A 72,089-nucleotide genomic window follows, 5' to 3' on the forward strand; every position below is an offset into this window, starting at 1 on the left:
CTGAATAATGTAATTCACTTGTAAACTTACAGGAAGGAAAACTTAGTTGAAAAATGTTGTCATTTGTGGTCCTCCTAATGATAGTACTTTTCTGGACTCCTATGGTAGTTAGATGATGCTGTAGTTGTTACTTCAGAAGTCGTTGTTCCAATTTGTTCTTTTGTCGTTGTTCTAGTGAGAAGATTATTCGTTGTTGTACTTGGTCGTACCGTAGTCGTTGTTTTGGTTTGTTTTGTAAAATTTGTGCCTTTGTTTCCTATTGTCGTTGTTCCAGTTACAGGTTTAGTCGTGGTCTCCGTTACCGCTGCGGATATTGCAGTCGTTTCTGGTGACGTCATCGTTACATTACTTCTGTCGTCTGCTGCTGCATCAGTTGAATTGTGAGCATACGACACATTTTCAGGTACGATTGTCGACATGACTTATCGTTCTTATTTTCTATTCTTTTTTTTTTTTTTTTTAGTTATATATTTATAAATTCCAGTTTTATTTCAAAGGTTATTTTCTAACCCCCACAATAACGCAGTCATTACTTTCCAACCGCTTTGATTTCAAGATCCGTCTAATTAATAACCACAGAAAAGGAATACGAAATTTACTCCAAAAAAGAAAAAAACTGTCGCTTTAATAATCAACCTCTCGAAAATTAAAAATAATAAATATTCAACACATGAATTGATACGCTATGTTTTATGATAAATACATGATTAAGAAGAAGAGAAAAAAAAACATTTTTATCCAACATTTGTAATTTTGCAACAAACAATGTACACATCCGTATTTTCAGGACAATGCGGAAGGATGTTGTGTTGACATATATACAATAGTTTCAAGTACCTACTTGAAACTGTAAAATAGTGATTGTGAGACAGTAGTTACTAAATGACCCGCGTCACGACAAAAGCAACATAGTGCGTTTGCGACCGGCATGGATCCAGACCAGCCTGCGCTACCGCGCAGTCTGATCAGGGTCCATGCTGTTCGCTATCAGTTTCTCTTCTTGTAATAGGGTTGGTTAGCGAACAGCATGGATCCTGATCAGACTGCGCGGATGCGCAGACTGGTCTGGATCCATGCTGGTCGGAAACCCATTATGTTGGTTTTGTCGTGACGCGGCTCATATATTGATAAACAACATAACTAATATAAAAGTACACAAAAAGAAGAAGAAAAAACGTGTTTCTTAAAGTCACACGCAGATCTATACAAATGTTTAATGCTCCCACAGTGTACTGTTTTGTCAGACTACAAGGATGGACGGACATGGTGACGGACCAGGTTTGTATATGTTTCATAATGATTTATTAATTAACTTTTCAATATTAGGTACGTTTTCACTTCATGTTAGGCTAATATGGAGTTCACCACGACATTATGAACATAAAACAAGGTCATTATGCATAATGTACGGTCTTTATGTTATGAGATTGGAGAATTCTCTCCAGCTCGGCCATTATGAATTTGCTTTTTTTTTTTTCATTGAAAAGTCGCCATTTTGAATTGCTGCAAGGTAGGTTTTTAAAACAAGAATCTCATTTGCAATACCTTCAGCCTTTGGCATCAGGCTAATATGACAGCCTTCAGCCCAATAACAATGTCATTATGAAAACGCTTAATTATAAACATTATATTAAAAAGTTGTTTTGCGTGTATATTATGGAATCCAGAATTAAGCCTAAAAATTGATGAAAAATGTCTGAAGATATGTAATAAAACACATATAAATATGATATTTTACTACATTGTTATAAACAAGAGCGATCAGTGATCACATCTGTCGTCTGAATGATAAGGCCACTTAATCATAGTAAATTGAAGGGTGAAATTGACCAGTCTTTGTTTTCCCAACAATGTCCCTTCAGTCACTTTGTAAAGCATGTTGTAAGGCCTACTGTGTTGCCCACAGGTAAACCAACAAAGCCATCAACAGGCTAAAACGGCTTTGGAAAAGTCACATTTTCATGCCGCTTATAAATTGCATTGCGAACGAAATGCTTCACAGCCACTACGATTGACTCACTGCTGTGGCACCAGTGATTACTGATAAAATTATTGCTCATGATTAGACTGGCTCACTGTCGCCTTGACCTTTGACACAACGACCTCGTAAATTCATATGAAATAGAAAGCATCTTCTAACATGGGTAATGTCACAACTAAGTTTCAAATATGGCATTATCCTTTTTAAAGTGACTGATAGGCAAAGGAGTTTACACATTATTCCTCTGTGACCTTGAATTTTGACCTAATGACCTTTAAATCAATAGGAGTAATCCACTAGTAATGACCAACCCCCGGTTGTAGGTCAAAGCATTCCCTAATTATTAATCAGACAAGATTCTTTTTAAAGTGCCATCTACCCTTCAACACCAAATGTTAAGACTATAGGCTTAAGCTTTCTATATGCCATGATGATCCTTTGACATCATAATTTAGATGATTTCAAAATCAAATAGCTTTAGACCAAAGTATTCTCTACTTGTTTTTGACAATATTTTAGTGGTCAAGTTATAAGTCAGACAAGGCCACAGTGACCTAGACCTATTGACCTTAAAAATGGGGTTATCCACTCGGCAAGTCCAACACCAAATCTTGGTACTGTAAACTAGTGTTCCCTAGTCACTGGTTAGAACAGCTTTTAATGTTCAGTGACGATGGCTGACCTACAAACACTAAAATTCAATAGGGGTCATCTACTAGTCATGATCAACACAAAATTTTAAAGCATTCTTTAGTTTTTAGCAGAACATGTAATTAGTGGTCAAGGTCATGGTGACAAGCCTTTGACTTTCTGACCTCAAAATCGAAAGGGTCATCTTCTAGTCATAACGAACCTCAAAACCAATTCTTGTAACTTGTTTGTTTTAGGTTTTACGTCACAACGACACAGTATAGGTCATATCGCGACTGGCGGAGGAAGACCTCAGGTGCCCTTCCGTGCATTATTTCAGGCACGAACGGGCACCTGAGTAGAAGCACTGACGTTCCGTAAGCTAGCTGGATAGCTTCCTCACATGAAAGAATCCAAAGTCCCTGTCGGGATGCGAACCCACAACGCTGAGGGTCAAGTGGTTTGAAGTCAACGACCTTAACCACTCGGCTACTGCAGGTGAAAGTGATCCCTACGTATTGGTTGTAGTCAGAGAATGCTTAATTCTTAGCACTTGACAAACTAAATATAAATTAACAAGAGGGCCCTGGATCGCTCACCTGAGAAATAGGACAAAAAGTTTTAGTGGAGCCCCTTTCGAGCCAAAATTAAAACATCATCGCGAAAAATACAGGATTTACAGTACATATAAGGAAAATCAATGACCCCTGGGGCTGGACAAATGTTGACCCCATGGCTTTCATTTGAACAAACTTGGAAGACATCCATTAGAAGATGTTCTATGCAAAATATCTAAGCTCTCGCTCTTTTGAATTTTCACAAAGAGCTTTAAGTTTTAACTATATACATGCAACAAGAAGCGCTGCAATGCTTTCAACGACCAAGTTTTGATGTGACAGCAATCAATAGGAAGTGCACTGAAGTTATTGAGTAGAAGCTGAAAATTCTATTGTAAGCAAATGACCTTGCTCCCAGATATCTAAGTGGCGATCCAAGGCTGTCACACAGCAGGTTTGGTGTCAAAAGGTCAAAGCAAACTCTAGTTATTTCGTGAAAACTGAATAAATTAACCTTGATCACAGATACCTGGGTAGCAATCCAAAGCTGCCTCTTGATATAACCTACCCATACACTAAGTTTGGTGTCAATAGCCCAAAGCAAACTCGAGTTATTGAGCTGAAACTGAATTTCTATTTTTAGTAACAGTGACCTTGAACTTGATCACAGACACCTGGGTAGCAACCCCACGCTGCCTCTTGATACACCAAGTTTGGATCAATAAGTCAAAGCAAACTTGAGTTATTGAGCTGAAACTGAATTTCTATTTTTAGTAACAGTGACCTTGATCACAGACACATGGGTAGCAATCCCAAGCTGCCTCCTGATATAAGCTATCCATACACCAAGTATGGTGTCAATAGGCCAAAGCAAACTAAGTTATTGAGCGGAAACTGGATTTCTATTTTTAGTAACAGTGACCTTGATCACAGACACCTGGGTAGCAATCCCAAGCTGCCTCTTGATATAAGCTACCTACACACCAAGTTTGGTGTCTATAGGCCAAAGCAAACTAAAGTTATTGAGCGGAACCAAAAGTTGACGCCCGCCCGCCGATTTTGGCATTACAATAACCCGGTTTTCGTTGAAAACCTGGTTAAATATAAGGAAAATAAATGTCCCCTGCGGCCAAGCTAATTTTGACCCAAGGACTTTTATTGGAACAAACTTTGTAGACATCAATTTGAATATGTTTCATGCTTAATATCTACGGCCTTGCTCTTTTGGGTTTTTTTAAAAAAGATTTTTTAAGTTTTTACTATAGACATGTAAGGAAAATCAAGACCCCCCGTCCAGAGCCAATTTAACCCTGGGGCCTTAATTTGTACGAACTTGGTAGACACTCACTAGATGTTTCATGCTTAATATCTAAACTCTAGCTCTATGGGTTATTGAAAAGAATTTTTTTAAAGTTTTTACTTTAGACATATAAGGAAAATCAGTACCCCCAGGGCGGGGCCAATTTTGATCCCAGGGCTTTTATTTGAACAAACTTTGTAGATACTCATCAGAAGATGTTTAATGCTTAATATCTAAGCTCTAGCTCTTGGGGTTTTCTACAATATTTTTAAGTTTTTACTATATACATGTAAGGAAACTCAATGACCCCCTCCCCCCGGGTTGGGACCAATTTTGATCCCAAAGATTTTATTTGATACACACGCACTTCCAAATATATAAGCTCTACCTTCTTGGATTTTCTTAAAGAAGATATTTTAAGTATTTTCTTTTGGTTGCCATGGCAGCCAGAGTTCTACATGGAATTAAATTCTTTGAACAAATGTTTAAGATGACCACCAAAGGAACATTCCTGTGAAGTTTGGAAAAAATTGGCTTAGTGGTTTATGAGGAGATGTCGTTAATAGTAAAAGTTTACCCGGACGAAAAAGCTCACCATGTCACTTTGTGACAGGTGAGCTAAAAGTAAAATTTAAACACAAAACTATGAGGTTACATTTATTAGATGTTTGTCCTTCAAAACATTAATATGACATTCAAAAAACCATACCTCATATAAATACGAGGCAAATGAATATCTAAAATTGTTATTGACAATGTTAAAAAAATTCAACTTAAGGATCATTCTTGTAACAGCTAAATATTTTGTTTGAAATATTTTATATAAATTAAACTTTACAACAAAGTACCAACAAACTTTTACTATTTAATTTCCTTTAAATCAAAATATATTTTTTTCTTTATTTCATCATACAATTATGATCAATAATGGATTTATTCATTCCACTGTTAGTGGGAACTAATTTCATGAACAAGTTTTACCATAATATAGTATTCTATCTGAAAACAAAAAAACATTTACAGCAAGATTTATACACCTAACAAGTAAATGATTGTATTTTCATTCTAGCCATGGCTAATAAACATCTATCAATTCAACAATGCAAAATACTACAAAAGACTTACATGTATTAAAAATAAGTGCACCAAAAACTTGTAACAATACAGAAATCTGTTTATAATACCTTTATAAATGGTAGAAAAAAAAGCTCAATACAAAAACAACATGTTATCGAAAAGCACTACAGCAAATATTAGCTATATACCAGATACAGTAAAATCAATAAGAGAAATTAACAAGAACGTGTTTGTTAAACACAAATGCCCCCGTCTCAGATTCTTGTCAGTAGCAATACTTCAAAAAATGTTTACCCATTCACTCACTTATGGACAGAAAAATCTCCAAAAAATTGTAAACACAAGTTTTATAGCTTGACAAAGTCATGGCATTTTGTAATTGTGAAAAATATAAGTTGCCAAGTCATTGCTCTGACTTGTGAAGATGAAAAATATTCAACTTCATGCAAGTTATCTTCCTACCAAATATGAAATACATCTGTCATTAAATAAAGACTGTATGGGCAAAAGTGTAAAAATCTATTTTTAGCACTGGTGACCTTAACCAAACTGACCCCTAACTCTATCCAAAAGAAGAATACCATGTAAGTTATCTTCCTACCAAATATGAAATACATCTGGCAATAAATAAAGGCTGTATAGGCAAAAGTGTAAAAATCTATTTTTAGCACTTGTGACCTTGACCCAACTGACCCCTTACTCCATCAAAGGAAGAATACCATGCAAGTTATCTTCCTACCAAATATGAAATACAACTGTCAATAAATAAAAGCTGTATGGGCAAAAGTGTAAAAATCTATTTTTAGCACAAGTGACCTTGACCCACTGATCCCAACCACAATCAAAAGGATGAATACCATGCAAGTTATCTTCCTACCAAATATAAAATATATCTGTCACTTAATAAAGGCTGTATGAGCAAATGTGTAAAAATCTATTTTTAGCACTGGTGACCTTGACCCAACTGACCACTAACTCCATCAAAGTTTATGTTTCTATCAATTATAAATAACATCTGTCTATAGAATAAGGTCAATACACCTGTAAAAATGTAAAAATCTATTTTTAACATTGGTGACCTTGACATTGGTAACATTGACCTTGACCCGAATGACCCAATACTACACCCAAAGAAGGAGGTGTTTGTATTAAACTAAGACATCATCTAAAAAATAAAAGCTGTATGAGCAAAAATGTTTATATTTATTTTTTAAACCAGTGACCTTGACATTGACCCTAGAGACCGCTTACTCCAAAAAAATTAGAGAACCATCAAAGGTATCCACCTACTAAATATGAAAGATATCAGTAAAGAAATTAAGCAATTAGGAGAAATTTAAGATAAATCCAACTTGCCGAAATAGGTTAACCAGACAAGGCCCTATTTTCAAAGTGAAAAAAGGGAAATAACTGGGAAATATGGATGACACAGTTATATAACTTGGCAATATCATGTGCTTTGTATTGATAAGTAAGTGTGCTAATTATAAAGCCATTAGTATAGATAGAACTTAAGATATTTCCAACTTGCCGTTTTAGGTTAACCATTATTCATTTTCTAAGAGCTGAAAAGGGCAATAACTTGGTAAATATGAAAGCCAGAGTTATGAAACTTGCCCAGATCACGAACTTTGTATTGATTAGTAAGTGTGTAAACTTAGAACCCATTGGTACAGGTAGAACTTAAGAAAAATCCAACTTGCCGTTCTAGGTTAACCTCGTACGGACAGACGGACGGTTCAATTACTATATGCCCGGGGGCATAAAAACAAGGAATTGTTGCTTTTATTGCTTATTAATTCACAACTATTTGGTTTAACCCAAAACAATTGGAAACAATTTTTGTCCAGGTTTCTTTAAAAACTATTACAATAACAAAAGAGCTGTTACAGCCTTGACATTCGATGCTAGAAATTCTAATAATAAACCTAAAGTTATGTCTAATTAATGCCTGAAATTTGGAACAATTATTGTATTTTTGTTATTTCCGCCACTATAGACTGGTTTAATGTTTTCAATCTATGATCATAGAGCCTGGTTCACAGCTTTAACAATACAGTTGGCACTGATTCCATATTTTTCCATCAGTTCTGCTGGTTTCCCGCTACGTGGTATTTCTGTCACGGCCAACTTCCTGATGGTTATATCTTCCTCTTCACAGAGGGCACCAGCCACTGTATCTCCAAGACCTCCTGAAATACAAAAAAATAAACTTTCACAATAAACAAGAGCGATCAGTAATCACATGTGTCGCCTCATGATGGCCAATTTCATGTTGGGACAAATTTTGTGACAGACGGACAGACAGACGGACAGTGCACAACTAGACTTGGTACTGATCATTCCTGTAAAGTTTGGATAAAATTGCACCAGTAGTTTATGAGGAGTAGTCCGGAAAAGCTTTTGTGTATCTGGCAACACACAGAAAAAAACACCTTTTTATCAAAGGGCCATAACTCGGCCAAAAATCATTCAACCGGAAAACCCGTGCAACATGCGCAAGGACTTGAGCTACAGATCAATCCTGTAAAGTTTCATTGAAATTGCATTAGTGGTATAAGAGAAGTAGTCCGGACAAACTTTAAAAATAAAAATTATTAAAGGGCCATAACTCAAACAAAAATCATTGAACCGGAAAATGCTGACAATATGCACAACTAGACTTGGTACTGATCATTCCTGTAAAGTTTGGATGAAATTGCACCAGTAGTTTATGAGGAGTAGTCCGGACAAGCTTTTGTGTATCTGGCAACACACAGAAAAAGAAACCTTTTTTAAATTTTATTAAAGGGCCATAACTCGGCCAAAAATCATTCAAGCGGAAAACCCGTGCAACATGCGCAAGGACTTGAGCTACAGATCAATCCTGTAAAGTTTCATTGACATTGCATTAGTGGTATAAGAGAAGTAGTCCGGACAAACTTTAAAATTAAAAATTATTAAAGGGCCATAACTTTGACAAAAATCATTGAACCGGAAAATGCTGACAATATGCACAACTAGACTTGGTACTGATCATTCCTGTAAAGTTTGGATGAAATCGCACCAGTAGTTCATGAGGAGTAGTCCGGACAAGTTTTGTGATGGACGGACGGACAGACAGACGGACGACGGTGAAGTGATCCCTATATGTCGCCACTACTCCGTAGAGGCGACACAAAAATGACAATTATTTCATTAATAGAATAAATTCTATGCTATTTACTTTATGCCAGTTATTTTATGCTATTAATTTACATTCATTGTGATAAACTACAGATATCACCTAAACAATGTTGAAATATCCATAGTCTGAACCCAATTTTTTTGTTGTTTTTTTTTTTTTTTTTCGAAGGGGGGGGGGGAGGAGGAGGATGGTGGGGGTGGGAATGGGGTTTTACATCACACCAACACAGTTTAGATTATATGGCGACATTCCAGCTATACTTGTGGAGGAAGACCTCAGTTGCCCCTCTGTACATTATTTCAGGCACAAACTGTGTGACATTTATCAGCTAGATGGATAGTTTTCCGACTTGTAAAATCCGATGACATTTGGGCAACTCAAACCTACAGTGGTGAGAGGGAAGTGGTCTGAAGTAAAGGGCCTTAACCACTTGGCAATAGACATCTCCTAAAAAGTCAAATTTGATCTGAACTAGTAATTTCAATTAAATAATCTCAGATCATTTTTTCAGAATATACATGTATATCAATATTTTAATTGTGCAAATTGTACAAGTGGACTTTATTTCTTCATTATCTTTTACATTTGATTTCAATTTAATTCCAAGTACAAATGTATATTTCTTCATTACCTTTTGCATTTTTCCCCAATTTCCAATCTTCCAGTGGATTTCAAAATTCATGTTTTTAGGCATTTGGACCTCAATAGAAATCCTTTCAGAATAAAGGGCTTTGATACTTGATATTCTTTTTTCTTTTAAGCAATACAGCAGGGCACTAGACAACTTTTGGGGACAGGTACCCATACCCTCAGGAAGGGGAATTTTGCGACATTTTAAGACAAAAAGGGGAATTTTAAGCCATATATGAGTTCTTTAAATTTAAGTTTTACACTAACTCTTGGCACTATTTCCTATATTTATTACTATAGACCTATCAAATAAAACATATAACATGAAGTTGTTCTTGATGTAGGCTATCTCACTGTAATCTTTATTGTTTTCTTATTGCATTTGACTGACTCAGACATCAATCAGAGCTTCAGATACATGTTTTTGGCCAATGGTTTTATACCCCTCGAATTCTAGAGTGAGGGGTAAAATGCAAATTCTGAAAAACATAAGGGGTAAATTAAAATCTATAACAAGCATATTGCATTTTTGTTTATGATAAAAAATTCAAACTGACAGTTGCTTTTGTTGTTGTTTTTTTAAAAAAAAACTTGTACAAAAAATATTGATTCAGTGCAACAAGCTCTGGAGAGGCAGACTTTCCTAGGCAAGGGTATGTTGAAAACACAGCAAAATTATTTCCTATTTTAGTCATAAATGTTTTCTTATTTTTAATGTTAAAAATGTATCACACTATTTTGCAATCTGCAGCACTGGTCAGTTCTTATCTATTTTCTACATATTTTAGCCTGTTTTTTAGAATGTAACAATTATTACAATGAGAACTGAAATAAGAATTAACTAAAAGTAAACAAGAAAGTTTTATGCCTTTTCTAAGAAAGGTATTGGTTTCAGAGGAAATTGTCTGTAACTGTAAAACTCAGGGTACGAAAATTTTGGTACGAAAATATTTGAGTACAAAACAGCAAATAGAAAGGGAGAAATAAGTTTTTTCCAACAACAACTGACAGATATTAAAATGGTTTTGTTTATTTTCTAGCAGAAGAATGACAATGTACGTCTTTTCTAAACAAATTGAATATAAGGAAAACTTCTACTATGATTATCTGCCACATTAATTTTACAAATAATTTTACGGGAGTTACCTCCCTTCTGTACATTTCTCACTTCCTGCTACTTTCAGTTTTAACATACAGCGTTGTTGACAATTGTATTTTAGTTTTCAATCCATTGAAAGTTAAACAGAAATATATTTTATTTTTTTGAAATCACAACATCACCTTTTTCTTTAATATCAAACATTAGGCCTAACACTAAAATTTTTTTCTTTTTTTTTTTTTTTGAGGGGAATTTTTTACTGAAATAGGGGAAAAAAACATATGATTTTGAAAGCGGAATGGGGCCGATATTCGGCCCCAAAAATGGCCAATCGAGTGCCCTGTACAGTAAATGCACTTACCCTCTGAATAATGGTCCTCCACAGTAATTATTTTACCTCCAGTTTCACGTGCATTAGCTAGTACAGTATCTTTATCAAATGGTTTCAATGTAAATGGATCGATGATTCTGATGTTGACACCATCTATAGCTAGTTTATCTGCAGCTAGCATGGCCTCTTTTAGAGTCACACAGCAACCAATAACTGTAACCTGATCTTTGTCACTTTTTCTTACCACCTATAAATGAATAACATTACAAATTTATATATAAAAATAAAACTGAAATTAACACGATGATTTTCAAGAACATGTATGTAAAAATTTCTATAAAGTAACTACTCAAGAGAAGTTTGCAATAATGTTCATAGTACTGACACTAAATCATGTCTTTTACAATTATGATATATAAAAACATATTTTCTGTGACTGTGCAATATAAATCTACTTAATAAAAGTCTGTTAGGCCCCAGAAAGCTTTTTCTTTTCAAAAGCATTTTATTTTTGGTGTCCTGTTATAATTTTTAAAAACTAACTCATTGACCAATTACCTGAGACAATTTTTTCTTTTATTGCTTTTTGGCATTAAGTGCAGTTACAGTGATTTAGCATTTTGTGTGGAAGTCAACATACTACTTTGTTTAAATTGTGCTTCTTTTATATAACTCATAATTTCCCATCCAACACTACTTTCATCTGGTGATAAGCATCTAACATGCCATTAAACTATTATCTAATTTCTAAAATTTCTGTTTTAGAGAATGAAGTTTTAATTCGTGTCTGAGGTATAATGTGCCTTTAACATTGAATAAGTAACAAAGATATAAATTGAAATATATATTAAGCATTATCAAAATATGTAAAAATTTTCATAATGACAACCTTGTACAATTTTGTGTAGCATATTCAATGACAAATAGGTAAAAATAAAACTTGATGTATACTCAGTTCCTGTGATATCACGGATTCTATGATATCACGGTATTTACATTTTCTGTGACTGCTAGTAAAAGCAACACATAATGATGCTAATATTTTTAAAACTGGCACACTCAGCCAATGATTTTATTTTTCTGAATAATGAATGTATTCGTGGCAAGAAAACAATTTTATAATATTTTCATATTTAACTACTATTTCCTTTAATTGTTTTTACACTGTCTATTAAAATATGTTATAATCACATAAACTGACATATTGTCTTTTCATATAGTTAACTTGAAGATTTAGACCCATCTATCCGTCCATACTTGCATTTTTAGGGATTACCGTGATACCATAGTAACCTCCTCTGCAATTACCCAAAATGGCAGACATTGCGAATAGTTCAAAATAACATTATAATTAGATATTTTTAAATAATTCTTTTGACAAATGTTTTTGGAAAAAATCATTAATTAAATAGAAGAAAAATCCCATTCATGTATGATATTTATATTTGAATAATTTTCAAAAAATGTTAAGTACTGTAATATCATAGAACCCCTGGCTATATAAGATAAATATTATTAACTGACTGACATAATTTAACAAATCAGCAAACATTCATTATTCATTGATTACTTCATCTATTACTATTAGTGAATTTGAGTAACTTGCCCAACTTTTTATTTGGAATTGTCCTTAATTTGAAAGCTTTCCTTATCAATATAATAAATATAATTCCTTCCTTCACAAAATAACAGTATATTGTGGACTGGTAACATTATTTGACTCTATAAAAAGCTTACCTTGGCTTTTCCAGCCTCAAATACTTCATCATTGCTGTAGATAACGGGGACATTTGGTCGACTGGTTCTAATAAAGCACACTCCCTTAGTGTTGGCTGCCAGCTCTACAGCTCTCTGTGTAGACACAGCATCACTGGGATAGAACACTGTAGATCCAGGAATACTTCTAAACATAGACAGATCTTCCAAAGCCATCTGAGATGGTCCATCTTCACCTGTATTATCATAATAGTTAAATTTAGTAGGAAATTGGCTTTGTGTTTTAAGGGTTAAAGCTATAGCTGGCCAAATATATTCAAGTCTAAAGAAATTTCAAAAGCTATATAATCATATTCTTAATCATAATCACATCTAGCCGAGTCTCTACATGTTACAATCAGTTTTGCAATATTGATCTAATGAAATATTTTCATTGAATTTTATCCTACTGTTCACCTTGTAATTAGTTTAGGGCTGAGCTGCTTTATTTTGAAGCACTTTACCTAAATCTTTATACATTCATGTATATTTCCGAGTGTATCTTAATTACTGGGTGTAATGTTCCAACAATCAGCAAATTTGATGAAACCCTTTTTATCAGGTTCCATTGATCAACTATTTGTAAAATTGTTAAACTTTGTGTTTAGTTAGAAACACTTTTATTAACAAATAACTTAATCAAAGAGCTTTCCTCTGTAATTCAAAACACATTCAAATGCAAGGAAAGAATACTAGATTTTTTATAATTCCATAATTATACATCTGATTAAGAATACAAAATGTATTTTAAAAGTTGAACCATCAGGACTGTCCCCTTACCTATAGATATACCAGCATGGGAACCAGCAAAGTTGGCATTGGTCTGTGAGATGGCTCCCATTCTGATCTGATCAAACGCGCGGGAGAAGAACGCAGCAAAGGTGCTACAGAATACTACATTCCTGTCTCTGGTAGCACACCCAATACCTACACCAACAAGGTTCTGCTCGGCAATGTAGCACTCGATATAGCGATCTGGGTGGGCAACCTGTACAGAAAATACGCTGTCTGGAAATCTGACTTTTTTATACATTGATATATTTGATTTATTTGATATATTATGTTTTCTGACTATTTTTATATATTATTTTGTATGGAAGTCAAAAATACCACTTTATTATTGTTTGCTACTTTTATGACAAAACTATTTCACATCAACTTCTAGTGATTCACATAAAAAAAATAATTGAAATCCCTTGTCTAAACAATAATAAATGCATGTTTGCCCTTTCTAAAAAAGAAAAAAGTATTCAATTCTGATGCGTAATATGCTTTTGTGCTTAAAATTCACATGAGACCATCAAAAACATCTTTGCAAAAATAACTGTAAACTGAACTACAAGTGTGACTTCAAAAAGTGATAATGACATTAATGAAAACATCATCTTTATTCATCAATCCCTACTTTTACAATACAATGCATCTTGGTCCTTATTTGAAAATACCATAGTCAGATAAACTAATTATTTGACCTAAAAGGTGACCTAGCAATCTATTTGTTAAAGCCACGTCACGACAAAACCAACAAAATGTGTTTGCCATAGATCCAGACCAGCCTGGGCATCCGCGCATTCTAATCATGATCCATGCTGTTTGCTATTGGTGTCTCTACTTGTTATAGAAATTGAAAGCAAACAGCATGGATCCTGATCAGACTGCACGGAAGCGCAGGCTGATCTGGATCCATGCTGGTCGCAAACCCATTATGCTGGTTTTGTCATGACGCGACTCATTTTATTGATTTACATGATTCAGCTTACCCGGAACTTGTCAGAGAATGTGGAGTTTTTTGTATCACCATCTAATGCTACAACTCTTGGATTATTTTTACCAAGACTCGCCAAAGCCTCTCCATATGCTAACCTAGTGGCAACCTGAAATGTACAAATATTAATTTATTATTCCAAATTGTCCATTCATGTATATATATATGAGTATATACACCCAGTATCTACTTTCCCTTCCTCAGACAGGTCTGGGGAAAATAATGTCACCTTAGTGTAATAACTGGTTAAATCCTATCAAATTTAGAAGGACTTAACCCGTTACTGCACTAAGATGACAAAATTAAATGCGTTGTTTTCCAAAATGATCGTATACATGTATATTTGACTAGCTATACTTGAATTAATTCATTACTTTCCACATCTCAACCTTACCATGGTAAATATCTTTCATGGACTTGTCCATTTTTCAGTTTGAATAAAAACATTTCATTGTAATAAGTGAATAGTGATAGGTACAGGGTTAGGCACAATTAATGTCCAACTCAGGACATATTGTCGCTGGACAAGTAGATTTTACCAGACTTGTCCATTGACTTTGTAAGTAAGAAAAGAGAACATCATACTGTATTTCTATCTTTTACCAATTTGGAACATTTCATCATGTCATGTTTTGTCATGAAATTTTACATTTACTAATTTCAGTCCCTATGGGAGGCCCCTGAAAACACCTGCTACCAGACATCAAGATCCCTGATCAATCATATTGAGGCAATCCCTCAGAGCTTAAGTAAGTATATGCATGGGCATTTAGTTTTGATTGTAAAATTGTTTAAGATCAATTCAGTAAAACTGTACAATTTTGTTGTTGGATCAGGCTTTTTTAAAGCCATATGAAACACCAAAAGAATCAGAAGTGTTTGAATAAAAAAACACACAATAAATATAAAATCAAGAGAACACATGTGATATAAATAGTTCTTCTTTGACTGTAATTGGTTCTGCAAGGATGGTATGTCCGGCATAATTTATTGCTGTATAAAACTAGCAGATTATTTCAACAAGGTCTGATTTTTACTTTTGTAAACAATTTGTTAAACCTTGTTTTGTTTTTTTATATGGGCAAATAAAATTAAGCTGAGAACAAGTAAGCATTTTAGTCCAGCATATGAATCTGAGAATAGATATGTTTAAACAAAAAGATCAGTATCAAGTTTCTAAATGAGACGTTCATTAACATTACCTGTTGTCCCATTTCATATTTTAGCGGATCTGCCAACTTTATGTTGGTAATATCAACATCTGGTACGGAAGCTGTTATGGCCTGTGGTCGTAACGACATAGACTGACTCTTCATGTTCTTTTGTATTTCATTTATAACTTTATCAGCCTTAGCTCCAAGTGGCTTCCCGTGCCAATTCATCAAATCCTCAATTTCTGAAAGTCAGTAAAGAAGTGACATACAAAATATAAGAACAATGCTGGTCGGTAGTATTTTTCATTTAAATCATTTCATTGATGAGCAGACACAAAAGAAATTTAGTGTCAACCTTTATTTGTCATCCAATTAAAACGCTGTATTTATTAAAAATTCTCTGTGTTTATTTTCATAGAAGAACAAAATTCGATACTTTATGAAATCCTGTTCATAGTTGTTTTTTATAGTAATATAAAGAAATAAAGGCGTGTTTCCTTTCCATTAATTATTCAATAAAGCTCTAAAATAAGTAAACCATCTACTAATCTTAATTTTTTAGAGAGTACAATACAAGGGGGAAAACAACTGCAAAAAAATCATTGAATTTTCACTAAAGTTCAATTTTCACAAGATTTAAAGTATGGGGAAGTTATTACCTGGGCATCCTTTTCCTTTGAATGTTTTAGCTAGGATACAAGTTGGCTTGTCTTTACAAGTTGTTGCATCATGGAATGTTTTACACAGTGTCTCCACATCATGGCCATCAACAACGTACGTGTTCCATCTGAGGAAGGAATAATTATCATAAATAATCATATTTTATCTCCAATTTCTAATACAATCTAGAAAAATATCGTAACATTATATACATTTATAATAGTAATTTATCACTGTATGATTTTGATACAAGACATAGACCAGCTACTATAACTCACTCTTGTACATATTCATAAAGGAATTCAATAAATAATTAAAGTTACGCGAAATGTCAAACATAAATTAGTAACCAAAATTTCGTTCAAGTGAGATTTTTGTATAAAACTAATTATCAATTTATATTTTGAAATTTTCCCTAAAAGTGATAAATGGTTTGGTCCAGATTAAAAGATGGGCAAGTCTATTTATGATATTTAGTGTGATAAGGGTTATAGACAAAATAACTTTTCAGTTTTTAACAAGAATAAGTAATGGTCTATGAAATTATTTAACCAGTTACAATAAAATTACTATGGTTACAAAGATCCAAAGGTCAGAATATAAAATATATTTCTATGTCAGAAAATACTTGTTATACGATTATTTGTAGATCTTTGATATATAAGTTAAAGGCATTCAAATAGCAACTTTGTGATTTATGATGTATTTTAGGCTTAGATAAAGCACCTGAATGTAACATAGAACATTTTCTCTAAGCTAGCTGGAATGTTTCCATGTTTGTATGAGAAATAATCAACAGAAACTCAGTAAAGTGTATTAATTGACTGTGCTGTTGACAAACTTACATCAACATATTTATCACTACTCTTTTCTTCAAATTAATCATAATTATTCTTTCAAAAAAGATAAAACAAGAAAAAAACACAGCATTACTATAACTCACCCAAATGCCTTCAACCTGGCTTCATATACACCCATATCATGTTGTAACATGGCAGGATCACTCTGTCCTAGTCTGTTCACATCAAATACAGCCACTAGATTATCTAGTTTATAATGACTGGCAAAGGACAGGGCCTCCCAGATAGACCCTTCAGCACTTTCTCCATCTCCTACCAGACAGTATACACGGTAACTGTAAATATACAAAAATCATGATTATCAATATTATTGTTGAGTTTTATTTAGTCACGCCACATAACTGGCTACTTTCGAGCTTTAAAAAATAGGCCAAAATCAAGGCACTAATTACATGCATTAGAATTGGCACAAAAAAATACAACTAGGTAAAACCGCATACAATCATAATTTATGTTTACCACAATAGGCAAGCATTACATTTTATGGGTTTTTTTTCACTTGTGTGATTATAATGGATTTATAACATACTATTGATTCAAAGCATTATTTTCAATTTTATTTAAATATTTAGAGGATGGACACAACATTCACTTACTCAGATTTGTCAAAATATTTCCCGGTATAGGCCATTCCTGCGGCAACACTGAGGCCCTGACCTAGAGAACCTGTTGCAACATCTATGAAATTCAACCTCTGTAAATAAAAACAACAATACATATTACATGTGACAATAATACAGTTTAAGTCATACATAGATTTTTCCAGCTTGGGAACATTCTGTAATAAACTTTGAGAGGATCCAGCATTATGATACCAGTGGTCAGATACCAACAGTTTTATAACAAAGCAGGCTCACGTCGCACTCTGCTGGTGACAAAGGTTCACCACTTTCTATGCCAGCTGTTTAAGGGTTAACAGTACAAAACTTTTCAGCCTAGACACCCAATTAATGAATAACTCACAGCAGGAGTGTATTTCTTTGTTTTTTATTCACACATATCTTCTGAACTATTTTGGACACTTCTCTCCCACCTGCAAAAATATTCAACAGTCCTACATTAACAAACAGTCACCAAGGGTGCCATAGTCACAAAATACGCCCGTTTACGAAAGCTTTAGATGGAGATGGGGGCATTATGGATAAGTGTTATCTAGCAAGCAAGTTTTTATTGTTGGCACTGTGTTGTTAAATGAACCTTAAAACAAATCAGTAGGGAAGATATGCACAGGATGTGTGACCTTGACCTTGGTCGCAGGGACCTGAATTTTATGCATGGCACTCAGCCTCACAATGATGAACATTTGTGCCGTATTATATTGAAATCCCTCTATGCATGTAGAAGTTTTGCTCCAGACAAGCGTTTTTCTATGAGCTCTAACTGTGACCTTCACCTTTGACCTCAAGACTTGGTTCATGTGCAGGGCACTACGTCTCATGGTGGTGAACAATTCTATAAAGTACCATTAAAATTCCTCCATGCATGTAGAAAATATGCTCCGGACAACATCTGGATATTTAATCATCTCCAGTGACCTTGACCTTGCAAATATTAACCTAAATTAAATGTGTCATACCTGTAGTCACGATAGTTACCATTTGTGCTACAATCCATCAATAAATGATGACTAAATGGTCCCTATACACATCTTCAAATTTTTATCTGAACTTTGACCTCTATGTGTAACCTTGACTTTGGTCACAGGGATCTGAACTTTGCGTGCGACACTCAGCCTCACAATGGTGAATAATTGTGCCAAGTTATATTGAAATCCTCCTATGAATGTAGAAGTTTTGCTCCGGACAAACGTTTTTCAATGAGCTCTAAGTGTGACCTTGACCTTTAACCTGGAGACCTGGATCATGCATGGAGCAATACATATCATGGTGGTGAACATTTCCATAAAGTATTATTAAAATCCCTCCATGCGTGTAGGAGATATGCTCCGAACAAAATCTGGATAATTCATCATCTTTAGCGACCTTGACCTTGTATATATTGACCTAAATTATATGTATCACAGCCATAGTCTTGATAAGACCATTTGTGTTACAATCCCTCAATAAATGATGACTAAATGGTCCATATACACATCTTCATATTTTTATCTGAACTTTGACCTCTATGTGTGACCTTGACCTTGGCCGCAAGGACCGCCTAACAATGGTGAACATTTGTGCCAAGTAATATTGAAATCCCTCTATACATGTGGAAGTTTTGCTCCGGACAAGCATTTTTCAATGAGCTCTAAGTGTGACCTTGACCTTTGACCTAGAGACCTGGTTCATGTGCGCGACACTGCTCCTCATAGTGGTGAACATTTCTATGAAGTTTCATTAAAATCCCTCCATACATGTAGGAGATATGCTCCGGACAAAATTGGACGCCGCCCGCCCGCCCGCCAGGGGCGTTCCCATAATACGTCCCGTTTTTCAAACGGGCGTATAAAAAATGAAAAAATCTGCATTTAATAAATTCTGATACTCATGTCAACACTAACAATGTTTAATTATATCTATTTTTTTTAATTTTATACAAATTTGTCTGGATGTTATAATTACAGTAAATTTTGTACTATATATAACAGTGCTGGGCTATGAATCATTACTTTTTAATGTGTTTAAATATCATATAATGTAAGAGGTTGTCAGACTGAGAGTATCGCTAATATAATTTAGTACATGACTTACAGGAGTAGGGTGACCTTCAAGATCTGATGATAACTTTCTCAGGTTCAACAGATCCTCTCGAGGGAACAATCCAGCCTCCGCCCATGCTGCATACAAAATAGGGGCTGCATGTCCCTGAAAAAATATATATACAAATTATATACTTATATCATGATCTGTCATTTTTACAGGGAAAGAACCTTAATATGGATCACCAAAATTTACCTCAGTTAAAAAAGGCAGTGGATTTGCAATGAGTCCATGTGAATGGTAATATAATGGAACTGAATGGGGACAGGTGAGTTTTTTTCTAATTGTGTTAATAAACTGCTATTTTACCTTTTTTATATTTCCTTCACAAAGGCCTATTTATGATATGTCATTTTTTGGTGAAGTTCTCTTTCAGAAATTCGTGTTGCCACCAGGTTTCAGCTGTATCAAACGTCTATTCTAGGAGGGGGGATGGGGGGATTCACTCATATTTTTGAGAATTCACCCCCCCCCCCCATTTTTTTAGAGGCAGAGGGGAAATTTTACATAGAGAAAGAAGGAAAAAGATCAACAAATGTAATAAACTATTTCACTTTTCAATTAAAATTAGCCACAAATGAAATGAACCTTAGTCAATATTTATTTTGTTGTCCATATCAGGATATTGACATTTTGTGGCCCATATCAGGATATTCATTTTGTGGTCCATTATTATATTAATCAGGATATTACATTTTGTGGTCCATATCAGGATATTGACATTTTGTGGTCCATATCAGGATATTGACATTTCGTGGTCCATATCAGGATATGTGTTTATTTTTAGGTTTCATACCTCCAGATCAGCCAAAATATTTTTTTAAAAATCAAACTTGAGAAAAATGTACTAAGATTTTAAGAAAAGTAAAAATATTCAAACAATAATTTACATGTCATGTGCAATAATGATGACCAATTTTGTAGTATTATGCAATAAAGGATATTTTTGCATATTCTGATCTGCTTTTAGCAGTTTATATAGATTGTAATGTAAAATCCTTTCTTTTTTCACTTGACAACACAAGGGTTTAGAGTCACTGAAACTGGTCTCTCTCAACTTTTATTTCTGTATAAAGACGGACCAGTTTAACTCTAAGCCCTCGATTAATTTACATTTCACTTTAAAATAAATTTCAATTTTTTTTTGACAATTAGTATGAATCTGGAGACAAATTGCCGTCACTAAAATACAATATACAGAGAATCTCTTTCATAGTAAGTTAAATAACACCCACACACTGTAATGATATTACAGAAATCTCTGATGATATATCATATACTAGTATCTGTTCTTTAAGTTGAACCAGGATATTGGTGTCTTATTACCAAACATATTTGTAGGACAACAATTAAAATCTTTCAAAGTTTTCGTTTTTTAACAAAACTTTATTTTACATGAACACTTCAACAGGATATGAAATATATCCAGGTAAGAAAAATGAACATCCTACATGTAACAGATCCTTGTAAATTATAACCTCTAAGCTTAAAACACCTGTAAAGGTATGTCTTTACATATGAAAGGATAAGGTGTTCTGATTATTATACCGGTACATATTTTCTGTTTGACAACTTCTGTCTTGTACTTTCCCATGTACATGTATGAAATTTGAACAATGAATTTACATCAAATATTCATTATAAATATTTTACTTGATTTAAAAGCAGAATGTAGGGGCGTCTGTGGCCGAGTGGTTAAGGTCTAATCCCTACAGGGACTTTGAATTCTTTCATGTGAGGTTGCTATCCAGCTAGCTTACAGAACGTTGATGGTTCTACACAGGTGCCCTTTTGTGCCTGAAATAATGCACGGAAGGGCACCTGAGATCTTCATCCACCAGGAAAGCTGGAACTTCCTCATATACTATGTTGGTGTGATGTAAAACCCAATAAAACAAACAGAAGCAGAATGTCTCCTGATTCTTGACATTTTTATGGGACATTTATTATAAAGTTATCAACCAGAGTCATAATAGTCAGGCAAATAGTTAATACATAACACAACAATTATCATTTATAGCAACTATTCTTAAAATCAATATAATTATATTATGAGTAAAACTATGAAAATTAAAGTTAAAGTGATTTTGTTAGATTTAATTACTTAATTTATAAACATGATTTAAATGTTGCATTTTTCTGATAGTTTTGTCGTCTTATTTTCAATACATCAATACAGGCATGAACCTTTAACTCAAATCAGATTCTTTTGATGTTTTCAATTTTTTGTGTTTAAGCTGAAGATTTTACAAATCAGCTATTTCCATTAAACTACATTTTATAAAGAGATCAAAATGTTGAACATCTCTATCTGACACAGAAATCATTATCATGTTTGCATGTACCAAAGTAATTTTAAAATTAAGATTTTAATCAATTTTAACCTTATGAATTTTACCTCCTGTTTTACATGTCGAATTTAAAATGTCCTTAGATGCTTTATTATTAACAAACTATGAATTAAGATGCACACTTTTACAGCAAAATGCTTTTCAAAATGCAGCAAAAAAGGAAAATATTGAAAAAAGTAATTTACATATTGCAAACTGCACTTAAAATCTGCAAAAATAACCAAAATTAGGTCAGAATATGCAAAACTGACCTTACTTCATGAATAAAGGAGTAGAAATATGCAGATAAATTTGTAACTGCAAAAACAGTCGTAAATTGCATATAACATGTAAATAATAATAATTATTTTTTGAATAAGAATTCTGACTATTTTTTATTTTCTTAAATCTTAAGTACATTTTTCTCAAGTTGGATTTTCTTGAAATATTTTGGCTCTTGGGGAGGCATTCAGCTTTAACAATATTTTAACCCTGCTCACAGGTACTGATTAGACTTTGTCACCAGGCCAGTTTTGTACATTCCAATCTCTATGTAAAAATTTTTTAAAAATTTTTTCTTGAAATTTACCCCAAAAATTGGGTAATTTGGGCCCTGTCCATTAAAAGGAAAACTGGAAAAAGTCCAAATTTAGAAATTCCCAAAAGATCATGGGTTTTAAAAAATTTTTTTTTAAATAAATTAAAAAAAAAAGGAAAAAAAACAAAAATGTCCCCAAAAGGGACAGCGGGAAACTCGACTAATAAATGCTGGAAAGCAGTAAAAAAGGAAAAAAACTATGAAAAAAAAATCAAAATTAAAGTAAAATTAAAATATTAAAAATTATAGTAAAAAAAAATAACAATTTTTTAAATAAATTCCAAGAGCAAGGGGAATAATTCTGAAAAATCATGCAAGAAATTTGGACCTTGCACAAAAACATTTTTTGTAATGTAAAAAATAATATTTGAAATTTGAAGTAGAAAAATCTTAAAAAATAAAAGAAGTTATTATATTTCTTAAAGAAATCCTAAGTTCAAAGGGAAGAAATCTGTAAATATTGCTTCAAGAGTTATGAACATTGTCACATAAAATGTAAATATTATAAAGGAATAAGTATTTGAAGTTTGAGGTAGATACCTTTAAAATAAAAAAGTTAAAATAAAAAAATAACATTTTTCCTAGTAAATAAATCTAAGTTTATGGGGAGATAATTCTTGCGATATTGGTGCTAGAGTTATGAAACCTTGTCACATAAGATGTGGATGATGATAAAGTAAATATATTTGAAGTATGAAGTTGATCCCTTTAGAAATAAATAAGTTACAGTAAAAAAATAATATTTTTGTATGGAAAATTCTAAGTTTTCAAAGGGAGATAAATCTAAAAAATAATTGGTGCTAGAGTTATGAACATTGTCACATAAGATGGGGAATGATGATAATGTAAATATATTTGAAGTATTGAGGTTGATCCCTTAAGAAATAAAGAAGAAACAGTAAGAAATAGTATTTTTTGAGGAAAATTCTAAGTTCAAGGGGAGATAAATCTGAAAATATTGGTGCTAGAGTTATGACCCTTGTCACATAAGATGGGGGATGATGATAAGGTACATATATTTGAAGTATGAGGTTGATCCCTTTAGAAATAAAGAAGTATCAGTAAAAAATAGTATCTTTTAAGAAAAATTCTAAGTTCAAGGGGAGATAAATCTGAAAATATTGGTGCTAGAGTTATGAACCTTGTCACATAAGATGTGGTTGATGATAAGGAACATATATTTGAAGTTTGAAGTTGATACCTTAAGAAATGACAAAGTTATAGTGAAAAATATTTTACTGCACCAAAACTTTAATCTAAAATCTGGACGCGGACGCCGACGCCGGGGCGAGTAGGACAGCTCTCCATATACTTCGTATAGTCGAGCTAAAAACAACACAAATCTGTATTACATGTGTATTTTGACTTGAGATGACTTTAACAATACATCATGTTTCTAAGGCTCTATCATTTGTGGTTTCAAACAAGGTATTTTATACACAAACAACCACTAGAGTGAGGCCATTCATGCCCCCAAGGACTGAGGGTCAAATATTTTGTTACTCTTGAACAAACTGAAGTGCACTGGGTTATGCCAAATACCAACAATCTAAGCTTTTAGTCTTCCAAATCTCTACAACAGATTTTCTGAAGTTTTCACTTTTGAAATCTATTTTGAGCTTCTCTCACCCAGACAATGGATAATCTGTGCCAGGTGTAGGGCTGTCATTGATGGACAATTTTGTAGACAAATATCGACGATATACCGATGCATCGACTTTAACATAAGATACAATGAAAAACATGGAAATGTGTGTTTTAAAGTGGGATCATGGAGCTATGCTTGCTTGTATTAGACTACAAATACTACAAACTAACAGAAAGTTTCTTTGTTCTGTTATTTTTGTCACTGACATTTGAAAACAGAGTTTAAAGTTCAAGTTAGCCTAGAAAACTGGAAAAAAGTGACTTCTCTTATGAGGCAATATTGAGGGGTATATACAAATGTATTTACTAACAGAAATAAATAAATGATAGCTTGTATCGATATTTGAAAGTGTGTATCAATATTGTATCGGATGATGAATATCGATATAGCGATATTCAATGATATTCATTTTGTGATCCATATCAGGATATTCACGATTTTCAAAGCTGTTACTTCTTCATTATACTTCTACGATGAAACAATACATGTAGTTTAACTAGATTGACCATAGTCAGTTTAAAGTATCGATCAACAAATTTCAATTCAATCACATAATGACAAAGAATATTGCCTATATTCCTCTAATTTATGTTTATATCAACATATTAAGTTTCCATTATTATTACTCAATATTAGTTTTTTTCACTTAAAGCTTGATTTGATAAATCTGTAACAGATTGATTCTTATCAATTAAGTCAACATTGTGCTTTTTCTTCATTTCCTGAACATTTACTGGCCTAATTTTCACATAAAACAAATAAAGTTTCATTCTTTATTTAACAAAAAAATGTTTGTTTTTCTCGTAATATAATATATAGCTTTTGTAAGTCCATGATGTGAGTAAATTTTGCCTATTCTTTGTCATTTTACCCTTCAATTCAATTTCAATCAAGGGAACTTAACTATTTCAGCCTGGTATAAGCAACCTTGATTACTGACACTTTAGTTTTAACAGTCCGGGGAAAATTTTAGTTGTCAAACAATTTCAATATATATAATCTGAGGTCAAAAGAGATTATTGAGAAAACACATCTTCTGCCAAGTTCTGTGTAAACTATTTGGTGTCTTCTGCTGTACCAGAAGATAACCAAATATCTTTTGTCTTCACTATGAATGCAGTTACAAAAGGGAAGTCACTCTATATAAAAGGACAAAGGCATTTTAAAGCTGCATGCCACTAGATGAGCCAAAATATTTCAAGAAAATCAAACTTGAAAAAAATGAAATAACATTTTAAGAAGTAAAAAGACCCAATATTCAAGTTATAAATTACATGTAATGTGATGTAATGTGCGAATAACCCCAAAAGTTGCTAGAATTAAGAATGTGTATTCAAGTTTAAATCTTCATTGAGAGATTAATGTTTTTATTTTATTTAGATAGTTGATCATCAGACATGTATACACTTTTTGTAGTGTGATATTATAAAGCTCCAAATCATTCAGATGTGTCAACCAATTTACTTAGTATCAAACTTCATGATAACAATTATGACCAGTATGTATGAGTATATATATATATCCAAGTGACATTTTGTAAGATTTGAGTAAATATAACTGAGCTTACAATTTATCACCATAATTTCTGTTAGCATAGAAGTAAGGGGTTTTGTTTTCTTTAATACTTCAGAATTCCACTAACAAGCATCTGCAAGTTTTTAATAAGAAAATACATCAGTATTTAACTAGAAAGAGGGCAGTAAATCTCTTATATAATACTTTAGACATTTTAGAGCATTCCTGTACTTAGTTTTAAACACTTACTTACATGGACTTACAGCTTTATCAATTTATTTTAAAGCTGCACCAGGCTCCAGACGAGACTAAATATTTAAAGAAAAAAACAGGGCTTGAGGGAAAAATTACTTAGGGGTTTAAAAAAAAGTAAAAAGAATTAAAAAGATTCAAAATTTAAATTTTAAAGGTTTTTCCTGTGATTTTTTCATTGATTTTTTCAGTAACCACCACCATATTTCACTTTAGTGCCCAGAAGGGTATCTTTTCATATTCTTAAAAATTTATTGGTTATATTTCATGGGACTTTTTATTGTATAAATTTTTTTTTCTTTTTCCCCTTCGCAAAATTTTTTTTTTTAAATAAAATTTTTAAAAACTTTCATAAAAATTAGCATGGGGGAAATGTTGCATTAAAAATTTAAAAAAATTTAAAAAATTGTCTTTTTAAAAAGTAATTATGGACAATTTTTACCGATTTTAGTTTAAACACAGGGGGGAAAACCCCTTTCTTTGGGCCCTTTTAAACCCTTTCACCCATACCCCCCTTCCCCCCCTACAACCCAAAACCCTTAAACATCATCCAAACATCATAAGTATTGACAAAAATAAATTTTATGAAAATTCTTTTTATATGACTCTAAAAAATTATATAATTCAAACCCACAGCGGTCAGAGGGGCAAGTGGTTTAATGTCTGTCAATTTTACTAATTTAAAAAGTATTTTGTATATATCTTAGTCAGTTTAACTGGAGTTTTTACTTTATGATATTTGCACCAAACTATCAATGACATTCTAAAAATACACACAATCATATTGAAGTAAAATAATTACAAGATAAATAATAATTGTCAAGGCTTAAATCAATCTTCTTAAACAAAGCTGAGGCAATATCACCTAATATCACTTTTCAGTAACAGTGACAATCTTACCCGAGGGGTCAACATCTTCTCAAATGTAAACAGTTATAGCAGCATAAAAGTGGGTTAAGTCAATTCAATCCTACTTCAATCTCTGATCATAATTATTTAAAACGTACTTTACGTTTAGAATGAATAGAAAAAAATCAGCTAAAATTCCACAGTTGTAAGTATTTTTCATGATTTGAGTAGAAAATAATAGTTTAATAAACTTTTTTTAATTTTTCAAAGTGCCTACATGTTGTATGTTATAAAAGCTACCTTTATTTACTTAGTACTGTTTGTTATGATACACAATCATGTTAAATAGTTTTGGAGATGTCCAATTTGATGTTTTAAGGGTTTAAACTTTTTTAAAAACTGGACAGAAAATGCGGCAAAATCATCCAGATTGCATGAACTCATACATTTTACAGGATTTCTGAGACAGTCCATTATGAACTTTTAGTGTCAAGCTTTATTTGTCAACCGATGTAAATGCTGTATTTCTTAACAATTATTTAATGTTAATTTTCATAGAAGAGCAAAAGTCGATACTATATCAAATTCCTTTCATAGTCGTCATCTATTTTTCATAGTGCTTCAATATTAGAACCACATTCGTAATAGTCATTTGCATAAATGACATAATAAAGTAAACACAAGTGATAGTAATTTCACCAACAAATATATTATGTTCTACAAAAATTAAAAACATTCCCAGTGACTATCGCTCCGTCGATATTTCTAATTTTATAGAACAGAAAACGAATGAACAAGTACACTAACATATACATGGGGGTCATTTTTGGCGTTATATTATTTAACAAAGAGTGTTTTCTAAGTTTACAGGCAGCCCCAAATGCAATTGAGAAAGTCATTTTTGTCTACAGCCACTTTATGATAGCTATGTCATAAGTAACGGCTAACCAATTTGGGAATGTTAACCTCACGCTATATCCTGCTGAAATTTTTTATCAGACATATCCTGCTAACTGTTCATTTTAAATTATGGCAGGGGAATCAAGAATGATGTAAATCTAAAGTTGAGTCTGCCAACACTATAGAGTCTGGTTTGACTGCAGGAAAGGCTTATCTCTATACTGGTGGCAAAAGTTTATTACTTTCCGTTCTCAACCAGCTTTAAGTGTTTAATTTTCAAAAAAGTGCCAACTTTCACTATTAAATTAAAGGATAGATTAGTTAAATAAAATTCTACATTATATACTACTATGTTTGAACTACTTCAATAAAAATAGCTGGCTATTTATAGATTTATCAGGAAGGTCACTTTCAATTATACTGAATATGAACTATTTCAATACTAATTACAATACTAAATTTAATCAAGAAATCGGACAAAATTGTTGATATATAGAATAAGCTATATCAGCATTTCACTTTACAGACTGGTTCAAAGATTTTTACTGCAGAAAAGTAATATCAATAATTGTCTCCAATAAAAACCTATCCCCATTATTGTTCTTTTTGCAAAAATTCTGTTGTCAGAGCAAGGTAAATATAACACATGTTAAAAATTATTCTTTGTTTCCCCCCGCAAACCCATGCCAGTTTGGGTACTCTGGGTAGGTAGGTTGATAAAAAATTTTTTTACTATCCCAAAATGTTTTTTTTTCTATCAAAATTATATGGAGTTGAAATAAATTGGGAATATTTAGCATCTGTTTAAAGATTAAAAGTATATTTTTAGTTTTAATCAACATTTATTGTATATCCCAGTGTGTACATTTACAATTAAAAAAACTTGAGACAGATATAAAGATATGATTCTCTTTGGCCCCATGTTTAGTAAAAAAATTAAAAAAATTTCTTCAGCAATGAAATTTTGTGAGTTGCTGTAATTTTTTGTGGGTAGGTAGAGGGAGAGGAAACAAACAATATTTGAGCCGTGCCATGACAAAACCAACATAATGGGTTTGCTACCAGCATGGATCCAGATCAGCCTGCGCATCCACAAAGTCTGATCAGGATCCATGCTGTTCGCTATCAGTTCCTCTACTTGTTATAGAGTTAGTAAGCGAACAGCATGGATCCTGACCAGACTATGGGGATGCCCAGACTGGTATGGATCCATGCTGGTGGTCGCAAATGCACTATGTTGGTTTTGTAATGACACTGCTCATTTTATTTAAGGCCTTAAACTAAAACTGTTACACAGACAGAGATACAAAAATGACGTTAGGCCATCCTTAAAAAAATGTTTGTTTGCAGTAACCCGACCCAGAATTTTCAAGGTGGGTAGGTAGGTCGATTTTTTTTTTTTTATTGAACTGTACTCCCAAATAAACATCGAATTTCAAAATGCTGGACAAAATATGCTTTGATAATCTGGTAACAATTAATAAATTGATAACTGAATTCTAATTTAATAAGACCTACATTTTATTTCTTCTATTAACCTTTAAAAGAACGAAAACAAAGCACAAGACACAATTTTCTGATTCCAAAAAAAAATTTTTTTATCCAGACCATGAAAAAAAATTTTGAGTAGGGGCAAATTTTGTGAGTCGGTCGCGTTACTGCAAACAAACATTTTTTTAAGGATGGCCTTACCTTAGACATCACAAATCTGTCACTTCTTGGGTCTCTTGGGAATTCTTTACTATAGCGCATTACATTAAAGAACAGTACAGACATTATCTCAGCAGCTGAAGCACATGATGTTGGATGTCTGCAATGGAATAAATATCCAATTCATACACATAAAATATTCTATTTATCACATATACATGTATAAAATAATAACGGTAAACTATTAAAGAGGCATTTTTCAATGATGCGTCTATAATGTAACACTAACATTAGCGCCCTTAAACCGTAAACGCTATGTTTTTATATATATAACGCAAATGACATCATGACAATAGGGGTCGAGGAGTCAAAGTGTTATTACACTAGTGTAATATTGTTTTATTAAATGGCTTTATTACACTTCTGCGCCACAGTTTATGTGATATTAAATAGCATTATGCCATTTCAAATCATTTTAATTCTGAGTCATAGCGCAACAATCAATTGTTAGCCCAATATTTGGGATATCATGGCCATGGGAAATAAGCCAATTTTTTATTTTCCAACTTTTCCTAAACTGCAGGGTCAATAATTAAATAATCATGCGGTCCTGTTTTAACAGCGAAATTGTAGGTGATATTTTCAACTCTAAATGAAAGCACTTAGAATGGCCAAAAATGCCAGCATATGGGACAAGCAAAGGTTTGGATAATTAGTAGAGCTATGTATTGCCAAACAATATACAAGACAATACAGTTCACACAATACAGACATATTATACAGGAATCAGTTTGTGAAATACATTTGTACCTGTTAATAAAAAAATAATGAGACTGCTATCTTTACAAAATGAGAATGGTGACCCCAATCATTTTTCCTCTTAAAATGTTTCTGTTATCATATTCTAACAACATACCAAATTTAAAGAAATAATATTAAACAGTTTAAATTTTGCCGTTATGTGTATATGAAAATTTCCGAAAACGTCCTTAAAATAAAGATAGATTTTCTAGTAGTATGTTTTCATCTTTTAACTTTACACTCTTTTATCTATAACCTTATCATTCAATCAAAGCAATTAACTTCTTTTAACATGATTTTTCTTACAAGTGCCTTACATTTATTCCTGCCCTCAGGGTATTGGTATGCAAGTAATTTTTGAGGTAAGGAGGGTCACGCATGGTTCCAGCTGTCGCTCCCCAATGGGGTCAAATGTGACTATATATTAATTCTGGCACATAAAATCTTTAATTGGCTAATTTTACTGGCACCAACTAAAGATAAAAATATCTGACAACTAGTTCACTCAATAAACGGCCGCATAAATTACATAAACAGCCCAGATGTGAAAGGTCCGTCGCGATTAATTTGTTTATCAAATTGTGTACACTTCAGGAATATGTCCAGGTGAAAGTGTAAATGTATTAATACACCCATTGACAGTCTCTATATGAAGTACAAAAATAACCGACATATATCGAGTGAAAACATAGGAGTTGTTTCCCTTATCTTCGAGTGTAATCGATATCTCTAATGCTAAAACAATAAAAATTTAGCCATTTTTTAACCGCTAGTTTGGGGTGACTAAATGTCTTGTTTTAAAATTTATTACACCAATTATGAATGAAAAGCTTGTGTTTTTAGCTTGGTCTCGGTATATATTTCAACACATCATTTGGCACTAAAGGTATTTAAATTTACAGTTAAAACTACCACAATTCAGACCATTTTACATTACGATTTATACTTTGAGATAAGCAAACGGTTATCTTTACTTGCAATTCCACTGATAAAAATATCCTGCCGTCTGCTAGCTCAGAAAGTGTCAATCGGTAAATAACTCGGAATTATGGGTAACTTTGAAATATGAGGTGAGAGTATTAATCAAATATCTTTAAATTTTTTTAACCCCCCTGGAAACCTTTTTAACTTGTAACCTTTTTAGCGAGCTTGACGAGCTGGCCCGTTGGGCCTGCTCGCACAGCAAGCTTTACGGTAACGCAAGTACCTGCTAAGTGATGGTTTTGAAAACTTTCGTCTGAAGAACCAAATTGGACACATCACAACTTTTCGAATTACAAGATAAGGATGAAAGCCGATGTACTCTGATTGAAAACGGAAGCGTAGCCTAGTGTCCTGCGCACTTATATAGGAACCTTAATAGAAAGGAGGAACCATAATAGAAAGGAGGAACCAGAATAAACGGAAGCAGTATATAAAATATCGAATGACAATTTTAAAACGGAAAATGTAAAATAAAAATGAATGATTGTTTTAAACTATCTTACGGTAAAAGGAAATTGAGCTCGCTTTAAGGCTTTGCCTTTTTCATATTAATTTGTAGTCAGTCTAGATAGCTCTGGAGTATCAGTACATGTCCTCTAGATTATTTTTCTAAGCATTTTACTTATTCAAAGTATAATTTCATTACGTTTTACATACAAAATGCGTAAATTTGTTGATTTAAATTGAATATATTTTTATAAACAATTATGAGTATCAAATTGATTTGTGCATCATTTTGGTTAAATAGAAATAAACTGAGATACCTTAAGATTTTATTTTATTTGGGATCATTTTAACGTGGAGATTTTTACATCAGCGCAAATTTTAAGATAAAATTCGGCGTGCAATTTCTCGAAAAGTATTACATGACACTTACCCTGAATTGCTTGCCTGTGTGGCATTAATACTATCAATTCTCAGCTGATTTGCCATGTCCCTCAGGGACTGCATTGTTTTAGAATCTGGGCGATGATAATCCGTCATGTTTTCTCACTTGCAGGTAAAGGGCGAATGGACGAACACTAAATCCGAGTTTGTAGTCAATCGCAACTTTTCGGCCATTTCCGTAAATTTTCAAGATTGAACGCCACTAAATATTTCTCTTCACTGTTTAGGGGAAATCAAACTCCTCGCAGCGGTTACTTCCCATGATCAGTACAGTAACCACTGCCACCACAAGTAAATTCGGTCGAATATAGCCGGATATATTTTTTTCACTTTTAATTCTAAAATAGAATACTTTATATCATTTTAGTTTTCTTTCGTTAAATAGTTATGCTTAATGCAGGGCTCGCGCTGTCAGTCGCCATAGTCGCCATTTGCGATTATTTTATAAGATTGGCGATTATTTTTGCATTTTGGCTACAAAATCTGGCGACTATTTTTTAACTCCAACAGTGTTTATATGAGGTGTAAAAATCGATAAAGAATGCATAAGACCCAAATAACGCCAGAGGGGTGTATTTAATTGAGTGTCAACTTTTTATTGGTGACGGTCACATACGTGCTGCTAACTGTATTGCCCGAGGTGATAAAAATACATGCGAGATATAAAATTGTATATGTACTCTAAAGATATTGTCCAGCATTATAATTGCAATGAAATATCCGTCAATTAGCCATAAAAATCGTTTTAAAATTGATTAACTTGATATTGACCAACCCAAAATTTACCGTAAATTCCAGTAATTGCAAATTTTGATTTTTTTTGTTTCAAGCTGCTTGACAAAATCGCCAGTGAAAAACAATGGTAAAATGTTTAAAAAGTATTAACTTCCAAACAACTATTTGCACAACAACCAAAATTGTGAATATTTCTTCAGAAAACGGGAAAAATCCGATTGTCACATATTTTCGCGACACCGATAATTTTGATATTTATTTAAAGGTGAAATAAGCTATGTTCTGTTTAAAAATCTTTACTATTATGACAGAAAATTAGTATTACATTGGTGATGATGACATTTTTCAGTAAGTTATTCAGAAAAAAAGGCTGCATTCTGTGAATGAGTTTGCAAGAGTTATTTCTATAGGCTAATATGACCTGGATCTACTCCAGTTCTGTGTGAAATGTGGAAATTGACAGTGATTAGAGCTGACAAAATTTGATAAGAACAAACAAAAGATATTGTCTGATAACAGCATTATGTAAAGTTATAATGAATCTTTAATATTATTGTCATACAGTAATTATACATATTGCATTTTTATTCTGTTCTACAATAACAATTCAAGTTGTGGTTCTAATGTAAAAAAGGTACAATGTAGATATCAATATACACAAATGTATCAGTTTATTTGAGAATCCTTATAAAACTGAAAAAGTTGTATATGTAATGTTCATTTAATCAACTGCTTATGCTGTTAGTCGCTAAATCGTCAATAGTCCGCTGAACTTTTGGCTATTATTTTTTTAAGTTAAAAATATTGGCTATTATTTTATTTGAGCCAGTGTGAGCCCTGCTTAATGTACAAGAATGTAAAAAAATATATGCATAAAAATTATTTTGTAAACATAACGAAATATATTTTCACTGTGACACCGTATGTATAGTAAACAATGGCAAAATTTAGACATTTATTGAACGATAGCGTAAAAGATTTGACCTGGCACTTGTTTTAAAGTTTAAACAAATTGTGTGTTTTGAACATATTTTTCTGGTAAGAATGTAATTATAAATCTGCCAGTTTGATATGGGGTCCTTGGCGTTCTGAAACTGGCCGCCATGTTTTTGTCACATGATACAACTATCGTCACGTGATTTCAGTGGTGGCAGTGGTTAAAGTAGCAAAGCGTGACGTAACCGCTGTGAGGAGTTTGAGGGGAAATATTTCATACATTGATAATATTGTGCAAGATAGCAATAAGTCATTTTGTCTCCTGCAATATAAGCAAACCAACAATATGTTCTATAAAATGCTGTATGGGTTTCCGAAGAAAAAAGAGTTCGTGTTATACTCAACTTCTTATGTTAGTACTGGGATAAAGTCCCAGGTTGGTATACAGTTGATGCCATCTTGCAATGTGTCTATCAAAAAAGTTAAGTTGACCACAGTTTTCTTAACTTTTCCAAAGCGTTTGATATAGTTAACCATGAAAAACGTTTTATAAGCTGCATTACTATGATATGAAGGGAGTAATTCCCTTATTATTTATGCTTCAAAACAAAATTTTTGCAATTATGAATATAAGTATTAAGGTTGCCATTTCCCATTCCAGACTATCTCATTCCCTTGCTTTCAAAAGAATCTACATCTACATTATACTGCTTTTAAAATGTTAACGATTACACTTCAAACGTGTTAAGTGCAAATTTATAGATGTAGGATAAAAAACGAGTTAAAAGAAAACTACAAGACTGAGATAAAAGATAAAAACAAAACTGACTTAAAACTGGTATAAAGGATGCAGCTGCCCAGTAAAGAGATTTAAATTGGGACTAGCTTGTAAGGACACTGGTAGGCCAATCCACAGAGGAATATATATATATACTTCTGGGGGAAAATGAATAGGAGTGATATTGTATCCTTGGTGGTATTAGGTGGTTCAGGTTTCTAGTGGGTGTCAGATGGTGATGGTCGACCCTCACAAGATTGTGTTGGATTTTGTAGAGTAGGGTGTAACAGAACTGCTCTGTTGCAATTTAGACCACTTAACATTTTAGATACACCACTGGTGTAATTGTAGTCATTGTATACATATCTGGCAGCTGACCTTTGAACTTGTTCTATTTTTGTAAACCAGATATTTTTGCCAAGGATGCCAAACCATGGAACAGTACTCTAACTGGGGGCTTAAATAAGTTTTGTAGACAGTTCCTTTTTTAAATCTGAGTGAGTTATTTGCTTTTGCTGTTATGTCATTTATATGATTGGTCCAAGATAGATCTTTACTAAATGTTACACCTAAATATTTTGCAGCCTCAGTGGATTTTAGTTTTTGACCATGTAAATTTTGAGGGAATGTTACTGGATGTTTCTTGCGGCTGATACTAAGGACTTCACATTTATCTGGATAAAATTCCATGGACCAATCATATTCCCAGTTTTGAAGACTGTTGAGATCTTTTTGGAGGGTTTGGACATCTTAGGTTGATTTAATTGTAAGATATACTATTGTGTCGTCTGCAAATATTCTAATATTGCCATATACACTGTCAGGGAGGAGATTATTTATATAAGGCAAGAAAAGGCAAGGCCCCAGGACCGAACCTTGAGGGACACCAGAGAGAACAGATAGACTGTCAAAGTTTTTAGATGGTCGCACCCAACATATTGTTGTTGATGGTCAAAATTCTGGAAACAAAGTGATCCCTCGGAAGCATTAATCACAACAAAATTACATTAGAATTGCAGACTCGGTTTGATTGAGTCTGTACATTAGGGATAATGAATAAGTGCAACATCCCTTACGCCCCTAGCACCGGCTAACACCTGGTCTGTGTAGTTTAAGGAGATGCTTGTGATGGCCGACTTTATCAAATGCTTTGATGAAGGCCATTACATGACATCGGTCTGTTGGCCTTGCTCTAAATTGTCATAAACTTCCAGGGTGAAACTGATAAGCTGGGTTTCACAGCTATCTTTTGACCTGAAGCCATGTTGTAATTTGTCGAGGATATCATGCTAAATTGAAACAACTACCGACTATTACAAATATTCATTCTTCCCCAGGACAATTTTACATTGGATTGCTTTTACTCATTATATTATACCAAAAACTTTATAACCATAATATGAAATACATGCACAGTCATAAGAAATATTTGCAAATAACATTTCTGTTTCTGTAATAAAATGGGAATGAACGATCAATTTAATAAATGCTTATAGTTACTAAAATGGAACAATAATGCAAGGGAGTTAACTAGTGCAAATACTAGTGCTGAATATGTATGCCTGTAAGAGTTATGTGCTCCGGGATGAAATAAGAACTATTACTGAAGAGAACTGTCAATGATGATGACGTTTAGTAAGAAAACATTTTAGGTCTATTAGAATTTTATACTGAAGGGTAAATTAATGTTTAATAAATATATACATGTATATGTATATTATACTTTTTTATCAACTTATTTTCTTTTGTTTCAATGATTATTATTCAGGTGTATTATTTATTTTTCCTGTAAATTTTTCATATTTTACGTAATTCTTGTACTGGAGTATTTCTGTATTTTGCCAATAGATGGATGGATGAATGGACAGTAAGATAGACGGGCAGACAAACAGACGTACATATAGATAGGTAACTCTCATAGATATATATATTTGAACGATAAACCATGCAATATTGTTCTAAAACACCAGGGATATTGATATCACTTTCTATTAGAAAGAGAAATGATAAAAAAAAACACCACGTTGAACAACATTTAACGGGCAAGTTATTAACGTAACGCCATTAAGCTCATGACGTCATATCTGATGTTGTATCAAGTGTAAGCAATCCTTTTTCTTATGCTTATGCAATACATCTATCACACAGTAATGCACTCCACTGTCCAGTCTGTTAAATAGGGAAGTACATTGAATATTAAATCTGTAAGAAAAAAATGGAGAATATTTCTAAATTTAAACTTCCATCCTGTCATTGTTCTGATTTTTAAATGGCTCGGATATTGAAACTGCTTTTCCTCATTTTCATACCTATTGAAAGTACGTTAAATATTACAAAATTGTGTCAGTCAGCAGGTTTTTAGTTGATGTCTGGCGGTGACAATCCATTGATACTATTGGTTCTCAGTTGCTACTTATAGTTGCAAATGAACCAATAGTGACTTCGTTAAGAGTATTCCCAATGATACCAATACTAAAAGACCATTGGTAACATAAATTATCATTGTACCACTGATTGACAATTTACCTCGAACGGTTTTTATTAAGAATACGCATATTGAACACACCGAATGAAAATTTTTGAAAGACATTTCGATAAAATTACTAACAGTTTTAATGAATCATATAATCAGAAATACTTTTACAGAACGTTTCCAGTTTATAAATATTAGGCAATATAGTTGTTTATTTCCTGTCAATTTCCCTACAATTATCTTATACATAAGTTTATAGAATGACATTTGCAAACCGCCAGAGCTGACGTTATAATAAGGCATAATTTATAATTAGTATATAATTAGTCTTACTGCTGTAGCTTTTAGATTTTTCTCCCCACATTCATGGTAAAATTCAGATATAACTAAACATTAAGAACATGAGTGTTTTAAAACTCCGTTTTATATATTAGATATTTGTGTTACGATAATGGATATCAGAATTGCCACGGTACTGCCATTTGTTGTACTTGTCAACACAGTGCTATGTAAGTATAAGGGTTTCCAGATTTAACTATTAGCTGAGTATATTTACATAATTATATTATTCTATTTGTGAACAAAAACAATCGTTTAGTGTTTCTGTCGATGATTTTGCTTGAACCCTTTTAGAAATGGGAATACCTTTACCATTCATAAAGTGACGTTTAATACAGAAATAAAATTTGTTATTTTTCGACATGTATCATGTTTTTCATAAACTTGATCAATTTAGCTAACATGAAAAGTACAATTTCTAAGGATACAAATTGAAACTATATTTTAAAACGTACAAATGAATTTTTATTCGTTTTTTTTTCTCTAGCAATTACACCGTACTCATGCAATTCTTAGCCTGACAGCATTTGGCTTCAAACAGAATACGCGGTCAGATATTGTAAAATATTTACATGTGTCAAAATGTCCTTATCAAATTCTAGGTAATAATACGTTCTGATTTTGATGACAAATAGTCCCATCAATGGATTAGAAAATAAATATCTTAACTTCAAATGTTAGGTATTCAGAATAGATAAACATCACACTTTGTGTAAACAACATCGGCCCATCAACATGCTGAATCACATTTACTCTGTAACATTTCCATTTAATTTTATTTATTTAATTTGTTGGGGCGGTGGAAGGGGAGTCTAATTTAGCTAGTTTAGGTTTGTACTTTATAGTATCTATGCTTTTGCATAAAATCTAAGCTTTGTATACATGTTTTTATGTAGCTGAAGAGACACCTTGTTCACGACCGTACATGTGTCTTGTTGACCCATGCATGGGGATTATGTGCGAGGACAGACCTTTGACTTGCAGGTATGTAGTGTCACAAACTTACATAATTACAGTTGTGTCCCCTTTGCTTTCATACACATCTGTTCATTAATGAAGATACATTTTTAAAACAAACAAATTAAAACGTGGAAAAGAAAACAAATGTATGAGAAAAAAAACATTCAAACTATATATCGTTGTGAGAAATATACAATTATTCAAGGCTAAGTAATTTGTATAAAAAAATCTGCAGAAAGAGAATATCCCCAGAGAACAATAAAACAATCATCATAGTGTAAACTGAAATTGTCAAACTGTAGACCTGGGTTGATGGAGTCTGTTTATTACAGATAATAAAAGGTGCAAAATCCCTCATCTCACCAAATAGTATACCGGCATAAGCGGTATGCAAGCCCCAGCACCGAAGGATCACACACACAAAAAAACACATAAAAACCTAAGACGAACTGCAGGGCAACTTATGAGAACTTATGAGATGTGAACCATGAGAACTGATGAACAATTACATAGAGGTAATATACATTACAGTATAAAGTAAATCTCTTAATTTCTTTCAGGGCTGACTATTGCCGAGGATGTAAAGCGGTATGGTTTGACGGGAATGGACATGAGCATGAGTGTCACAAGATTGGTCGGCTAGGTCATGAGTAGGACAATGGTTTCAGCAAATCAAAGGGAAACTAATTTGTGAGGTTTCGGCACAATGCTACGTGAAATAAAATGTGTTGGAAAATATGGATTTTAGGGTTTATAAATTGTTTAAAAAAGATTTTATTTTAATTTGTATTTCACTATGAGATTCCCTCATACTACATGTATATAGTAATACATATTACAAATCTTGATATTCTTGGTAAATCACTGTGTGTAAACAGTCATTGTCATAAGGTCTTTGGTGAAAAGTTACGAGAAGAAAAGTAAATGTATTTTGAAAGGCCATATATTTTGCATGTAGAAAATATAAAACGAAACAAATCAAATTTAAAGATAAACAAGGGTGAGCAACGTTTCCAGAATACACGTCCCCACTTGAATCTTATTAATTAATAATTAGAAATTTACAACACAATTAGGACAATCAAATAGAGAGAAAAAGATTCCCTAACATACCCTGTAAAGAATGCCCTAAACGACAAAGTTGATTATGTTACAGTCTCAGATTGATCGAGCCTGTTCATGAACGGTACTGAAAAATGCAAGTTACCGTCCACGACCCCCTGTAGCACAGGCTTAAGAATTATTCGACATTTAAACATGAATTTGGTGAAACTTTGAATTAGAAACATCCGCAGATGTGTTCATACAACGGTTATCATGGAACCTTCAATGTGACACTTTCGTTTCATTCCATGAAAAGCGGCGTATGGTCCACAAGTAAAAGAATGCGTGCTCCCTAAACGAGAAAACAATTGGCGGAACTGAATTAAATGGAATTTTGAAAGTGAGATCAGACGTTATGAAGCCTGCATATGATAGATAAAACTTCAAAAGACAAATCTAAAAAGTAAGCAACATATCCTAAGGGTGATTCAACAATATTCAATTAAAATATTGTAACTTTCCACCAAGAAAATAGATCAAATGGAAGAAACTAAAAGCACCATAAACACGCACACACAACAAAAATGTCGCACTGAATGACCTTCAAGGGCCGAAAATATATCATCTTTGATTATATGTAAGGGGGGACTTTTAACGACCTGCAAAACACTTAAAGAAGCTCCACTTACTGAGGTCTAAAAGCTTCAAAATATAAAACACTCTTATTAACACCATGTTTCTTACAAACCACACTGTAAATGAAATGATTCTCTGCTTAATGAAACTCTAAAGTTTGAATACGTTTTCACAGGAAGAATAAATGAAGAAAAAGAATGCTCATAAAAACATAAGGAATAAACCAAACAAAAATACCTTTAGGGAAAGACAGAAGAGTTACATGTATGAAATCACGTACACATATCAAATAAGCGTTCGAAAACATGTCTCATGTATTTAAATATGTATTTAAATAGTTTGGTCGCTGCCCTGTAAATTTGAATAAGAACAACACAAGAAAAACACAAATAATAACAAACGAAAAAATAATACCAACAACAGCAACAAAACACAACAAAATTTTTAACAAAGTTCTCATAAATAGACTCAATACCAAATAGTCTTCAATTGTCATATGATTTTGATGTATTCATAGCTTCCAAGAAAGCTCACCTTTTCCAAACTTAGCAAACTTTTAAACGACAGCAGGTGTCTAGCGCCGTATAACATCTTTCACAAATTGCCCAGTACTTTACTTAAGTGTTCTTCTACATTGGGATAATTGATTACAGCAAATTTAGTGATGAATATTGAATACCGCTCAATCTGGTGCCAGAGGGCATGCGAAATGTTGCATTTGGCATGGCCTGCATTTTAAATAAGCAGTTCTAGTCAGTATTTCCCATGGTATTTTAACTACATGTATCCCAAGTACATATAGAAACTGGTAGTCTAAAATTGCGATTTTAAAGTTTGGCCCACACGGCAAAAATAAAATATAATAGCCTTGCTTTGATATTGCTTGTTTATTAATATGTTATAGGAGTGGTTTCGGCGTTATTCAAGTAGATTCTGTGATTTATTTTAGAATCAATTTCAACAACAGCTATAAAGTTCAGTAATGTGTATATTCACACAAGGTTGTTACATCATAACTATAGGTGCAAAACACTTTGAAATTAGTTTATAACAAAAGGTATATACAAAGTGAAATAATTAAGATGGGCACAATTAACAATATATTACATTAATTGTAAGCAATATCTTATGTTCACATCAAGAGCATGATTGATTATCAACATGTGTAATGGGTAATCAGTCATTCATTTGTTTTTATTTGTTTTCAATTGCTCGTCTTGTCCTTCACAGAATGTATTTTGATACCTCAGCTTTGTCAGCAGAAATGAGATGTCTTTAAACCATTTATCTTTTGCATTCATTCTTGTCGGTTAACCAAAGCCTATGCATGCCCTATTTCTAAGAAGGGTGTCAGCACTAGATTGAGCAAATCATCGGCCTTTATTATTTGTAAAACTCGTTAAAATGTTTCACTTCCGTTCAGATATCCCAATTTCATGTTTCATAGCCTTTAGTGTACGTAAAATAATTAGTAGTGTACAACCTAGTCAATATACTGTATGAGTACGGTAAAGACGGATTTTATAGATTCGTAGTAGAACATATTTCGGATATTTCATCCGCATGCGGCTAAAATAAGATATTTTAACATTTCTAGCAATGTCTGCAGGTTGGAAGTTTGTTAAGAAGTTGAGGTCATTGAAAGGCGGTGTACAGCTTTTGTCAGCAGCAGCTGTCACAGCAACAGTGACCAATGCGGACAAGTCAAGGAGAAAAAAGATAGGGAAAGGTTAAAATTTGGAAAAATTGTGGCCGAAAATTTAGTTCCACATTCTACATATTCCCCTGTTCTATTTATTTCCATGCAATCTGTAATGTTTAGGTTTTTGTGTATTACCATCTTGTCTAGAGTTTTTATAACAAGATCTTGACGCCCTTGGGATTGCACTTGGTCGACTCGTCCCGCGGTCAACTCGACCCCTTTTTAGTCAGGAAGTGGCTAGCCGTACGTGCCCGTACTGCTAGCCAAAAGTGCTAGCCGTTTGTGAGTCAACTACATCTAACCTATACACACTGTTGAGGATAGCCATACATGTATGGCATTTTTTCTGTAACAAATGAATGCAGTGATGAAGTCAGTAAAAAAAAACCACTTGCACGTCTTAAATTACATTTTCATAAAGAATCATATTTTTTTTCTAAATAATTTTAAGGATGATATGTAGCCATTTATTTTATGTCAAGATATCGGATAGATCTATCAGAAATAAATTCACCTTTGTCCTACTTTGATTAATTGATTAGACCAGGTGGTCTAGGATAACTTTAAGCGGATGTAAATTTTGTGTTATTTACAACAGGGTCTTTCAAATAGAATTCTATTTGAAAGACCCTGTTTACAAGTTAAAATTATTAAAAACTTTTGTGATAATCTACCCATGGAAATTGACCCACATGCTTTTACTTCTACATCATACTGCTTTGAGATTGTTAACAATCACTCTAAGCATGTACTTAAATGTCAAGTCAATTTAAGTCTGTGATTGAACTGATAGCATGCTTATGCAATCATGAATAACAGCTGTGAGTCATCATTTAAGAAGTTTTCAATGTCCACTTTAAGTGATCAAGATTTTAAATTTTTATATTACAAATGTATAACATCTATATTGTCAATAGAAATGATCTAATAATGTTTCAGTTTTTTTCTCTTCATATTTTTGCACAGATTTTAATTATCAATGTCTGTGATAAATTTTAGAGGAAAAAAACTTCATTAAATGCCAAAAATTAATATATCTACTATAGTTGTTTAATTTTTTATCATATTCAATATAATCTTCATTTAGAAACACAAGTTTGCATAATCATTATTGAACCTATTCCCTGAAGACAGAAGTCTAATTAGCTAGTTAAAATAGAATAACTAGATTTGATAATAAAAATCAATAATATTTTATACTGCTAAATTGGACTTTCAAAAATTACATGAAATGAAAAGAGAGGTTTGATAAACAAATTAATCAGAATATTATTGCAGTAGATAAAATGAAATCACTATCTTTTTGCGACTAGTCGTATTTCACAGTGACATTGTGATGTCAGTTGAATATTAACTAAAAGGAGACAAACTGACAAAATGTGCTACCTATCAGACATATAAGGTATCAGTAAAGTCCTACATTAAGAATATGTAAACACATTCTAGGAATGCGAAAGCTTCTGACACACTAGGTACCAAGCTATGCACTAAAGATAAAATGAACGTAATAATAACCTTTCTTGCGATAGAGCTGGAAGTAGTTACGTCTTGTTATAAACTGTATTTATAACTTTTTAATGCTTCTTTTCTCTTTGACAGATGAAATATTCTTTCTGAGTAAAGAAGATAATGCAGTGCCAACAAAAGCAAAAATTATTATGCAGGAAATAGAAGAAAATAGAGGTATATAATTTCTAAGTTTTCTATGAACAGTCTTAACCCTTATAATGTCTTAAATGGACTTTTCCAATTTCCATTTTACATTTACTTTTATAAACATTTCCTAACATAAAGGACTAACGTTTTGCAGATTTAGTTTTTCTAGGCATGCATAAATAATGTCGGAATGGGAGAAAAATGCGTTGGTGTCTCGATTTAAATTTTCAATTTGTCAAATCTGCATATTTATGAAACAATATAGAGATTAATCTGCGGTGCAAGGTCTGAAGAAATATATGACTAGATACCGGATTCTGTTCCTTACATGCAAAGCACAAAAACATCTTTTAGAAACTAAACTATTTGTAGTATGAACCTGAATAAAAATCACCTACCTCTCTTTCCAGAAATAATCCTCCATCTTGAAAAGTCTATACTGTAACACGTTCACTACAGTGAGGTCAAATGAGAAAAATGTTATTAGACATTCAGGATATTATTAAATTATTCTTGGGTAGCTATATTTACCAAAGACAATAGTCATAATACCAGTGATCTTTTTCAGTTTTCAAAACAACTTGTGGCTTTCTGAAGGGGGAAATATAGCATGATTTATAGAAAAGGGGGGAAATCTTAAATCAAATTCTGACAACTGAGAACGGAATTTACCCACACATTTTATAACATTTCAATTTAACATACATGGTACATAACAGGGACAAAGTCAATTAAATTTATCAACTAGCTGATATAAGTCAGATGCCATGGTTCTGGTGAACAGGGGAAAGTATTTGCATTTCTAAGGGAAAATATACCTATTTTGGGCTAGGGGAAACAGCCTTTATTCTTTTTTGTTTGTTTGTTTTGGGTTTTACCTCATATCGACACAGTATAGGTCATATCGCGACATTCCAGCTTTACTGGTGGAGGAAGACCTCAGGTGCCCTTCTGTGCATTATTTCAGGCACCAACGGGCACCTGAGTAGAACCACCGACGTTCCGTAAGCTAGCTGGATAGCTTCCTCACATGAAAGAATCAAAAGTCCCTGTAGGGATTTGAACCCACAGCAGTGAGGGGCAAGTGGTTTGAAGTCAACGAGCTTAACCACTCGGCCACGGATGCCCCCAGCCTTTATTCACCATATATACATGCTTATATATCATGTACATAATCACATGTTAACTACAATGAAATATTACAAAACTAGATAAACAAATTGTATGGATTTGACCAGAAGGTTTTTAACTCAACTATTCGATAACAATAAGTAGAGCTATTGTAGACGCCTGAGGGTCAGCGTCGGTGTAACCACTTGTGTTAAAGTTTTTGTAATGCCTCAAATATTTTCAAAGTCCATTGACATATGGCTTTGATACTTAGCACACTTGTTCAACATCATGACCCCATCCTGTAGACAGGAGAAGGTAACTGTATAAAGCATTTGGCAGAATAATGCCCCTTTTTCAACTTAGAATTTACATTAAAGTTTGTATACCACCTCAGATATTTTCATATTCAGATTCTATTGACATCTGGCTTTGAAACAAGTTGAAATTTTATACTCTTCTTTGACAGCATAATAGGACTCTCTTCAAGGCCTATAACTGTAACATGGATTTAAGGAAAATTTTGCCCTTTTGTTAATTTAGGAAATTTTACATTTTTAAGGCTTTTTTTACTATCAAGCACTAAGAATAGTTGAGTGTTGCTGTCCTACTGACAGCTCTTGTTACATTTTAAACGGCTTGTTTTTTGTTTAAGATCCGGTCTTGAAGAATGGAGATGTGAACTGGGCCTGTGCGTGTATTGAGAAGGATGTAATAGGACCTTGTAACGAAGAGTTTCGTAAAGTCAGACAATTTATCCATGTGAATGATTTTAATGATGACATTGACAATCTTGATGCAGTGCTGAGAGGAAATTTTGACAACTTGCTGGAAGACTATATAGTTTGTACAATGGATCATCCTGTCTACTATGCCGACACAATGTTGGACGAAGAAAAAGAACAAATAAGGAAGAATAAAGAAAAAGAGAAAGAAGAGGAGGAAAGAAGAAAAAAGGAAAGAGAAGCAAATCATAGGAAGTTTGGTGTGTAAATTTTCTAGATGTACATGTAATATTTTAATGTTAACCGCAGTGCAAGAGTGTAATAAAGCCATTTGATAAAAACGAAATTACACTAGTGTAATAACACTTTGACGTGACAGCATTTGCGCTATATATATACATAGCATTAAAGCGCCCTAACGTTAGCTTTACAATAAAGGCGCTTCAATAAAACAATTACTCGTTTTAACTGTAAACCGTTGTCTGTATGAATATGTGAGTATTATATTCGTGTAGATTCAATACTAAATTAATTGAACTTGTTGAGACTCGCATGATATGATTTTATTCAAATCGTTCAATAAAATCAGTACATTGTATTTAACCTACACTCATTCAATATCCAGTATTTTGATGAGGCACATTGAAAAATCTCTTTTTATAATGTTAATCATTACATTTTAATGACTTGTGAACAAGCAAATACATGTAGTTTAAATGGATGACAACTTTTATTAAGAAAAAGGTATTATATAAATTTTGTATTGTCACTATAGGGCAGTTACTGGTTAATTTCTTATATAAATTATAAGGAGTTAATTCATTACTGCACTAAGGTGATGACAATGATTATTGATATGTATGAAATTTAGCACCAAAATATTTTTTTTCACACCAAAATATTTTTTTTCATTTTGGTTAAAAATACCATTTTGTTGAATCTATTCACTAAACAATAGTGCTTTACATTATAGTGCCAAGTTGATTTCTAATTAAGGGGGCTGTAATGTTTACAAATTATCATATGATACAGCAAATTTAAGATAACATTGGAAATTTATTATTTCCTGTTAAAGACATAATTCTAAATGTATTTTAGGTATAAACATTAAAATTTCATGAAACAGAGATACAGTGCACAGGAACAGTAACTCTTCATTTTTGACTTGATAACATTTTTGTTGAATATTTTATTACTTTCATGTCATTTGAACAGTATTAAAGTTATCAACTTCATAGAATGCAGAAATGCCATTGAGAAGCAATACAGTGCATACTACAAGTACAATGTAGTTGCTATTTACTTAAACAGGGGATATCAATTCAGTGAATTCACTCGTTAACATCATTAGTGTGACATCACTTCCTGCCGCACAAATACCATTTTTGCTTGAATTGACTCATTCAATTTTCAGTTTTGTAAGAAAATGAACATTAAACAAACTTCAAGAGTGAGATATCTGTGTATTATAAAGGTCTGCTTATTCTTCACTGTCCAGTTAAAATAAAAACATAATTTAACTAATACTGATGTCTTACATAATGTTATATCAATAAAAATTTCAGGTAAAGATGAGGTAGTGTTCTTAACAAAAGAAGAAAACAGTATACCTAGTAAAGTGATGATACCAAAAGTAGAGGTGGAAGAAAATAGATGTGAGTAATTACATGATTTTCTTATTCCCTATTATGTAAAGACAAAGCAAAAAAATAAGATTAATAAAATTTATCATTGCATTTGATTTAGCATAAAATATTTTAATCGCAGAAATTTATTGAAATCTATGAAATTCTTACTGAATATGTCTAATTGACGAAAAGAGTGAGTTAATTATGTATGGGAAGCTGTGTTCCCTATTACAGGTCAAGTAAAAATGGTTGTTTCTTGAAAAAACTGCCAGTTTTTTAAATGACACTATATTTATATTCATATTGTGACCACCTAAATGTGTAGTTATAAACATAAAATGAGCCGTGTCACGACAAGACCAACATAATGGGTTTGTGACCAGCATGGATCCAGACCAGCCTACGCATCCGCGTAGTCTGATCAGGATCCATGCTGTTCGCTATCAGTTTCTCTACTTGTTATAGAGTATGTAAGCGAACAGCATTGATCCTGATCAGACTGCGTGGATGCGTAGGCTGGACTGAATCCATGCTGGTCGCAAACGCATTATGTTGGTTTTGTCATGACATGGCTCAGATCTCTTATTTGTGTGTAGGCAAAACATGTTTATATTAAATTTAAAAAGAGACTGTGTAGTATTTATCAATAGTTATGGTATCAAATTTGAGCAAAGTATATCTTTAATATATACAATTGGAAAAAGCTAAACCAATTGGAGAGCAGCTTTGTAGGGAGTAAGACTGTGCTCAACCAGAAGAAGATAAGCATTTCCAGTTATTTTTAGTACTTTTACAGAAATTTTCATCTGGTTGACGAGAAAAACATTTCCACAGATATACTTACTCTTTTGATTATAGCCAGGATTTTTCACACGTTGAAGATGGGGCCTTTCACTTAAATTTTTGGGAAAATCACATGGTATTGTGCAAAAAGGGAAGAATTTTTTTGTGTTAATTATCTGAATTTTAGGGGAAACTGCATGTACACTGTACTACCAGGCTTATTACTTTCACTGAAACAAATCATTTGCATCATTGGCATAGTGCTTTTTAAACACAGTTAGTACATCATTGAATTTGATTGGTCCGAGTAAAAATGTAAGGTATGTGACATAATTAAAGAAATATATACTAGTAAAACTATCACAATTTGAGTGTCTTTTGAAAAGGATGTGATCATGTCATCCATTTATGGCATTGAAGTGTTTAAAGTAGTGTTCAAATAACCAGTTAATTGCATCATATATCTTTTTTACAGTGCCAGTGTTACCGAATGGAGAAATAAACTGGGGTTGCACGTGTATCGAAAAGGACGTAGTAGGGCCGTGTAACCTAGAATTCCGTGAATTTCGGTCATTTGTAGCGAAACATAGGAACGTTAAGGATGACAGTGATATACCAATGATAGGAAGAGAAATAATAACTAATTTTATAGCATGTGTACGTGCTAATCCTGTGTTCTATTCATTCCTATCTAAAAATGATGATGATAATGATAAAATTGATGGCAACGATAATGATGAAAATTCTCCGACAAAGTCAGACATGTAAAGTTGATTCATACCTATCATCCAAAGAGTTTTAGAGATATTCTTCTACCTATAGACAGATTGTAACGTTGCATGACCTTTCATCTTTTGTAGTTACTGAATATTTGAGAAGCGTGCAGGTAAAGATTTTTTGTTGCTCAAGATCACGAGGATGCGTATTAGAATTTTAATATGACAGAAACAATGGCAATATGCCAAATTTTCAGGTGTTATCTTGTATATGTTTGTTTTTCCTAGAAAACTAATTTTAGATTGATGAATTAGAATGGCAGAATTAACTGAAATGATATTTGAAAGGCAATCAATATACATTTTAATGTTTAATAACAACGAGGCCAATTAAAACTTTCTATATTTAGTCAAGTAACAAAAGGAATTTAATATTTGTAGAAAGTTTTAAGTTTCTTGTAAAACATTGTATTATATATAAATTTAAAGATACTAAATTCTATATTACAATGCAAATAAATCATTTGAGCCGCGCCACGACAAAACCTAATGCGCAGTGTGATCAGGATCCATGCTGTTCGCTATCAGTTCCTCTATGTGTTATAGGGTTTGTAAGCGAACAGCATGGGTCCTGATCAGACTGCGCGGATGCGCAGGCTGGTCTGGATCCATGCTGGTTGCAAACCCATTATGTTGGTTTTGTCGTGACGCGGCTCAAATTTTGTTTATTCTAAATTTGCTATCCAACAGTACTCTGAGAACTTTCATAAATATTACTTTTTTGTTATACTTCCCATATAAGATATTTTAAGGACTGTCTAATTCATTTTGTTATATTCGGATATCTTATATTAAGGTCAACCAATTTGCGGAAAGAATCAGGACAGAGGCAACAGCATTGCTATAAGCAGTTTATCTTTATATGCAATATTGTTATAAGTGGAGTTTACTGTAGCTGACAAAACTTATTGATAAAATAATGTTTAATATAAAAGTATAGAAATATTCTTATTTTTTTATGTAAAGTAACATTTTGGAATTTGCTTAACAAGGCGCATCAGCTGTTGTTTACAATTTCTTTTTTTTTTAATAAAACATTTTGATATGAGTAGATTTTTTTGACAGCAGTTAATCAATATATTTGTGAAAATGTAAGATTTAGAAATGTTAGAATGCTTTAGAAGAATTATGTGATGATAAAATTAGACTTCATAAGATGTTTATTAAATAAATTCATATAATATATAAAAACTTGATGACTTGTGGTTGTATTTTTCAAATTTTACATTGCTCTTTCAATATGTTTATGACCCGCAATAAAATGGCTGGGGCATATAGTGTTACCCTGTTCCATTATTGTCATCATCAGTTCCCATTTGTTATCTTGGCAACAATCACACACATTCAAATGAAATTTGACATAAAGATACATCATATTTTATCTGAACTTTGACCCCTATATGTTACCTTGTCCTTGGCTGCAGGCACCTAAATTTTGCATGTGTCACTCTGCCTCAAAATAGTGAACATTTGTGCAATGTTAAATTGAAAACCTCTATGCATGTAGAAGTTTTACACTGGACAAGCGCTTTTTAATGACCTCGACCTTTGACCTAGAGACCTGGTTTTTATACCAGCACTTCTAAGAATGGTTTCTTTACTGTTTTAAGCTCCTCCAAACAGTGGAGAAGGATATAGGACAATAGTGTAGTTTTTGAAGACTTTTTAGCTCACCTGTCACAAAGTGACAGCGTGAGCTTTTGTGATCGCTTTTCGCCCGGCGTCCGTAAACTTTTACTTTAAATGACATCTCCTCATAAACCACTAAGCCAATTTCATCCAAACTTCACAGGAATGTTCCTTTGGTGGTCACCTTTAAAAATTGTTCAAAGAATTTAATTCCATGCAGAACTCTGGTTACCATGGCAACCGAAAGAAAAAACTTTAAATATCTTCTTTTAAAAAACCATAAGAGCTATAGTTTAGATATTTGGCATGAAACATCTTCTAGTGAGTGTCTACCAAGTTTGTTCAAATTAAAGCCCTGGGGTCAAAATTGGCCCCGCCCTGGGGGGTCATTGATTTTCCCTATATGCATATAGTAAAAACTTAAAAAATCTTCTTTTAAAGAACCCAAAGAGCTAGAGCTAAGATATTTAACATGAAACATGTTCTAATGGGTGTCTACCAAGTTTGTTCAAATAAAAGCCCTGGGGTCAAAATTGGCCCCGCCCCGGGGGGTCATTGATTTTCCCTATATGCATATAGTAAAAACTTTAAAAATCTTCTTTTAAAGAACTCAAAGAGCTATGGCTAAGATATTGAGCATCAAACATGTTCTAATAGGTGTCTACCAAGTTTGTTCAAATTAAAGCCCTGGGGTCAAAATTGGCCCCGCCCCAGGGGGTCATTGATTTTCCCTATATGCATATAATAAAAACTTAAAAAATCTTCTTTTACAGAACCAAAAGAGTTAGAGCTAAGATATTTAGCATGAAACATGTTCTAATAAGTGTTTACCAAGTTTGTTCAAATAAAAGCCCTGGGGTCAAAATTGGCCCCGCCCCGGGGGGTCATTGATTTTACCTATATGCATATAGTAAAAAACTTAAAAAATCTTCTTTTAAAGAACCAAAAGAGTTAGAGCTAAGATATTTAGCATGAAACATGTTCTAATAAGTGTCTACCAAGTTTGTTCAAATAAAAGCCCTGGGGTCAAAATTGGCCCTGCCCCGGGGGTCATTGATTTTCCCTATATGCATAATTAGTAAAAACTTAAAAAATCTTCTTTTAAAGAACTCAAAGAGCTATGGCTAAGATATTTGGCATCAAACATGTTCTAATAGGTGTCTACCAAGTTTGTTCAAATAAAAGCCCTGGGGTCAAAATTGGCATTGCCCCGGGGGTCATTGATTTTCCTTATATGTGTATAGCAAAAACTTAAAAAATCTTCTTTGAAAAAACCCAAATAGCTAGAGTTAAGATATTAAGCATGAAACATCTTTTAGTGAGTGTCTACAACGTTTGTTCAAATAAAAGACCTGGGGTCAAAATTGGCCCGACCCGGGGGTCATTGATTTTCTTTATATGTGTATAGCAAAAACTTAAAATCTTCTTTGAAAAACCCAAATAGCTAGAGTTTAGATATTAAGCATGAAACATCTTCTAGTAAGTGTCTACAAATTTTTTTTCAAATAAAAGCCCTGTGGTCAAAACTGGCCCGGCCCCAGGGGTGTCATTGTTTTTAACTAAATGTGTATAGTGTAACTTAAAAAAAATCTTCTTTTAAAGAGCCCAATGAGCTAGAGCTCAGATGTTTAGCATGAAACATCTTCTTATGGGTGTCTACCAAGTTTGTGCAAATAAAAGCCCTTGGGTTAAATTGGCCCTGCAATGTTGGGGGGGGGGGAGGGGGTTGGGGGGGGGTGTTCTATATACAGGTGAGCGACCTCAGAGCCATCATGGCCCTCTTGTTTTTTCAAGCTATGTAAAATAGAGAAAATAAGAATCTCTAAAGAAAGTCCCACACAGCAAAATTGAAAATGTTGCAGGCTCGGTTTGATTGAGCCTGTTCATGGACGGTACTGTCAAGTGCAAACTATCGTCAAAGCCCCCTAGCACTGGCTTAAGCAGAATTTAACATGAACTGATACAAGCTTGAATTTTGAAACAACTGCAGATGTTATCATATGGCGGTTATCATACTATATTAACTATTATCATACTATTAACTATTACCTACTATTCCCCTTCTATTTAATTGTAGGTGGCCATAATTGATTTGAAAGTTTCAAATTATTTTCTGGGACCTTTAAAACTTGGTGACAAGAGCATATTTTGACAAAAGCTTGGAATTAAATAAGAACAAAATAAAACAATATTTTTATTGACAAAAATATATTTGGCTTTATCACTTTGTTAGGAATGTTTTACAAAAAGTTAATACATCTGTTGTACTCCAAAACAAGTGAACAATATTTCATACCAGTGATTTAAATTATAAACTTAATAGTAAAATTTATGTCATTTTCAAAAATCGCATAAATAATGTGGAAGAAAATTGAAGATACACAATTGTAATTTTTCGGCCATGTATTAGCAGAATGTAAGTCTGCACCATTGTTTCAAGATTTTTCACCTGAATTTGAATGTTAAGTTGCTCCCTTTATATGAGCCACATCACGACAAAACCAACATAATGGGTTTGCGACCAGCATGGATCCAGACCAGCTGGGCATCCACGCAGTCTGATCAGGATCCATGCTGTTCGCTATCAGTTTCTCTACTTGTTATAGGGTTTGTATGCGAACAGCATGGATCCTGATCAGACTGCGCAGATGAGCAGGCTGGTCTGGATCCATGCTGGTCGCAAACCCATTATGCTGGTTTTGTCATGACGCGGCTCATATTCTGTTGTCTACACCATTGGGGATCAACAACCTTAGAATTTTATCTTACCAGTTCAAATTATAAAATACCACCTTTATAAACATTCTGATTCATCTCTAAACTAAAAAGCAATAACATTAAAGGAATTTGTAAACAAAAAGGCAGAGCATATCTCATGTTGATCTATTCTTTTTTATTGTACAACAATTTTGTTGGAGTACATGTTTTTATAGAACTTGCTCAAAGTGGACTGATCTACAATGAACATAGTCTGAATACAATCATAATGTATCATTTGGATATTCTTGTAAAATACTTCTTCAACAAAAAATGTTGATAAAATTGATTAAGTGATTTAGTATAAACAGATCTTCCATTATGGGTGAATTCACTTGAAAATATTAAAAGGACAAAAGGTTTCTTTGGCTAAAGACATCAAATCTCTTGCCTCTAATTTGACACAGTGTTACTTTGCGTCTACACAAAGTTGCATACAGTGTATATCATAGCTTATTCCACCTCAAGTTATTGATCAAACAAGGATTTTACATTGAATATTCTGATGACCTTGACCTGTTTATTTGTTTGTTTCATTTTACACCTTTTCCCTCATGTAGGCGGGTAGTTTCCTAACCATTGTTCCTTGAGAGTTACACCAGTACTAGATTACCTTCCTCCGTGCTTAACAACCAAAGCATCTCCCGGGGATTGAACCCAGGCCAGAGAGGTAACTGGATTAGAAGTCATCGACTCTAACCCCTCGACCACGGAGGCGGTCTAATGACCTTAAATTCAATATGGGTATTCTATTTGCCATGGACAATGTCCCTACCAACAGTTACATGAACCACAGTTAATTCCTTCTCAGGTTATTTATTGGATAACCCATGTACATACAGAACTTTCCATAACAGTACACACCCAACTTTAAAGTAAGTAGGGGAAATAAAGTCACAAAATGAGCCCTCCCCAAACAAACAGATTAAAAATAGTTGCTGGACTTATTAGTTTCCACTTCAAACTTCATTAAAACACAAAATTTTAAAATGTTTTAAATATCAATTTTTTCAACAAATAACAAAGGTTTTAACAAGGGAAATAATTTATGTTAGATAACAGTATTGTACTAAATAACCCTCCGTCAGTTATAAAATCTACAAATATCTCTCTCCCCCCGTCTCTCTATACATATTTATAAAACTATTCAACAATGCTATATATGTCGATGAAGAAAAAATAATAAAACTTAAAGAACAATGCATAATATATATATATTTGTTGGGCGTTTTGTTGCACCAACACAGTATAGGTCATATGGCTACTCTCCAGCTTTAATGGTGGAGGAAAACCCCAGGTGACACTGTGCATTATTTCAGGCACAAAAGGAAATCTGAGTAGAACCACCAATGTTCCGTAACCATGTATCTTATTCAAAAAGAAAGAAAAAATCTTCATATTAACATAAAAACTTAAAAAGAAAACAAAACACAATGAATTAATCAAGATCTCTTTCTTAAAAAGATGTACATTGTATATACAATAAAGAGTAGAAACAGTGTAAACAGTAGAACTTTTCTCAGTTTACAAAATCATCTTCAAATCAATAATTTCATTGATTTTCTCATTAAATGAACAAAAAATTTGAAAAACTGATTTCACAAAAGAATTTCATGCTAAAACCATAAACCATATGTAAACTCTCAAAACCAGAAAAGAAAAGAAAAAAAACACATAAACACATAAAAATATTATCTTAATATATAATAAAATGGATAATAAAATTTATCAAAATTGGTAAAAACCTGCATTATAACAATACTAAATTCAGTAAAATATACAATAATATTTATACAGTACAATTATTTGAGATTTAATAAAAACTGAACACATAAAGTTTGGGACGGAATGTGTAAAAACAACGGATGAAAATATACCGGTATATCATAACAATTTATGGGTCCATACTGAATCTCAATATGGTTACCAAACTTCAAAAAGATACTAAATGATGTGGCAACAATATCTTGCACACCAAAAACACCATTAGAGAGCTGTGATGGTCCTATATTGTTCACATGAGATCCAACGCTAGTTATAGTCACAAATGTGCAATCCGTGAGTTAGTTCTAAGATCAAATTGACTGTGTGATTTTTGACCTTGTAAAATGCTTGCTCACATGAGACAGATTTGAGCCAAATTAGTCCTTAAACACGGGGTATTCATTAAAGATCCTGTAACACAATTTTGTTATGGTTTTATATCAAAAATATGATGCTCAAATTAAGATTTATCAATTTTTTAAGTTTCAAAAAGCATTATTTATGAAGACATTACCGAATTTAACATTTCATGTAAATAAAGGGAGGTAATAAAAAATCTATTTTCTATAAAGTCTAAGTCAAATTTTTCAACTAAGAAATGAACTCATATATTTTCATGAATACAGATAATATGAACAAATATTTGCAGTACATATTTTACATATTCTTCGATGTTTGAAAATTGTTTTATAAGCATTATATATATATAATTTCACTTAAGAGTGGTATACAACCTCAATTACAACATACAGGATATTTAAAGTGTGAATCAATATGGCATTTAAATTATCAACAATAAAGGAAGAGTACAATCATATATAATAAATATTCTGATAATTTATAAATGCTTTCCAAATAGAGAATATTACCTCCCTTGGTTGCATTATCATTCCTGATAGAAAATCTTCCAAGTATACAAATTTACAGCATGATTATTTCAAGTTACCATGTCTAACCACACACAACCAGCTATGTACATATTTGTACAAATAAATGAATGAGTTTGAAACAAAGTTTTCCTTAAATTGGTAGATACATGTATATAGGGAAAAACAATTACAACAAAATGTATCATTTTACAATTTCTATATAACCTTAACCAAAAAAGGAGATAAATTTATTGAAATAATACCTTTCAGAAACATGATTATGATGTTTGTAGCACTATTTAGAGTATGAAAAATATATATCTACAGTATTATAAATGCCTTAATACAGTATATAGGTGTTAAATAAATATACAACAGTTGAAGATTACCTCTTTACCCATACAATGCTGAACTCTTACAATCTGTATAGACCAAGCCCAGTTTGAACAACCTAGCAGTCTGAACATTTGAACAAGATCTGAACATTCATTCAATCAGTATACAGCTGGTCAACTAACTTCCTCTTTTTTATCATGACATCCACAAAAATTAACAATCAACTGTTTCGAAGTGAAAATTGAGCTGATCAATTTTAGAAATTCAGAAGGTCGAGGACAAAGAGAGAAACCTTTTCCCTTGAAATGTTAACAAGTAATTTTATATGCACAAACACCTTCAACATGGATGGACACAGATTTATCATAGAGTGTTCAGCTGCAGCCACCAATACCAGGGAAGAAGTATAGATGAGGCATCCTCAATGTACTCTTGTACTCCGACATCTGACTCATTTGGTCCATATCTATATTAGGACAATGTGACACTTTCTTTGATACTAGCAGGTTTACCTATAAAAGTAATCAAAATATGACATATTACAATATAAGTATAATGGATTTTTTTTATACTTTCTCTGCAGATAATAAATGTAACAATTTGTTATATGAAATTATGTTTTTTTTATTTTATAACATAAAATCTAATTAGATAATAGATTTTAACAATAAATAATACATTGAAATTTACTCATGCTGTCAGTCATTTTTGTTTACAAAAAAAACTGTTCATCTATAAAGTTGTAAAACCAATAAAATTAAAGTGGAAATTTTCCCAGCTTTGTAATCAAATGTTTTTTATGTTTATTCGCTAAAAATAGATGAAGCAAATTGCTGCCACAATTCCTTTAGCTTTCTCCTTAGACACCAATAAAAAGGCATTTTTATCTCTTTAAATAGCATATAAATTTTAAAGGAACTACACTGAGATTCAAAAGCTTAAATGCATAAAAGTTGAATTTCTTAAATAGACAGCTGGGGCACTTAAAACAGAAAGATGTGCAAAAGAATATTCTCATGAAATATTAGAAAATCGTATTTTAGTCCTATCTTTAGCTTCATTTGAGTGAAAAACTTTACAATGCTTTTCAATTTTGGGTCATTTTTTATCATAAGAAAATTTATTGAGGAAAAATAGAGTGAGTAAATGATCTGAAATTTTTCACACAAGTTATTGAATTAGACCTACATCAAATGGAGCAATAATGTTGAAAAATTATTTCCAGTCCAATCATGTAACAAGAGGGCCATGATGGCCCTAAGGTCGCTCACCTGTATGTAGGCCCCCGGAGCGGGGCCAGTTTAAACCCCAGGGCTTTTATTTGAACAAACTTGGAAGACACCCATAAGAAGATGTTTCATGCTAAACATCTAAGCTGTAGCTCATTGTATTTTTTTAAAGAAGATTTTTTTAAGTTTTTACTATACACATATAGTTAAAAACAATGACACCCCTGGGGCGGGGCCAGTTTTGGCTTTTATTTGAACAAACTTTGTAGACACTTACTAGAACATGTTTCATGCTTAATATCTAAACTCGAGCTATTTGGGTTTTTTCAAAGATGTTTTTTAAGTTTTTCCTATACACATATAAGGAAAATCAATGACCTCCGGGGCAGGGCCAATTTTGACCCCAGGGCTTTTATTTGAACAAAGTTTGTAGACACTCACTAGAAGATGTTTCATGCTTAATATCTTAACTCTAGCTATTAAGATTTATTCAAAGAATACTTTTTAAGTTTTTGCTATACACATATATAAGGAAAATCAATGACCCCCGGGGCGGGGCCAATTTTGACCCCAGGGCTCTTATTTGAACAAACTTGGTAGACACCCATTAGAACATGTTTCATGCTAAATATCTTAGCTCTAGCTCTTTGAGTTCTTTAAAAGAAGATTTTTTAAGTTTTTACTATATACATATAGGGAAAATCAATGACCCCCTGGGGCGGGGCCAATTTTGACCCCAGGGCTTTTATTTGAACAAACTTGGTAGACACCCATTAGAACATGTTTCATGCTAAATATCTTAGCTCTAGCTCCTTGAGTTCTTTAAAAGAAGATTTTTAAATTTTTACTAAATGCATATAGGGAAAATCAATGACACCCTGGGGCGGGGCCAATTTTGACCCCAGGGCTTTTATTTGAACAGTCTTGGTAGACATTCACTTGAAGATGTTTCATGCCAAATATCTAAGCTCTAGCTCTTTGGGTTCTTTAAAAGAAGATTTTTTAAGTTTTTACTATATGCATATAGGGAAAATCAATGACCCCCTGGGGCGGGGCCAATTTTGACCCCAGGGCTTTTATTTGAACAAACTTGATAGACACTCATTAGAAGATGTTTCATGCTAAATATCTAAGCTCTACCTCTTTGGGTTCTTTAAAAGAAGATTTTTTAAGTTTTTACTATATGCATAAAGGGAAAATCAATGACCCCCTGGGGCGGGGCCAATTTTGACCCCAGGGCTTTTATTTGTACAATCTTGGTAGACACTCACTAGAAGATGTTTCATGCCAAATGTCTAAGCTCTAGCTCTTTGGGTTTTTTAAAAGAAGAATTTAAAGTTTTTTCTTTTGGTTGCCATGGCAACCAGAGTTCTGCATGGAATTAAATTCTTTGAACAATTTTTAAAGGTGACCACCAAAGGAACATTCCTGTGAAGTTTGGATGAAATTGGCTTATGAGGAGATGTCATTTAAAGTAAAAGTTTACGGACGGACGACGGACGGACGGACGCCGGACGAAAAGCGATCACAAAAGCTCACCCTGTCACTTTGTGACAGGTGAGCTAAAAATGACCTCTAGTCATATTTCATGTGTAATCAAATATTTACTAATATTAACCAAAGACTATATACTTTTCATTTCTTTTCTTAGCTCTCTACATTTTTATTTATTTTTATTATATTATTCTACATTTATGTAGTTAGAAGGTTTCAGAAGGTATTTTAACATATTTTCATTCTTCCAGTCCAAAGTGTCAAAATAGATTTGAATCTTTAATCTATGCACCTGGAAAAAAATACTTTGTGTACTTACCCTATTGAGCATGGTACATACATCCTCACATCTAGCGTACTTCATAAATATCTGAACGAGGGCCTCTACATACCAGCTTCCCCTGTCACGATTACGCCATGCATAGTACCCTGTCAATATATACACCTTCTTATTTATCTATTTTTATTTGGTTGGATTGTATGTTACACCATTGACCCATTCAACATTAATTTCACAAGAAATTACTCAATAATAATGGCATTAACTTCTAAACGTAAAAGGCCCTATCTGTATACATGTACCATACTTTTTTCCAGATTTAGACAACCACTCACCATTTTGTGTCGGGTAACATATTAGCATATCAGACATAGAGGGCACCTGTCTAACACGAGCATCTGACCCATCGTGTTCATCTGGGTAATACTGCACACCTCGGTCTAGTGCACCTGCAATAATACATGGTTATTATAATAATAGTCAGGTACAGGGCACGACACCCAGAATTGGGAATCTTATTTTCACAATGTTTTAGACAAATTGGGAAAAACTGACACCAAATATTTGGATAATTAAAGTCCTTTTACATATCACTCATAAGCTCATATTACTATCTGGAATACAAGATAACAATTTGCTTTTGCACAGAACAGTTAAATGTAAAAAAATGACAATAATTTTACTTATTTTATTTTTTTATTCTTTGAACTGGGAATTGTCTTCTTGGAATTGGGGAAAAAACATAATTTTGGCATTGGGAACATGACACAATATTGGTCATCAAAATTTGCCAGAATAAACTCTGGTGTACAATACTGAATTCAATTGCATGTATAGCTGTCAAAGCTATATTGGACGAGACACAAGCCAAGTCTAATATAGGTTTTGCAGCTGTGTATGAGTCCAATAGTATCTGTATTGTCCTGTCATTGTCTACAAATAATTAACAAGTACTTATAAAATTATGATATATACTTTAATTAAATTGAAAAAGTTACTTTCTTGTATTTTTTTTTCATGATTTACTTAATGATACAAGGATATTGTACAAAACTGTCAAATATCTAGTTTACCCCCCTTCCTGTTTAATTTCTTTGCATCAAAACTCATCAAAGGCGGTATTAAATAGCCAATAAATAACAATACCATTTTTTTTCTTTTTTTGATAAACAATTTATGAACATTGGCAGCATGGTCAAGTGGCTATCATGTTGGACTAGTAAAATAAAGATTGCCGGCCGCGTGGGTTTGGACCAAGTCAGGGGATAGCTGTTGTTTCCTTGAGCAAGGAACTTTACACTCATTGCTCAGTACTGGTTGATTCCAGGATTGAATTTCCTACTGCTTCAATAAGCTTATAGCTTCCAACAGAATCAAACTAAAATAAATTTCTAAAAAATAATTTATCCAAAAAAAAAAAAAACAAGTTAAAACATTACCTCCACGACAAGCCTGTATAATGAACAGTTTTGGTTTTCCTCTCAGACTTGGACAACAAGTGTTATCAAACAGTGAGAACACGGCGTCAAGTTCAAACTTCTTGCCGTCTGCACCAAAGATATAACCTTCCTCACCATGACTCAGTATACAAACAACAGCGCAGTCCCCGCTCACATGACTGCTGTGCTGAGAGAAATCTTGTAACTTCTGAACCATTTCCTGTTGAATTCAGAATATAATGATATTGAAATTCAATATTTAATCTTATAAATGTATAAATATAAATCAGCAAAATGGCTCTTAGTTTTAGTACAAGTATTTTCTTGGGACACTAATATTTACTTAAAGATTTAAGAGTTAATTGAATAAGGCTGAATTTTTATTTTCTAAGGGAATGTAAATTGCACAACAAAGTTATACAGAAATTATTTTCCTTTAACAGAGATGTCCTAAGTCTTTCTGAATATTTTTTCCTAAATAACTGAATTTCAGTAATTTTTTTTCTGCAACAATCTTAATATGTTTTCTTAATCAGTTAGCCTTATACAGACTGAAATGAAAAAGTAAATGATCTATTTTCAATCACAAAATTCATAGCAGAGAGAATTAGACATTGAAAATCTCTGACATTTAAAACTTGAAGCCTTGACGATGTGTGGAGGGGGCATAAATACAATGTTTACAATACAGATCAGACAACTCAAAATAAAATCTAAATCATAAAGAACTTATTATGATGATAGTATGTAAAATATACCATGGCTGTAAGTCCATCAGCATCATTGTATACAGTTACATCAAAATGCATCTGACATAACAGATTATGTAGATTGTCCCTATCAATGTCAGTACCTCTACGTGCTGATTTACCCACCACCTCATTCACGTTCATAATCAATGCTTTACCACGAGGTATCCTCCTCATTGCATATGCCTATAGTACATGTAGATTTTAGGATTTTACTTTTTTCGTATTTTGTTATGTAGTTCATATAGGAAACTGTTATAGTGTCAATATAAAAATACTTACAAATCATACATAAGAGCTCAATAAGGTTTAACAAATAATTATCCATACAAAAAAAACATTCATAAAAGTTCATAAACTAAATTTAACTACAACTTTAAAGAAGTGCATCTGCTAAAGTTCTTTTTAAAGATAGTGCAACCAAAATTAAATAATTATTACATGAAATTATATCTTAACCACCTATATTTTAAAAGGAATTGTTTTTTATCAGTAATGTGCATTTAAAGAAATTCAACTTTTTTTTGGACAACTATTCTTACCTGTTTATAATGTTCCAAATAAAACTTTCTGGTGCTCAGTTCAACATTGACATTAATTGGTCCGTCAGTGAGGTCAATCTCTGGGTCATCCATGGCCCCCAGCAATGATGACCTCTGATTTTTCTCCAGATTCTGGTCAGGTTGTACGACCACTGCCGGCATGGACGGTTGTTTCCATGGCTCCTCTAGCACTGGAATCTTCACTATCTGATCATCTCGGGCTTCTAACACTGGTAATGTAGGGGTCCTCTCAGGTCGGATCAGATTTGGTAGACTGCATGTATCCACATCTTCTCTAAAACGTTTTGCTGTGTATATAAAAGGGAGGCAGAGGTATCAGTGCATTGTGAAATATATCTCAAAATTTCAAAGCCTTTAAAATCACAATATTGTAATGCTCACATATGTCAAGTTTCTTGCTGATGTGTTTGTTATATATGTACAATGCACATTAATCATACCACATGGTAAAGAATAAATGATTTTCTCACAAAATATTTTTCTTTACCTTAACAGGTTTAGCAAAGACTTTGTGTAAGCAACTCACACTTTATTGAAAATTAACAAACATGACTTTTTAATAAAAGTACATGTACTTTGGTATGATATTCGTCAAGATGAAAACAAATGTTCAAGTGGTTGCAAATAGCTTGAAATAGATTATACTGCTCTGTACTCCTTTTAATGCCGTATAAATTTGTAAGGTTAATTTTTAATTTTTAAGGTTAATTAATGGTAAATTGTTTCTTCTTTGAAAAAAAAGATTTCTGATTAGTTAATATTATATATCCTCAGAAGATTTGTAATGAAAATATGGTCATTTTCTACAGATGAACATCTATCTGGATTGATCAGGGTTTTAAGTAACACTGACATTATAAAAAGTCATAATATTATGGCAACAATTTGTCAGTATTTCCTTGTATGTACAATATACTGCTCAAGTAATTTGTGACAACAATATGTGAGCAATATAAAATGCCTTTTTCCATTGCCTTTCATATGTAGCTATAGGACCAAAAGACTTACCACCAGTTTCAATTTCTTCTGTCAATGGTCGTTTATGCATGGTATCTTGAATTTAAAAAAAAAATCTTAAAATCATTTCTTGAGACACATGTATAAATTTAAACACATATTTGTATAATTAATATAAAGCAATTTTACAACCTTATTAATCATATAAGAGCATAGGCCCAGAAAACTTCTCAGTGAATGCTAAGCATGAAATACATATTGTCACCCAACAGGCAACACCACTGCCCATTCAAGCAAATTATATTTAATTGTCTTTCAAAAGAAAAATTAATCAGTGAACCAAATGTTACCAGTATATGTACCTTAAATGAAGCCTATACCATCTATCAAGCTATGTGATTAAATGTCTACAACAATGCAAAATGATAAGGAATCGTTACTGACATCAAAAAAGGGAGTTCAAACAGAAATGTACATACCAACACTTGTCATTCCCTCAGCAGCCTCGGTGATTGGCCATTATCTCCCCTTAATGAGTCTTTACCATGGAGATCAGGATGACCGGCGGTTGGCAACAGTTTTACATGTCGAGGGAATGACATCATACTTCGCTGCAGACTACCGTCACAGCTGTTGTTTGTTTCTATATGCCTGTCAATCTCAACCATACTACGAGCCTCGGAATATCTGGATGGACTTGGATGGATTTCCTCAACTTGTGGAGTTAAATTTCTACGACTCGAGGAATTTTCATTATATCTCTCATAGTTTTGTTTGATTTTGTCACTGAATAGCTCTTCATTTTGTTTACAATATATATTTTCCAATTCTTGTTCACTACTTCTGTCTACACCTTGTACTCTTTCCATATACTCTTTACTAGCATTGAGGAAGTGTCTTTCTTGTAATACTGGTGGATAATTCTTATCTCTAGTTTGGAAAGCAAATGATTTTTGTGGACTCATTCCTAAAACAAGTCCACTGGAAGCTGGAGTAATCTCTGTATATGGAGATCTGTTGAACACATGTGGTTTTTGAGCATAGGGATTTTGGGAAATATCTTTGGAAGACACATTTTTTGGAAGACCTATACCTCCAGAATCACTAACTAACAATGGATCTATATAGTAATCGTTCATGATTTGTGAAACTGAAGCAAGTGGCAAGCCCATATTGAACAACTGTCTTTCTTTGTCTGATCTATTAGAGCACCTATCATTTAAAACACTGTACACAGCATGTGGATTTCTAAGAGTGCTTTGATAAAAGAACATGGCATCGTGTTCAGAATTGCTAGGCAAGTTAGGGGAAGACTGTGAGTGATGCAGATCTCTTGGTTCGATACTACGTCTGTACATCTGTGTCTGCAGTTCCTCTCGAATGGCTACAGTTTGAACGTGACCTGGACTCTGGACCGAACGTTCACCGTCTCTGTATTCTACACCCTCTCCTATATTGACATAGGTTGGACCGAGTCCGGTCACCTGTGACCCAGATACCTGTGATAGTGTCTCATTGACAGCACTTGCTCCATTAGATTCCTGCACAACATTTTTCTCTTCTGTTTCCTTTTTGCTGTCTGGCTTAAGGTACAATCTGACAATACTACTCTGGGAATCAGCTATTAACGCCTCACAGAAAAGGTCAAATGTCTTTTCTCCTTGGTTAGATTTTGGTAAAAAATCTAGTAAACCCTCAGCCATTTCATCTTCTGTCTTTCCATTCTAAAATCCATATATAAAATGAGACTTCTTTAATTATTTCTATGTAAATATGTAAAAGAGATATATCTGTCTTAATTAATGGTTAAGGGAGATAAAAATATATTTTCATGCAACCATCTCTTGACATTTTCTGACATTTTGGTGCCAATATGACTGAGTGGTGAAGGCATGGGTGCAAGTTCAAAATGTCAGAAAACATGAAGACCTTTATCCTTTTACAAGAATTCAAATGATCAAAATTTAATAAAATACATAGTATCATCAATTATATATGACTTAAACGTATTATGCAAAATAATAAAGCCATTTATCTTAAGATAAAAAAACTTCTCACATTTTTTTGTTAAATAATTTCCACACTCTCACAAAATGTAACAAAAATTCCTATGTATTATAAACACTGAATCAAATAAGTCTGGGTAGAAAATGTGTCAAGTGACCTGAAGGTCCATTAAGCTTAAAAACAATCAGTTTTATTTTACAAACACATTTTATTTTTAGTGTCCTTTTATATTTCCAAAATGTTTCTCATTGCCACTGGCTACAGGGGTGTGGAAATATGAAATTTTGCCACTTGCCTAAGGACAAGTTGGCCAGAAATTTTTACTTGTCCGCAGCTTAACTGTTCTTGCCCATATAAAAATACAAAACATTGGCCATGTGTTTAAACAAAAGTTAATTAGAGGTAACAGTGTCCTTTCATATAGTAAGGTGTGAAGACCAGACATCATTTCTGTAGTTTGAGGAAACAATCTACAACTCTTACAATGACAGAATCAGATGTCCAAACAATTATCCTTTTGAAGTTTATTAAATCTTATTATTAAGCTTATGATTAATTTTCTTTTGTTCTCTAAGATTAATGTGAACATTTTTTTTACTGGTGTGAGCGTCAGACTATCTGATTCTTTTGGTTATCACAAGGCCATCACAAGGCCAATGTGTACAATTGTAAAAATTTGAACCAAAACAACTTTCAAATTGTTACCAAACGTGCATTTTAAAATTTACTTTAAAGAGTGGTTGCCTCCATATGGCCTGCATGTATCAAGGAGCATGCTTTCCTACAAAAGTTCTTCCATGGGTTGAAATGATTGATATGAAAAAGTGTATTTCCTCACAGTTAACCAAGAATCATAACTACAATAAATGTTCCCCATTGATAAGCGACAAAAATACAGTATTTTGTTTTTCCTACTGGCTCAGATTTTCACTTGTCCACAGACAAGTTCTATGGAAAATCTACTTGTCCGCAGGCATAAAGTCCCGAGTCGGACAAGTCGGGCATGGGTTCCACACCCCTTGGCTATATACCTGAATCATCTTTCAATTAGTGTATTTACAGTGATTTAGTATTGTGTATAGAAGTCAAAATACTACTTTGTTCACATTTTTTGCTACCTTTATCACAAACTTATTTCACAATCAATGCTATTCTCACATGTTCTAAATCTACTATCAAAACATTAAAAAACAAGAGGGCCATGACGGCCCTGGATCGCTCCCCTGACCCATCAACCGCATCCAAGAAATGTCTTAGACAAGCATCCTGGCCAAGTTTGATGACAATTGAGTCAAAAATGTGACCTCTTATTGTGTAAAAAAGGTTTTCCATATTTGGGCAATGTGACCTAATTTTTGACTGGAGACGACCCATATTGAAACTCGACCTAGAAATCATCAAAAAACACCTTCCTGACAAATTTCCAGAATATTTGGATCAAAACTGCAGCCACTAGAGTGTTAAAAAGATTTTTCTATTTTTAGCTTCTTTGACCTAGTTTTTGACTCGAACACGATCTGTATATTATTGAGACAAACATACTGACAAAGTTTGACAATGATCTAATCAAAACTGTGACTGCTAGACTGTTAACAACCCAATTGTTGACGACTAACGACGCACTACGCACTTAGCACGGCGCCTGACACCGGACATAGCCCCATCACTATACCTCACCTTGACCACTTTGTGGTCAGGTGAGCTAAAAACAAGTGTTATCAGACCCTTTTTACAGAAGGTAAAATGTGTTAATTTCTTAGCACTAAAGCTTATGTATCAAGAACATGCATCTTGACAGCAATAAAACTCAGTGAGAAGAACATGAAAACAGTGTCGTAACTTTTCCAGCTAGACTAAACAATGGGAAACAAACCTTTATTGTCCTGACCATCCTCTGATCTAGTATATCTCTACTAATCAACTGTGTAAAGAGCCCACCAATCATGTTTAAGCTTTCAACCAAATCTGGCCGCTTATCTTTCAATATCTGTTTGTGTCTCTTCTCCATCTATGATTACAGAAAATAAAATGAATTGCGTCACAAGAAAACCAACGTTATGCGTTTGCGACCAGCATGGATCCTGACCAGCCTACACATCCGCGCAGTCTGATCAGGATCCATGCTGTTCGCTTAGAAACTCTATTACAAGTAGAGAAACTGATAGCGAACAGCATGAATCCTGATCAGACTGCGCGGATGAGAAGTCTGGTCTGCATCCATGCTGGTTGCAAACGCATTGCACTGGTTTTGTCGTGACATGGCTCAAATTTTGTTGAATCAGATAGATTGGTGGTATTAACCTTTATCATGATAAATATCTTTGATGAACTTGTCAATCTTTCGATCGGAACAAAACCATTCATCACTTTTAACCTGATGAAACGTGATGAATATTTTAATGGACTTGTCCCACTTCCATTTTTGGGACTGTCAATTATCAATTTTAGGGATATTAAATTTGAACATTTAAAGTTTGTCAGCCAACAGTATAGAGCCTGGTCAGACTGCATGGATATGCAGGCTGGCTTGACTCTATACTGGTGGCAAAGGCTTAACCTTTTAGTTCCAGCACTTTAAGGGTTAAGGAATTATTTTAAAATATGCACTGAATGAACAATAAACTGTGCAAACCATGATCAGATAGCATGGACCCGCCAGCTGATCTTGTCTGCATGGTTGAAAGAGTAGAATTACAGAAAAAGGACCATGTTGACTTTGGTTCTATTAAAATGCAGCAAATAAACTGTTGTAAAACAGTGTGCACAATTTATTTTGTATAATAAACAATAAGTTATAACTGATAAAAACTTTTTTTATCACATGCCCGTGCCGCTTTTGCGACACCGTAAAATTGAATTGCATGCCTTGCATATATTTTGATGTGACGTCATTTGCGTTATACAAACATATTGAAAAAACACACTAAATCTAAATGTAACACTAAAGGCATGTCATGAAAATTACTTCTTTTTCAATTTAAAAAATTTTTATGTTGGGTATTTGATAAATAGAATATTATATTCTTGTAGGTTTGATACTGAATTTATTAAACTCATTGGATAAAATAATATTTTCCTGGCCAGAGGCTTGCATAACATCATTTTATTCAACTCCTACAATAAATCAGTATTGCACATGTATACACTCCTTCAATTTCCTTAAAGGGATATTCAGGCAAAATAATGACAAAAATAATAAAATGATCTTATGTACTCAAATCACGCTAAAATGACTTTTCTGGAAGTTTCAGCTTGAATTTCTGTTTAAATGCTATATATTTTGGGTTTGAAGCGTAAATATATCTACATATAATGAACAAAATTTAGACGCCAATAGAATCGCCAAATAGTTTTTAAACAAGTCAGTTGACTTGAACAAACCCTTGAAGTTACAATAACAGATACTGTGGATATTGTATGATTGAAACAAGCCAAAGTCATTTATTTGACATGTTCTTTAACATTTCCAGAGTTCACTTTGACAACTATTGTGAAATGCTAGCGCTCTAACCTGACCCAGGCGGGTCAAGTTAGGAAACCACCATTTTATTCTTTATGTGGAGAAAAGTTTTGTTCTTTTGACTGTCTAAAGTATTCATTTTGAGGGCATTTACAGAGTAATGAATGAAAAATTCAAAACTAAGAAATGAAAATTTTGCCTGTGTCTCCCTTTAAACCTTTTTAACACTTAACCAGTGCTGGATTTTTGTAATGGACTTGCCCTTTTTTGAATTTGGAACAGTGAATCTAGAGTTAAAGATACTTCAAAACATAATACAAAAATTAAGCTACCAACAATATAGAGGTTGTCAAAGGCTGGCCTGGCTCTATACAGGTGGAATTAAAAGGCTTATCACTTTTGGTTCCTGCAAATTAAGGGTTAATTTATAATGAACATAACTGGATTTGCAGAAAGACAAGTCCATTATAAAAATTATGCAAGGTTATCCCTTAATAAAAATATTACTATAATTAAGTATCTACCTTAAGTTATCTGGCAGTGATTGTTGAGTATGGAAAGACCAGTTTTGGATTTATTCTAGTACAGAAAAGTCAACTTTTCATGACTTTAACTTGAAGTATAATCATCCTGCAACAAGGGTCAATGCCAAGATGCTGAGAAAAAAATTTCTAACGATAAGCAATCTGAAAAGAAAAAAAGGAAAACAACTTGATATAAAGTAAGTATGTTGAGATCTTTTAAGTAAAGAAATATTTTGACTGGATCAATCTTTCATTTTGTAGACAACCAGACATATAGGAGCTTGATGTTACCAATCTGCAGCAATTAAATTTTTTTAAATGGAAAATTGAAGCAGCCAGTCATCTGACCAGTCACATAAACGTAATACGTCTTGTTGAAGTAACAATTGATCATTTTGAGAATACATCTTACTGTATAATTTGCTATCATCAGCAAATAATTTGCATGTAAGTCATTTATGTAAATGATAAATAAAAAAGGACTGAACCTTGAGGAACTCCTGAGGAAGCAATTTTTTTCCTTAAAATGTGAATGTGTCAGGTACCGTAACAATTATAAAAAGAAACAAATTTTGAAATTTTTCCTTAAAAATGAAAATTTACCCAAATGACCATTTTTCAGATATTTCACAAAGAATTTACCACTCTTTGAGGGCATATTAAAATTTTGTCTGTTACACTATAATCGGATTTTTACCTATATATTTGATCAGAATATGTCGGTCAAAAGCTATACATAGCTTATGTTTTGTAAAATGTTATATATGTATACCGACAATAAATAAATTTTGATTTGATTTGATTTATATAAAAATTTGACCAGTTCGCTGAAAAATGCCTTTCATTATTAGGTAATCGTACGACTCGAAGACTCAATCTAAATTCATTCAACTTGAAAAATCTTGGTCCACAAAGTTTAAATTATCAAAAATACTGCTGCAAAATTCCCATTAACTTGGGTTTTAACTAATTGAAAGAGTTTAAGACCCTGGTTTAACATATAGTTTTGCCATTTCGGACATTTACTTGATTGTACTGTAATAAAAAAAAATATCTGTAAATCAAATTCAGGAAGCAACTCAACTTTTAGTTTGAATATCGGCAGTAAGATGACATGTTAATTTTACATACATCAACACAAAGACAAATTAAGATTTTAATCACTTATATTAGAAAAAATTAGGAAAAAGACGAAACTGTTAGCTTAATTTATGTTAGATTGTGAATTTTTGCAGAATTGTGAACGGGTCCATCGGACCCATTCTGAAAATTGTGATTTCAAGACAATTCGCGATTGTGAATGGGTCCGTTATTTTGTACCACTTATATGAGGAAAAATTCACTGTGACGTGATATTTGACCAAGACCAAATAGGGAAACTATCTTCAACTCAAACCCTCTTTCTCCTATTAATGAGATACAGTATGGTATTGTTGATATCATAGTTCTTTAACTGTTTAACTTCAAAAGTAAATGATCGAGTTAATTAATTTAAATTTTAGACAAGTGACAATTAAACAATTATTGTTATAATCCTACTCTGACTAACCATTGTGGTTAATAGTTATTACACTGTGATGAATTGTTATGTGGCGAATCGTTACTACAATGTAATTCTCAAAGTGACGTCTTAATTAGGACTAGAGGGTGAATTGTCTTGAGGGGTGAAGTGTTTCAAAAATTTGAGGAGTGAAGTGTCTGCGGAGCAGTGTATCTTGTTCCCAATTTCTTTACCAAGGTAAATATATAAAACCTAGAGACAAATTTATAGAACAAATCAAACAAATAGACAAACAAAGAAGACAACACATTATCACATAATTTTAATTTTTAACGAGTTCTATCCGTTGGACTGCTGTCCTATTACCTGAGCTATTAACTGTAACAAACTGCAAACTGATATGTAAATTGCTTAATTTTATGTATTTATCTAAGTCATCAAATATAATCATAAAAAATGCATAAACAGACATCAAAGTTTAAACAAGTTTAAACTTACTTTCGGTTGTGACCTCTCGCCGGAAGTTGGTAATGGGTATATTCCGTAACGCCCGTCTATTGTAAAAATACGGTATTTAGTGTGGTCTTCAGTTTCACTCCACAGGTGGCAGTATCAGTGTTTGGACACCACACCCCTATCTGCCCCTGGACCCCTACTACAACCCTGAAAAAAAATTCAACACTCTAAGGCTTACTATAAGGTACCAAATACAAAACCACCGATGAAATTATATAAAAAAAAAATTTTCCACTATCAAAATTATAGTTATAGACTATAATTTTGATAGTGGAAATTTTTTTTTTAGATAGTCGTTTCTAGTCGTTTTGCTTACGATAGCTATCTATTTTTTTTAATGCGTTTATTTAAGGTCGCCGCCGGAAAGCCCATATGGGCGACCGTACACTCAAGTCGGGTCATCATAGAGCGTCCCGCCGAGATTTTTCGTCGATTTTTTTCCAGCTTTATTGGTGGAGGAAGACCCCAGGTGCCCCTCCGGGCATTATTTCAGGCACGAGCGGGCACCTGGGTAGAACCACCGACCTTCCGTAAGCCAGCTAGATGGCTTCTTCACATGAAAGATTTCGACCCGAGTGCGGATCGAACCTACAGCGGTGAGGGACCTGTGATCTCAAGTCAACGACCTTAACCACTCGGCCACGGAGGCCCCCTTATATAGCTATCTATCTCTGGATACTGCCAACCCCTCTTACGAGTGTTAAAGGCAGGAATTTAGTGCACGACGGGTTGTTAGTAAAAGGTGAAAAGAAAAGCTAAAAAGAAAAGTCCAAACATTGACATGCTTGGAAGGTGAGACTGAAAATGTATTCTAGTCATGGTTAAAATGTTAATAGTGAAACAAGATTATAAGAGATAAAATAGTTTAAAAACACTGGGAGTAAGACTAGTACTGCAAACCCACCACTGCCTGTTTGAACTGACTCAGGTTGGGCAGGGTGGCAGGAAGTTTATTCCATAACTAGTATAATGCTATGAGGGAAGTCTAAAGAGTACTTAATTATGGTAGTCGGAGGATACCTGTATTTGGCGTAGGGATAAGGGGTGCATATGTCTGGTTAATCTATGTGGGATTTGAACATATAATGGGAGATTTATTGCAACTAGGTTATAGTATATCTTATAAAACATTATCAGTCTACAGTCCAATCTGCGATGTTCAAGGGATCGCCAGCCAAGTTCTTCCTGCATGGCTGTGACACTATCTAGAGTAAGGGGAGTAATCCCTTTTAACCCATCTTATTGCACGTCTCTGGATCATCTCAACTTTGTCAATATTGGTTTTAGTGTAAGGAGACCAGATAGTTGATGCATATTCAACCTGTGGCCGGACCAGGGACTTGTATGCTAGTTCTTTCACTTTCTCTTTTTTAGTAATGACATTTCTTTTAATAAACCCAAGGGATCTGTTTGCATTGGAAGTTATTCGAGATATATGTGTATTAAATTTAAGGTCAGCAGATAGACCTAGTCCGAGATATTTAGCATTTGTAAAGACTCTAGGACTTGGCCATGGAGCATATATTTTATGTTTAATTATGGTTTTATTAACCAGGTTTTTCCGAAGGAAAAAACTGGTTATTAGATTGAGGTATGTCGGCGGGCGGGCGGATGGGCGGGCGGGCGGCGGGCGTAAACAATTTCTTCTGTGCGCA

General features: G+C 33.1%; 3 protein-coding genes across 3 annotated transcripts; 1 reads left to right on the top strand and 2 right to left on the bottom strand.

The window, feature by feature from the left end:
• Positions 1 to 5,112: 5,112 nt before the first annotated feature.
• On the bottom strand, positions 5,113 to 32,237 carry LOC132724395 (transketolase-like). Its single transcript, XM_060709249.1, has 12 exons — positions 32,069 to 32,237; positions 29,449 to 29,566; positions 19,656 to 19,769; positions 17,562 to 17,659; positions 17,049 to 17,240; positions 16,105 to 16,232; positions 15,494 to 15,687; positions 14,287 to 14,400; positions 13,307 to 13,514; positions 12,509 to 12,723; positions 10,802 to 11,018; positions 5,113 to 7,737 (listed from the first exon to the last, which is right to left on the bottom strand). Exons 1-12 carry the CDS (start codon positions 32,173 to 32,175, stop codon positions 7,571 to 7,573), a joined length of 1,872 nt encoding a protein of 623 aa, XP_060565232.1. The 5' UTR covers positions 32,176 to 32,237; the 3' UTR covers positions 5,113 to 7,570.
• A 9,254-nt stretch (positions 32,238 to 41,491) lies between these two features.
• On the top strand, positions 41,492 to 49,551 carry LOC132724396 (uncharacterized). The gene is made up of 5 exons (XM_060709250.1): positions 41,492 to 41,709; positions 43,282 to 43,365; positions 45,104 to 45,433; positions 46,739 to 46,828; positions 48,060 to 49,551. The coding sequence occupies exons 1-5, from the start codon at positions 41,580 to 41,582 to the stop codon at positions 48,350 to 48,352; spliced, it is 927 nt and encodes a 308-aa protein (XP_060565233.1). The 5' UTR covers positions 41,492 to 41,579; the 3' UTR covers positions 48,353 to 49,551.
• A 2,630-nt stretch (positions 49,552 to 52,181) lies between these two features.
• LOC132724398 (uncharacterized) lies at positions 52,182 to 70,532 on the bottom strand. The gene is made up of 12 exons (XM_060709253.1): positions 70,417 to 70,532; positions 68,418 to 68,579; positions 66,307 to 66,441; positions 62,928 to 64,150; positions 62,807 to 62,817; positions 62,478 to 62,522; positions 61,449 to 61,756; positions 60,916 to 61,092; positions 60,158 to 60,377; positions 59,054 to 59,167; positions 58,758 to 58,867; positions 52,182 to 56,227 (listed from the first exon to the last, which is right to left on the bottom strand). The coding sequence occupies exons 3-12, from the start codon at positions 66,439 to 66,441 to the stop codon at positions 56,090 to 56,092; spliced, it is 2,481 nt and encodes an 826-aa protein (XP_060565236.1). The 5' UTR covers positions 68,418 to 68,579; positions 70,417 to 70,532; the 3' UTR covers positions 52,182 to 56,089.
• Between the last annotated feature and the right edge of the window lie 1,557 nt (positions 70,533 to 72,089).

This window comes from Ruditapes philippinarum, unplaced genomic scaffold (assembly GCF_026571515.1).
Source record: "Ruditapes philippinarum isolate M1 unplaced genomic scaffold, ASM2657151v2 ctg5914_1_1_1_1, whole genome shotgun sequence".
NCBI classification, from domain to species: domain Eukaryota; kingdom Metazoa; phylum Mollusca; class Bivalvia; order Venerida; family Veneridae; genus Ruditapes; species Ruditapes philippinarum.

Bases quoted from the DNA above. Each gene is read 5' to 3' on its own strand.
- LOC132724395 (XM_060709249.1), bottom strand. From the start codon at position 32,175: ATGACGGATTATCATCGCCCAGATTCTAAAACAATGCAGTCCCTGAGG. The intron at 17,660-19,655 runs GTAAGTCATGTA...TTTTATTTACAG, and splicing joins TTGAAGGTCACCCTACTCCT to AGGTTGAATTTCATAGATGT. The intron at 7,738-10,801 runs GTAAGTGCATTT...TTTGTATTTCAG, and splicing joins GGAGGACCATTATTCAGAGG to GAGGTCTTGGAGATACAGTG.
- LOC132724396 (XM_060709250.1), top strand. From the start codon at position 41,580: ATGTCTGCAGGTTGGAAGTTTGTTAAGAAGTTGAGGTCATTGAAAGGC. The intron at 41,710-43,281 runs GTTAAAATTTGG...TCTCTTTGACAG, and splicing joins GAGAAAAAAGATAGGGAAAG to ATGAAATATTCTTTCTGAGT. The intron at 46,829-48,059 runs GTGAGTAATTAC...TCTTTTTTACAG, and splicing joins AGAGGTGGAAGAAAATAGAT to TGCCAGTGTTACCGAATGGA.
- LOC132724398 (XM_060709253.1), bottom strand. From the start codon at position 66,441: ATGGAGAAGAGACACAAACAGATATTGAAAGATAAGCGGCCAGATTTG. The intron at 61,757-62,477 runs GTAAGTCTTTTG...TTATATACACAG, and splicing joins AGAAGAAATTGAAACTGGTG to CAAAACGTTTTAGAGAAGAT. The intron at 58,868-59,053 runs GTGAGTGGTTGT...ATATATTGACAG, and splicing joins ATGTTACCCGACACAAAATG to GGTACTATGCATGGCGTAAT.